Source organism: Dasypus novemcinctus, unplaced genomic scaffold (genome assembly GCF_030445035.2).
Source record: "Dasypus novemcinctus isolate mDasNov1 unplaced genomic scaffold, mDasNov1.1.hap2 scaffold_106, whole genome shotgun sequence".
Taxonomy (NCBI): Eukaryota; Metazoa; Chordata; class Mammalia; order Cingulata; family Dasypodidae; genus Dasypus; species Dasypus novemcinctus.
The window spans coordinates 671,124-743,212 of NW_026688145.1; the positions used below are offsets into that span (position 1 = coordinate 671,124).

Consider the following 72,089-nt stretch of genomic DNA (forward strand, 5'->3'; position numbering starts at 1 on the left):
TTTAATTTAAACAATGCTTTATAAAACTTCTTATAAGTATTTATAACCATATAGACTATAATTATATTATTTTAAGACAAATTTTACCTTTACAGAACACATTTCTTTACTTAAAGTTACCACAATACTTTCTATAACTTGCTACATGCATTTAAGTTCCAAGAGTTTATGAAAATTAGCCATCCTACTTTAGGACAAAACACACCTTTTTGGAAAAACTTATTAAATTTCAGTTAGCATTTTCACAAACTTTTAACCAAATATTCATTTGTTTTACATCCTTCATATTATCCTCTGAAGAAAAATAAGTTATTTATTTCAATCTAGGCAAGAACAACTTTTTATAAAAAGGCTTATAGTAATTTTGTTAATCAAGACTTATGATTTTTATCATTGTAGAGATTCTATTAACATTTAAACTTAAGTATTAATATAAGCACTTATTTAATTTTTGGCCATTTGAATAGAGCTCTTTTATAAATTTTTATTAATTTATATTACCATCCGGAGGTGTCAAAATATACACTGACATTGAACAAACAGACAAACACAGACCAATCACAACACAGTAACAGAAACATACAGTTTACAATTAACTCATAATTCTTACTTTCTTGTTATAGCTGCTTTTAAGCTCTCCATTATACCACATTTTAAATATAACTTCATAAGATTTCTTCTGGAATCCATGTTGCCTGTAACATGCAAACTTGTACTTGGAAACATTGTTATTAGTTTAGTTATGGTTAAACATTGTTCAAAGTGGGGGGGGGGGCAGCTAGCCTGAACTTTTGGAAGGGTTTATTGCTCCTCACCTTTTAAAGCACTTGGGGGAATGACTGTTATTCCGTTAGTAATGTTGTGGGTGCCTACACTTTTGGCTTCATTATAATAGAGACCTTTTTAGTTAATGTAATTTCCGGGGGTTAAAATAGCAAGGACTAGGCTTTTCCAATCAGTAAGTGTATTGTGAGCATGAGAAATGCTGTTTAATAACATCTGAGCACAGGGGCTATTAAGACTATATTCTTGAACAGATTTATGAAGGTGAGTAATGGTTTTATGATGCTAAGGAGCCTAAAAGGGAGGAGAATCTCATTGAGGTAATTTACTGGAAGAAGTGAGGAGGAGTGAATGGGTGGTGATTAAGGACAATTGCAGTAAGTGAAGCTGAAAGAGGAGGTGTAGAAGGCACAGCAGTGAAAGAGTTAATAAGCGGAGCTGAAAAGGGAGGTGTAGTAGGTGTGGCAGTGAGAGAGTTAGGCTCTGGTGGTTTTAGCCAGTGTCTAGCAGGGCACCTGTAAGGCAGCCGTGAATAGCTAAAAGAGTGGGTATGAGACTAAGAGGGAAGGCTTTGCCTTCTTGGACCTTAGCGGATTTGACTCACCTGAGCAATTTAGCCCAAGTGGCAGGATTCCATATTGTAGCAGTGGAAAGCCATGGGTTAAAATGGACAAGAAGGTCCGAATACTGATAGAGGTATTTTTTAGTGATTTTAAGGCAGTGGCTAGCTAATAGGGCATGTAACGCCCGTGCTTCTTGTGCGTTCTCAGAAGAGGTTAAGTTCCCCATTCTGAGCTTCACTCACCAATACAAAGAGGATCACTTCAGATCCCACTGGTTGCTCTCTGGACGAGGTGGGGGGTCCCTGAGTTTGAGCACCAGTTGTGGGTGTGCCCCTGGGGCCATTAGCTAGACAGCTTTCACCTCGGTGAGGTGAACTTCTCGAACGGGTTGTGGGTGATGACAGGGCCCCAATATCACACAGTCAGGTTAAACACACAGTAACCACCCCGGAGACGCAGGCTCGTGGTGCAGGTCTGGTTTATTGGGGAAGTGGTACAGCTTATATAGGCAGGGATGGGGGCTTGAGGTGATGTGTTAATTATAGATAGACTAAGGGGATTGGGATAATATGAAGCAGCTACTTGATTGGATGAGGTAGTTTTGAAGTTGGCACATGCGGGCTTCTCTGGCGGGAAGCTGGCTAGGAAGAAGAGAGGTGCCTTTTGTGATAGCCATTGTGTATGCTTAGTGGCCATTTTGGCTGCATGTTGTTTGCCAGCAAGCTCACCAACACGGTTAAATCACAAAGTTTTGCACGGGAAAGTCAGATCTTCTCGCATAGGCTGTAACTTCTGAGGTATCCCATCTATAAGAAACAGAAAAAGAGCTTGTGTGCTAGGATTAGGGATATAAACTGTGTCATTTTCCTTTGTTTGGGGTACCACCCATGTTTTCTGGTTGTGTGCCCCTCCTTTAAAGATTGAAAATAAGGTATTTTCTTCTCCACAATCAGGGGAGACTTATTTTCTTCCAGAGGAGGATTTCTTTCCAACAAAAATAAAGATAATTAGTGGCTCTGTTAACAAATTTCAGTAAGTAAAGAAAAGTCGATCAAAACTATGGAGAGATAGTTCCTGGATTATGAATAAACAAATTAAGTAATTGTGTAATGTGTTTTAAAACCTGGGAGTCAGTATGCTTTTAAAAATTACTCATTTTCATAACTTAAACAAAGAAAAGAAGGTTTTAGCTTCCTGTAAAGAAAAAAGAGAACATTTCTTGCATAAACTATAATAGCTTCAATTTCATTGAACTTGAGTGTAATCTCCCAGAGTTAACTTATAAGCCAAATTAATGTTATATGTACAAAATCTTTAAAGTAATGGAAATTGTAAGTTCACCTTGGTGAAATTAGGCTAAAGAAAAAAGATGGTAGATATGCTCTCTTAAATAAATAAAGTAAATTTCTTTGGTTGGTAATTGTAATTATTAAGTTTATTTAAACAAGAGGTGTCTAGTCAAGGTGGTTATAGTCTATCATAAAGAGGTTGTAAAATATTTTCCATACTGAAAACGTGTAATAGTTCTAGTTCTGGAAGTCATTGTTAGCTAAAAACTTAGACTGTATTGATTACAAAAAAATAAATTCGTGATAATAAAACTTGTCTGAAGACAACCGGAAGGTGCACATTTAAGTAAATGGTAATAAAAAAGTTATCTTGATTTTATTGGAAATCTTCTGTTTTCATTTTAACAATGAAAAATAATTTTTCCCTGTATTATTAAACTAAAGTACCTACTGCAATCTTCATGATAAAGTTGTGTAAGTAAACAGTCATTTGATAATATGTGTTGCATTAAATTGTTTGAAATATATATATAAATACAAGGAATAAACTTTAACATGTCAAATCCTTTTGTGCATTCCAACCAGGCCTTGAAATACATTACAAGTTGCCTCTCCATGTGAGTTATTGGCTAAGCTGTTCACTAATTCCTCAATTAGAAACATTTGCTGTAATAGCCTCTGGTTTTGCTCCTGAAGTCGATGGAAACTATGTTGCAGATTCAAGTTCCTGCCACAGCCAATGATAACTCAGTACAGCCAAGTGTACAATGGATAGCGCCTCCAGACTGGCACTGTTCCATATTGCCAGAGAGCACTATGCACCAGGCTGTTAAAATACTGGAAACTCTTTATAGAATCACCAATGCTGAGACTTCCTCACTGTGAAGAACATGCTAAGTGGAGCCATGATACCAGGATATTTTAAGTCAAACTTAAACACATTTGGTATTAAGGCCTGCTCCCATGGAGAGATAACATGTAAAGTATTAGAAACCTGAAACTTAAAACTATTAATTACAACTCTATATCCTTTGCATTAAGTAATACATTAATTAATCTTAAGTGCTACATTCTTATCCTGTACTAAATATATGCATAATAATTATAACATTATTTTCTATTTTGGATCAAGTGCAAAAGTATATTAGATATGTTAAATTCCTAGTAAATTCATTTTCTAAACAGTTAATAAACATGTCTGTAGAATAAAGTGGCAGTCTCAGCCAGGATCAGTCAACTTATTATATTCTACTGTACTCTACTGTGTAGCAAAAATGAGGTTTGCTTACTAATAATGACGCACCTATTGAATAAATCAAAATTACCATAAATTGTATAATTAAAACAAAACATTAAAAAAACCTTTATTCTGTAGTTCTGATCACTCCCACAGCTAAATAGTAAGAAAATTTCCAACTTGGTGTACTAATCCTGAATGAAACCCACTGCCCAAAGGGTGCCAATTCACCAGCAGCATCTGACAGAGCACATGAGTGCCAATCATTAAACAGCTTGAAATGTGTCTTCAAACAAAGCTAAATATCTATTGCAATATCTCTCTAAAAGTAAATAACTGAGAAAAATAAATAAATATATACTGTTCCCATCAGCTTTTTAAAACGAGTGCCATCTTTACATGCACTTAACATTGTCTACCTCTTTAATTCAGTGTCCTCTTTTAATAACAGATATTTGAAAATTTTAATTAAGCTTGTTTCTTTCAGAGTGAACATCTTATTAACCATATAAAAACTTTATCCAACTTCGTACAAAATTCCAGATCCATCTTCCTCCAGTTAAAATAAAATAAGAGTTTTACCCCTTGTTAGGCAATGACTACAGCCCATGGCCAGCAGGAAGCAGTTACAGAAAGGAGATCATCTCCCCTCAGCACCCCTTTAAGATTAAAAGTGTAAACTCTTTAATGGTAAAAAAAAAATTAATAGATGGAACAGGAGCCTGAATGGAAATCCACGTGAGCACCAGTGGCCCCAGAATAACTGCAGGGGGCTCCCGCCCCAAGATTTTGCTGTCCAGAATGAAAACTTCTAAACTTCTAAAAACAGTCCTGGATGCTACACTAAAGATTGATAAGTAAAGTAATCAATCAAAACAACAAACAGCCATCCACCTCATACCTCCAACAATAATTATGGCAAAACTTAGCAAGTTAAATTTTGGCATAAGTGGGGAATGATGTTGGCTCTGGGTGGGAGGCTCTTTATCTCTTAAGAGATAACCTAAGCTGTATGTGACTTGTGGGTGTGGGATGATAAGAGGCTGCACTCCTGCCCTTGGTGACCATGGCAATGACTCCGGTCCCAGGAAACACTTTATCAATGCAAAGTCTGTAGACTTTGAATATTCTGGGTAAATGCAAACCAAGATAAGCTTAAAGCTTATCTAGAATGTTTGAAGAGCATGCTAAAAGCTAACCTAGGATGTGGAAGATATATGCTAATTTAAGCCTATTGAGAACTGAAACAAAGGGACCATTTGGCCTTTCCTCTTTGTATAAAAGGAGCTTGAAACTCTTGTTCAGGACTCGGGATTGAAACAGAAAGTTCCCAAGTCCGACCGGCCCTCAATAAACCATTTTTCTTTCTCAAAATCATTCCTGAGTCCTGGCCTTTCTATTTGCAAATAACTGAACCTAGTATCAAATTCTACAACAGCTTTTGTTTTTGAAATAGGCCCAACTGGCTTGGTCATTACAGAATTTTGAGCCCCAGTGCCAGTCATCATATGTATGGTGTGACCCCCAATTTGGACTCTGACCATAGGCTCCATGGGGCTGACAGTACAAGCCCAGTCTGTCCAAATAATCTCTATCAGAGTCCTCCATTCCTGCCAGCCCAATGATCTGATCTACAGGGTTTTTTCTGAACATTTCCGGACCCAGCATTTTGGTTGTGTTATCCCACTGGCTTTTCTGGCTAATGTTTTGGCTGCAGAGGCCAGGTCAAGTGGCCAGCTTGGAAACTCTCGCTTCCAATGCCCATTGTCTTTGCAGTATGCACACTGATTTCACCCTTGACATGGGCCTTTCCCTCTCCTTGGGTTTGGGGCTTGCCAGGTTACTTTCCTTGGCACAGGAATGGATTTTTCCACGATTGCCACTGCCAGAAGTTCTGCCTTTCTTTTTCATTTTTCTAGTTTCTTCCCTTTTTGTTTCTACATCATGGTAAACATAGACCTTAGTAGCTACTTCCATGAGCTGAGAGATATTCATTTCAGCAAACCCATCCAATTTCTGCAGCTTTCTCCGGATGTCTGTCTGTGATTGGGCAACACATGCTGCATTTACCATTGTTTGGCTCTCAGGAGTATCTGGGTTAAAGGGCGTGTATATACGAAATGCTTTGCACAGTCTCTCATAGAATTGAGTGGGACTCTCATCCAGAGCATGTAGGATTTCACTAGTCTTTGTGATATTAACTGCCTTGTGGCTGCCCACCTTGAATCCTCCCACTAAGACCCTATGGAAAGTTTCTAGTCAGTTGAGCCTAATGGCGCTATTCAGATCTCACAGGTGGTCCTCCTCTGTGAACTGCAAATGGGCAAATTGATCTTGGTCAAAAGTTCCCTCAGGTGAGTGCTCTCTAAGCCAGGTTAGAGCTCCCTGCATGACAAACGCATTCTCCCTTCAAAGTTCAATAAAGTCATTATATGTTGTTTACAATCAGCCCAGGTGGGTTTGTGGGTGTGTATGAATGAGTGGAAAAGGTCTGTAATGGCCTGAGGCTTCTCTGAGAATGGTGGGTTGTGGCTTTTCCAGTTAAAGAGATCTGTTGTCCTAAAGGGCTGATAGATGAATGTCTGGTCTCCCCCCTGAACATGGCTATCTGCATCGTAAAAGATTGGGGTCTGGGCTTCACGGAGAGGTAGCTGGAAGGCAGCCATTCTCTCTGCTCCCTCTGCCCCTAGGACTCCCTGTGGTTTGGGTTGCCACCACTCAGCATCTCCTTCCTGACTGATGGGCAGTGCTGTAATGAAGTTGCCAGGGGCAAACAGCTGTAAAAGCAGCTAGTCTGCATTTTCCCTTGTGGAAGGTGCCAAAGACCACTGCAGAGATGGTAAAAGTTGCTGTGAGGATGGCATAGGGCTTTCAGGTGCAGACGGTGATAAAGGCAACTGTGGGGATGGTAAAGGTGCCCTCTCTGATGGCAATAAAAATAGTGTTGGGGATGGTGTGGGCATCACACTTCCCCACACGGATGATGACAAGGGGGCACTGCTTAGAGAGACTAGCTCATTTTCATTCCTTAGTACCGCTGGGGCAGGAGTCATTGCATAATGTGGTGGAAATTCATGTTCATCTGGCCCTTCTAAAATGGGTGGATTGGCAGTGGATTAGGGGCGCACTATCTCTGGACCCTTTGAATGGTGATTGTTTGATCTGGTCCCTGGGACAGCACTCCTCAGTTTCTGTATTAAGCAAATTCTAGCTTCCTTAGTCACGCACTTCCCTAACCACGGTTGGTTTGGGGTCACAGCATTTTCCCAAGCAGTGATGTAGGGGAATTGGTCTGTATGCCCTGGATTTCCAGTTACCACATCGTGGACTTTACAGATGATCCGGGGATTCAAAGTGCCTCCTGCCAGCCCACACCGAAAGTTGGCCATTGTAATTCACAAAGCATCCTAAGCTCTCCTGGCTGGAACCTTATGCTATACACATCTTCACAGAATGCAAGGGGGAAGTTTTTCAGCATACAACCTAATGGGGTTTTACTGTGTGTGTTTCCCATTTCCTCCCTGTGCCTCCGGTGCACAACAGTCACTCAAGCCTTATGCTTCTTCCGTCTTTGGCCACATTCCTCATGGAAGCTTTCAGTGCTTCTTGAACTTGGGAGATCAGTATAAGCCCCCGACAACGAAGAGGGTCCTTTTGCAGGGACCACCAAGACCACCTTTGATTGTATGAGGTCACCATGGAACTGCAGATCAGGCCTCCACACTCGCCCTGCAAAAGTGATTTTCTTCGTATCACTCAGTCACTACAAGCACATGCACACAACCACAACACTTTCATTTTCTCAGCCCTGGAGAGATGGCTTCTTCCTTTATTCTCAGAAGTACTAGCACCTCCCCTTTGAGAGCTGATCAGGCTCCCTCCTAATTTTAAGAATTAGGCTTTCCTTGCACTATGCCCCTGGGGGTCTCACCAGTCTGACGTGCGGAGCTCCTTGCTTAATTCTCAGGGTCTCTCAAAACTTCCGGTGCCTCTGGCTGATCCACCAGTGCTCCGGCAAAGACTGCAACCTCTTTCTGGAATCAAATTAGGTGTCCAGGGGTACCCAGGGCTGGGTTTCACTCAGGCCCTTCCAGCCTACTCAGAGATTTCTGGAAGCGGCAAACAGCTGTTATCACCTCTGAGCTACTCAACACTATCGCAGGAGAGCCCCCAAAATGTTGTAGAGAAGTCAGGTGTATGCGGTATTGAAGGCCAGGATACAAGAACTCTGAGAAGGAAATTGGTTTATTTCAACCAGCCATACTCTTGTCCTAATAAAAACTGAGCCCCAAATAGCATTTTTTGGTCCTTTTTATACAGAGGATAAAATTAGGGAGACAAAGGGTGATGGCATGTGGGAAACCGACTTTGGCCCAGTGGTTAGGGCGTCGGTCTACCATATGGGAGGTCCGCGGTTCAAGCCCCGGGCCTCCTTGACCCGTGTGGAGCTGGCCCATGTGCAGTGCTGATGCGCGCAAGGAGTGCCGTGCCACACAGGGGTGTCCCCCGCGTAGGGGAGCCCCACGCGCAAGGAGTGCACCCATAGGGAGAGCCACCCAGCGCGAAGGAGGGAGCAGCCTGCCGAGGAATGGCGCCGCCCACACTTCCCGTGCTGCTGATGACAACAGAAGCGGACAAAGAAACAAGACGCAGCAAAAAGACACAGAAAACAGACAACCGGGGGAGGGGAGGGGAATTAAATAAATAAAAATAAATAAATCTTTAAAAAAAAAAAAAGGGTGATGGCATGCAAACAGACCTTTGGTTAGTTTCTTCAGTGTTTGATCTGAGTATCAGATAGGTTATTTCCCCAGATGAGTTGCATATTCCCCACATTCCAAGCCAGCTTGGATTTAGCATATCTTCCACAGCTTGGATTTAGCATATCTTCCACATTCCATCTGGATGCAACCTTGAATTCACATTCAGTCTTATATCCTTTCTGAACATTCAAAGAACGTAAGGCCTATATTACTTATTTGGATATTTAGGACTAGGGACACTTGTAAACAATTTTGAATTTATGCAAAGGCTATATCATTAGTAACCCTTTCCCTCATGAATTCAAGTGTAAAGTAAATAAATTGCTGCCTGATGGAATTCTTAGCCCATACGGTTAAATGACCACTGTAGTTTTCTTATCTCCAAGGACTGGGGGAATAAAGAAGTCTCCTGCTTTAACTGTAAGTGTTCCTAAGAGTGTCAATTCATAAGAGAAACCACTTTGTCTCCCTGAGGTGTCAAGAATTAATCTTGCTGCTTACCAAAATTCTGTTAAATTCAAGGTAAAATATAAAGTTCTGAAACAAAAGAAATTTGTGTTAAAACATTGGGAATATTTTGGTTACAAGCCATTATTAAGAAACAAAATTCTTGTGCAAAACTGCATGGTCATAGTGTAAAACTGCACAGTCACAGTGCAAATTAAGAAAAGTTTCAGGAGTCTGAAATGTTTTGCAGTCACACTTTTTTGTAAAAATTAGAAGTTTAAATTTACTGAAGTTATGTTTTTGTGTCAAACTATTCATGTCTGCCTATTTGCTCAAATTATTGAGGTTAAATATGCAGTTATAAAGTAATATATATTTCTGAAACCCAAATTAAGCTAAACAGTATATAAAATAATGGAATTATAAGTAACATCAATGAGTTGTGTTTCTGTGTCTATTTGTGTCTGCCCATTTTCTCAGTGTATGTCTTCATACATCAAGATAATAGTATCAAATTAACAAAGGAAAATTCTTAACAGAGCTTTATTCCAAGTGTTAAAAATTAAATATGCAGTTAAATATGAAAATAAATATTCTTGGAGCCCAAATTAAACTAAGCAAGATGAAAAGGACATGTAGAAATCTGATTATAAGAACTATTGAGAAAGGTCCTCCTCTTTGCAAGAGCTTTGAAGGCAAGACTAGGTGTGGCAGACTAAACCTTTCAGCTAGGCCAAGGAATTAAGAATCAGTTTGCCCTGTAATTTCCCAGTTTAAACCTTTTGTCAGCCACAAATTTTAAAAAAACAAAAATTAGTTTCGCTTTCACATAAAAGAAGGAAATATTGATTAATGTAACCTGGCAGCCTTCTGCCTCAGTCTCCCACTCCTGGGGTAAACAGCAATAAATGAAACCAGCTTAAGCCAGTCCTATAGGCAATAAAAGGATGCCCAAGAAAGAGCTAAGTCAATACCAATGCAGCACTAAACTCCATTCCTTATTTGACAAAGGGGAGCAGGTAAAAACTAAAATGGTTGAAATGTGATAAAGGAAACAGTTAAATCACAAACTGTTGCACAGGGAAGTTAGCTCTCAGATAGGCTGTAACTTCTGAAGTATGCAATCTATAGAGAAATGGAAGAAGAGCTTGCATTCTAGGCTTAAGGGTATAAATTTTGACTTTTTCCATTTTTCATGGCGCCAGCCATATTTTCTGGTTTTGTGCCCTTCGTGCAAGATTGAAAATAAATTCTTTTCTTCTCCACAATTGGGTAAGCCTTATTTTCTTCCAGATGAAGATTTCTTTCCAAACAAAATAAAGGTAATTAGTGGCTCTGTTAACAAATTTCAATAAGTAAAGTCCATAAAATCTATGGAGAGATCTTTCCTGGATTATGATTAAACAAATTAAGTAATTGTGTAATGTGTTTTAAAAACTGGGAGTCAGTATGATTTAAAATTTTTTTTCATTTTCATAACTTAAACAAAGAAAAGAAGTTTTTATCCTCCTGTAAGGAAAAAAAGAAAACATTCCTTGCATAAACTATAATGGTTTCAATTTTATTTAGCTTGAGGGTAATCTCCCACAGTTAATTTATAAACTAAAGTAACATTATATGTACAAACTCTTTAGAGTAATAAAAATTTAAGTTCACGTTAATAAAATTAAGCTAAAGAAAAAAGATTGTAAATATTCTCTCTTAAAGAAATAAAGTAAATTTCTTTAGTTAGTAATTATAATTTAATAAGTTTATTTAAATGTAAAGTAACTAGTCAATGTGGTTTCAGTCAATTATAAAAAGTTTGTAAAACATCTTCCAAATTAAAAACGTTAAAATAGTTCTAGTTCTAAAAGTCATTGTTAACTAAAAGCCTGGATTGGTATTGGTTGCAAAAAATAACTTTGTGGTGATAAAACCTGTCTGAAGGCTATGGCAACGTGCATATTTAAGTAAATGGTAATAAAAAGTTATCTTGATTCTATTGGGAATCTTCTGTTTTCATTTTAACAATGAAAAATTTTTTCCCTCTATTACTAAAGGAAAATACCAACTATTATCTTCATGGTAAAATTATGTAAGTAAACATTCATTTGATATATGCTGTATTGCATTAAATTGTTTAAAATATAGAAAAACAAGGAATAAAATTTAACATTGTCAAACTCTTTTGTGCATTCAGACCAGGCCTTGAATTCATTGCATGTTGCCTCTCCATGTGAGTTATTGGCTAGCCTGGTCATTGACCCCTCAATTAGAAATATTTCCTATATCAGACTCTGGTTCTGCTCCTGAATTCAATGGAAACTATATTGCAGTTTCAAGCTCCTGCAGCAGCCAATGATGACTTGGAACACCCTAGTGTACAATGGATATTGCCTCCAGACTGGCAGTGGTCCATAGTGCCAGAGAGCACTATGCACCAGGCTAGAAGAATAGTGGAAACTCTCTCAAAAATTAACAATGCTGTGACTTGCTCACTGTGAAGAACATGCTAAGTGGAGCCATGATACCAAGATACTGTAAGTAAAACTTACACATAGTTGGCATTATGACCTGCTCCCATGGAGAGATAACATGTAAAATATTACAAACTTGAATCTTATAACTGATTGCAACTCTGAATCTTCAAATTAAGTAGGGCATTAATTGTTATTAAGTGCTGTAGTTTTATCCTGTACTAAATATATGCCTAATAATTATAATGTTATCTTTTCTATTATGGATCAAGTGGAAAAGTTTATTAGACATGTTAAATTCCTAGTAAATTCATTTTCTAAACAGTTAATAAACATGTCTATAGAATAACGTGGCAGTCTCAGCCAGGCTCAATCAACTTACTGTACTCTACTGTACCCTACTGTGCAGCAAAAATGAGGCTTGCTTACTAATAATGAGCCACCTATTGTACAAGTCAAAATTACTGGAAATTGTACAATTAAAACCAAAATGTAAAAAAAACCTTTATTCTGTAGTTCTGATCTCTCCCACAGCTAAAAACTAAGAAAATTTCCAACTTGTTGTACTAATCCTGAATGAAACCAACTGCCAAAGTGTACCAGTTCACCAGGAGCATCTGACAGAGCACATGAGTGCCAATCATTAAACAGCTGGAAATTTGTCTTTGCAATTTCTCTCTAAAAATAAATAACTGAGAAAAAGTATATATATATATATATATATATATATATATATATATACTGTTCCCACCAGCTTTTAAAAAGGTGTGCCATCTTTATAAGCACCTAACCTTGTCTACCTCTGTAATCCAATGTCCTCTTTTAAAAACAGGTATTCTAAATTTTAACTGAGTTTGTTTCTTTCAGAGTGAACATCTTATTAACCGTATGAAAACTTCATCACACTTCATACAGAAGGCCAGACACATCTTCCTCCAGTAAAAAGAGAGTTCTACACCTTGTTAGGCAATAACTACAGCCCATGGCCAGCAGGAAGCTATTACAGAAATGAGATTATCTCCCTTCAGCATCTCTTTAAGATTAAAGGTGTAAACCCTTTAAGGGTAAAACAAAATTAATAGATGGATCTACAGCTGGCTGAAAATCTACATAGGGGCCACTGGCCCTGAGATGACTGCAGGGGAACCACTGTCCCAAAATTCTACTGTCTGGAGTGAAAACTTCTAAACATCTGGAAACAGGCTCCTGAATGCTACAGTGAAAATTGATAAGTAAAATAATCAGTCCAAACAACAATCAGCCATGCACCTCATAGCTCCAACAATAATTATGTCAAAGTTTAGCAAGTTAAATTTTGGCATAATGGGGGAATGATGTGGGCTCTGGCTGGGAGGCTCTTTATCTCTTAAGAGATAACCTAAGCTGTCTGTGACTTGTGGGTGTGGGCCAGTAAGCTCCTGCAGTCCTGCGCTTGATAACCATGGCCACGACTCCAGTCCCAGGAGACAGTTTAACAATGCAAAGTCTATAAACTTTAAATATTCAGGCGAAATGCAAACCAAATGGGCTAAAAGCTTATCTAAAATGTTTGAAGTCCATGCTAAAAGCTTACCTAAGATGTGGAAGATATGCTAATTCAAGCCTATTGAGATCTAAAAGAAAAGGATCATTTGGCCTTTCCTCTCTGTATAAAAGGGATCAAAAATCTTGTTAGGGTCTGCACATCTGCATAGGGGTTGTGACCAGGGCCTGGGGGCCAGGTCTGGCGCCGAGCCCCGGATGCCCCCTCCCCTGCCTTCCCTGCAGTACTACATGTCCACTTGCCAAGTGGCGCTGGCCAAGGCCTTTCCCGACCAATTCACCAAGGAGCCCCAGGAGGGGGATCCGGTGTGTGGATGTGGGCTCAGGAGCACCGGGCACTGGGTGGGTGGGGGCGGTAGTGGGAGGGGGTCCCAGGGACTCCAAGTGTGGCTCAATGCCCAGTCTGTGTTGTGTGCTAATGCCCCATTCACAGGCACAGTGCCACCACTAATGGCACCCAGCCTCCATGCCACCATCACCCTTGCTGTCACAACACCCGAGCCCACACCAGATCAAGGATGAGGAGGAGACCCGGGACAGGCTGCCCAAAGATGGTGAGCACTACGATGAGGACAGGGAGGCCACCAAGGACCAGTGCAATATCCATGCCACAGAGTGGCTGTGCTGTGTCTCCTGCTCCTCTTCCAGCGGGGAGAGCAAGAGCAGCTTGGTAGACACGTTGCAGTCCAGCTCACTCAGCTGCCCAGCTAGACCCTCAGGCCTGCCAGCTCCCTGGGCAAGGAGTACAACTAAGGACCCTGCCCCACACTTCCCCCTTAGAGGGTGGGTGCCTGCAGCAGTGGTCCTCAAGTCCACTGCACCTCAATCCTCTGTGGGGTCCACGGCCCAACCCCACTGCCATACACTTGAGTACCCCAAGCACAGCATGCATCTCCCCACACTCCAGAATCCACAACGTCATGCCTTACCCTGGTTCCAGAATGCATAATATGTGCACTGGAGCTCCCTCAGGCATGGCCAGGGTCCCAAAGGCCAGGAATCTGCCATTTGCCCTGCAGTGCCAGAGGTTTCAGTAAACCCTGCCAGCTGCCTTCCAGGCTGGACTTCTAGAGCTCTTTGTGGCTTGCAAATTCTCTACACTGCAGAGCGTGCCATGCCCTAGCCTGGTCTGGGAGTCACAAAGCGCTGGCTTCCCTGTAATGTCTCTACTAATGGGACACTACATCCAGAGACAGGACGTTTTCAGGGACTTAGGATACCTGGGTGCAGAGGTCCTCCTTTTCAGCCCCAGAAATCAGGCTACAGCACAGGGCCCTAAGGTGTTCTTGGCTCCAGCCTCACCTGGGTGCTCAGCTTTTCTGGGGGATTCCCCATCCCAGCCTCTACCCCTTCTGGTAGGTCCAGTGCTCACCATGGTCCCATTGCCACACACCCCACTTTGGCCAAACAATGAGTGGCAGAACCACTTGGCCCCTCATTCCTGCTAGAGAATGCTCAGGACCACTTTCTGGCCTTTTCTGGACCAGACCCTACTCGTTCCCTGAGTCTGAACAACCTCCCATGACTCCAGACTCCAGTGACTCCATCCAGACTCCTGTGTCCTCCTGGGAAAACCCCCTGCAGAGGATGGAACTGGCTGTCTTCTCCCCTAACAGCTCAGTCCAACAGGAAACCACTTGCATTCTAGGTCCAGCTGCTGAGGCTAGAACCTTACACTGTGTTGCCTCCCATCCACTTCCCATCCAGAACTCAGCCCACAGGGTTCTAGACCCACACATTTACCTCGAGGTTCTTCCATCTCCAAGCTCTGGTGTCAGGGAGGGCCCCCCTCACGTGTGCTGGTGCCCTGCTGGGTTTGCAGTGGGTGGTGGGGGATGGGAGGGCAGAATGGGTGTGATTGAAGTGTGTGTCCAGAAATGAAAAAAAAATCTATATTTAAGATCCCAGGTTTCATCCAACATGGGGGCTTGGTGGACCTCTATACTGGCCTTTCCCTCCTCTTGGTTTCAGATTTTCCAACCCACCCCACTTGCTCACCCATGGGTCCACAGTGCCTCATTTCATCCTGCTGTCCTGTAGATATTTGGATTGCTGTTTGGAATTCCAGTGTTATTTCAAGGAAGAAAGGCCTCTTTTGCCTCCTTGGGACTTGAAAGTGACAAACACATGGATTAAGCTCTCTTTGGCAGGAAGGAGCTGTGTGATGAAGGAAGTTCCACAGAGTAGCCATTTAGTCACCTGGGGCTACAGCACAGATGGAGGGCATTTCTATCATGGCAGAAATATCTGGTGCACTGGCTTAACAAATCTTTTCAGGGCTCCGCTGAGATGACTCTCTTTTCAGGAAAAAAGACAAAAACTTTTCCTTATAGTTCTAGGCTCACTAGGCGACATGTGCATTTCTGAGCACATCATCACAAATGAAGAGAACAGGAAGCTCTGAGTGAGGAGTCTTAGGTCCTGGTCATCATCTTTGTGACAGACACAGAAGCCCCCACAATCAGATCATATGTGCAGAGAGCAAGAGGGCATGGTGCTGAGCAAACGATACCTAGCAGTCACTTCCCGATTCCTCTTCTACCAAAAACCAAAGGCTGGGGGTCAGAGCTGACACAGCATTTTGCTTGATTGCCCCAAGATGCTGCAATCTGTTTCAGTTCTCTTTTCGAGAATATGAACCCTAGTTTTACCTCTCCTTTCTCAAATAAGACCCAAAACCCCAGCTCAGCTCTTCTCGTACATCATAAGCTCCCAGCTTCTCAGCTCAAAGTTCTTGTTACTGAGTATGTGCTTTACATTGGGAAGAACCTAATATTCAAGACAGGCCTGATCTCTTACAAGCCCGGGTGGGGAGGGGGCAAGCTGTCCTCATAGCTACTCTTGTGTGCTTGCTTACCATAGTTAATTTACATAGTAACTTCAATGTGCCCATATAATCTGGAAAGAACTACCTATCTCCCAGGGTTGAACTAGAAACAATATCTCAGAGCTTGGCAGAGGCCTGGCTCCATTATTACTCACTCAACAGGACCCCTTTCTGGTTACCATTACACTGTAAAACACTCAGCCTGCTTCCTGCTACCCACTTAGTTCAACCCTCCCTGGAGTAATAAATAGCTAGACAAGTACTGGCTATAGCACACCACCCACAGGAGAGGGTTCAAACCTTATAATTTCCCCAAACGAGACACACACACCATCACCACCTGCTGCAAAAAGCTTTATTGTTTACACTTGGTTCAGGGCTTGTTAGAGGGCTAAAAGATGGCAGTTAGAAAGATGTCTCCTGGCTGGAGGGGCTCAGGCAGAAGCCTGGATGGTGGGGGAATAGAGCCCTCCCCTGTGGCCTCTGGGTTCCAGAGGCTTCTAGTCGTGCTTGAAGGTGAGCCTTTCAAAGAGATACTCACCCAGCCTGGCCTGCGGGCCAGCAAGCCTGCAGAGGTTGCTCAGGTGGTCACCGATCTTTTTTATCAGTTTCACCTCCTCATCTATGAAATGGTTCTCTAGGAAGTCACAGAACTGAGGAATAGAAGAGAAATGAAAAATTCTACTAAGACATAATATGAGACAATAGCTAACTATGTGGCAGATGTGGGATGTGAGGCATGGCAAGGAAATTCCCTGGAAAATCAAAGGGATTCAAGGCTTACAGTGGAGATTTCATCCCAAGGAAGGTCTGAGTTTGGCTAGCCATGGAGCATGGGGATACTTAATGGGGGTCTGTGTTGGCAGATCTCAGTGCATGCAGATCCAATAGGGCCTGGTTCAGGGACTTCTTCAGGACAATGGCAGTTTCCATGGTGTCCAGTGTATTACATCACTTATCTTTGGAAGGCTTCTGTACATCAGAAAGAAACAGGTTCAGTGCCTTCCACACACATTTCCCAGCAGTCCCAGGCGGGCAAGAATGCAGAAGGGATGTAGCCCCCGATCGGATCTGTGAGCGTCCTTGCATGACCCCCAGTCTCCTGCAGCTACACCACCACTGAGAGCACAGAGCTCTCCAGACACTATGTCTTTCGAGAGTGCCTCCAATTCAGCCACCATAAACAACACACATAAAACTGAACTCAATGTCCCAGGAGCACACATGGCACTAAAAAGTCAGAATCAAGGGACGTGGCATGCATGGCCTGCTGGGAGGTGTAGCCCACTGTCTGCTGGCCATTTACCTGCACATCCTGGAAGAGGGCATAGCCACCATGCTGGTTTTGCATCTTCAAGAGATCCTCCATGCCCTTGCACTTCTCCTTTGCCAACTCACAGAAGAAGTGGTCCATGCCCTTTAGGTCCACAACATCATGGTTGAAATAGTGGCCCAGTGGGAAAAGATGGAGTAGACAATGGTCAGCATGAGGCCTGGTGAGTCCAAGCTGCCAGACTTCTCTATTTGACTAACCGGTGGTACAAAAAAGGCACGTGCATGGGCAGAGGGCTAATGGCGCATACAGTTGGGGGAAACGTGGGCCAGGGGACTTCCAGGAAAGCTCACCAGATAGAGGTACGTGTAGGAAGCCTGCAGCTGCAGGTTGACCAGGTGGTTCACAGAGGCCTCCCCTTCAGCTGATTAATTCTGATGGATCAGGGATTTCATGTGTGGTTGACAATGAGGAGTTAACCACAAAAACGTGGTGTTAGCTGCTCCCGGCAGTGGGGGGTGCTCGAGAAATTAGTACTGGAGGTTGCAACTGGAGAAGCAGTTGCAAGGTGGTCAATGTTGAGAAGGTGTGGGGAAGAGTCCCTGGGTCTGTTCCATTCACACACTGTTGAAGCAAGAGACAGATCTGAGGAACCACCAGGCATGCTGTAGATGGGCCCAGCCTGAGCAGTGCCTTTTGCAGCATGGGACCTACGTGGGTGGGGTGGGTGGAGCGAGCAGCCAGCCAATCCATGACAGCAGAAGTTGTGGCATGGACATCGGTCATGACCAATCGAGAGCAGATTGAGGGCTCAAGGGCAGCCCCAGTGAGCAGGGAAAGGGGGGAGTGGTTAAGTCACATACCTGGAGAAGGAGGTTGCTGTGAAATGGGGAATTGGGATGTAAGTGGAGGAGGTTCAGTCTTGGTTTGCTTGGTGGGATGCATGGGTCCCCAGGCTGACTCAGGGAAGTCAAAAGATTCTGGGAGTGGGAGATTTATGGGGACATTGGGAATCCTGGGAGGTGATGATTCTGGGTTGTGGGGCATGGCACAGAAAGTCGGTGGGCTTCTGGGGTAGTCTCTGAGAGCATGGACTTGTCTGGAACCCAGGGACCTTCTTCAGAAGTGTGGAGGGAGCCTCCAGATACCTGGGGTTTGCTCTGCAAGATAAAGTGAGGATCATTGGGAAGTTTAAAAGGCTGATACAGGACATTTCTGGAACCCTGGGAACTCCCTGTGGTGGAGTGGGGGACCTTCAGTCAAAGGTGAAGGTTTTATAGCCTTAGAGTTCACTATGGTGATGTGGGCTATGGATCAGCTTTTCAAGTGAAACTTGGTCTGGGTGTAGGGTTAAACAATGAAAAAGGTCAGCTGGAATCTTTTGTTATGGTGTTGAATTGTGAATGAATTCGCTTATACCAAATGTTAAGTGTTCTAAGTTTTGTGACGGTTGTGGGGGAAGCCATGCTGAAAATATATACATATAGAACTTGTAGATCAGATTAGTGACCTTTGTGCTTCTGTCTGTGTCAGCTCAATGCTAGTGTTAGAGTTGTGTGGTTATGTAAAGTAGAATTTAGTTGAGCTGGAACCCTCCCATGCCATTGGCAAGGGGGCAAAATGATTATGGGGCAAAACTAATTAATCTGAATGTTTGCAGGGTCTAGATGTTTGTGCATGCTCTGCTGTCTTGTCTCTGGTCTGCTCCTTTGCTGGGGTTTGGAGGCTGTTTGTGTCCGCACCATGCACCCAAGTTTATTGGGGCTGCCATAGTGAGGTTGGCTGGGTCCTCAAGAGGATTGTTGAATTTGAGTAGGTTCTGTCTGCCCATTTTGGCAGAAAGCTGGAAAGGGGGGAATGGCATGCCCCTTTCCAGTGAGTCCACACCAAATCATAAGCCACATTCCAATTTGATTGTTGTGCACCTGATTGTCTGGAAGGGGCAGAAGTGAAGAGGGTGAAAAGTGGAATCCAGATAAATGCAGTAAAATTCTCTCCCTAGGGTGTCAAGGCCAAATCTCTCTCTCTGTAAGACTGTAGAAATACTTTGGAATATTTTAGAACTGTAAAATCATCTGAAGAAAAGAGGCTATGGCTTGAAAAAGTAGACCGCTAATCACTTGATAGCCTTTTCAATGGTCTGGTTGGAAAATTCAGGTTTGTGAAAGTATAGAGGGAAAAGAAAAAAAAGGAATGAAATGCCACTTTATAATCTCTGTTTGGCTTTTGTCAGTTGCTGGCACCTAAGAAGTCACACTAAAAAAGTAAAAAGGTAGTTTAAAATGAATCTTTAAATGTCAATACTCTCTTGCTGGTGAATTAAATGCATAACTTGCTGATGAGAATTTGTTCCATTACTAAAAAAATGCAGGACTTCAAAGAATTGTTATTAATACAATACTTGTAGCTTAATTAATAAAGTTATAAAATTCAACTTAAGGTTAAAAAGATTAATAAAAACTGTAACTGAGTTAAGATCATTTATAAATGTGTTTACATTATAAAACAGCTAAAGATAATAACTGAAATTATAGCTTGTGAATTTACCCTGAAACTATTATTGAAGTGTAAATTCTAAATGAACATTCCTTTGTTTATGGTTATTTCAAGCCTAACCTCACCCCTTGCCTTTGCGTATGGTTATTTCATAATAGCTTCTGCCCTACAGTCCAGAGAAGAGCTGGGACATCCCTGTCTCCTGTCCTGGTATTAGTGTGGTAGAGAAGTTGGGTGTGCACGGTATTGAAGGCCAGGACACGAGAACACTCAGAAGGAAGCTGGTTTATTTTGACTGGCCATACTCGGTGGACACTTGTCCTAATAAAACCCAAGACCCAAATAGCATTTTTCAGTCCCTTTTATACAGAGGATAAAATGAGGGAGACAAAGGGTGATGGTATGCAAACAGATCTTTGGTTAGTTTCCTCCGTGTTTGATCTGAGTATCAGATAGGTTATTTCCCCCAGGTGAGTTGCATATTCCCCACATTCCAAGCCAGCTTTGGTTTAGCATATCTTCTACAGCTTGGATTTAGGGTTTGTACAAGTTCCAGCTGGGTGGATGGATTTTCACATAATAGGGTTTGATATTTAAGCAGGTGGCTGTTAGTAAGCCAAATTTTCCTTTGGCTTCTAAGATTGTGATTACCTTATGTGGAACCTGGACAATTATAGGCTGCCCAAGAGTTAATTGTATAGCTTCTACTGTAAGCATGGCTGCAGCTGCTACACCTTGAAAACATGAGGGCCATCCCTGGGCTACAGTGTCCAGTTGTTTGGAGAGATATGCTACAGGTCTTTGCCAGGAACTGAGGTATTGCATGAGAAGTCCTACTGCGATTCTTTCTCAGTTGTGAATGTAGAGGTAGAACGGCTGAGTGAGGTCTGGAAGTCTGAGGCTGGTGCTACCATTAGAGCTTGTTTGAGAGCAGTGAAAGAATTTTTCTGTGGGCTATCACAGAGCATGGGATCATGATCACCTTTGTGGCTTTGTATAAAGCGTGCATGAGTACCCCAAAATTGGGGATCCAATTGCAGCAGAATCCATCTGCCCCAAGGAACTCTCACAGCTTCTGGTGGGTATTTAGCTCAGGGAGACTACAGAGCGCTTTCTTTCTTTCAAGTCCCTATTCATAGCCCCCCTGCATTATTTTAGAACCTAGATATTTGACCTAAGGTAGGCAGATTTGGGCTTTTTTCTTAGACGCCTGATAGCCTTTATGCTGTAGATGCTTTAAAAGAACATGGGTTCCACCAGCAGTCTTGATAGGTGGGACTTCTGAGAATGAGGTCATCTATATATTGGAGGAGAAAACAGTTATGGCTTCCTGCTTTAAAGGATTTGAGAACACTGGCCAGAGCTTGTCCAATAATAGTGGATGCATTTTTAAATCCTTAAGGCAATCGCGGCCATGTTAGCTGCTCCCTTTCACCTGAGTTTGGATTTTCCCATGTAAAGGCAAAAATTTTCTGGCTCCAGGGTGCCACGAGAATGCAAAAGAAGGCATCCTTAAGATCTAGGCTTGAAAACTAGATTGCCAATGAGGGTATTAAGCTGAGAAGTGTATATGGATTAGAAACCACAGAATGAAGGGTTATTACTGTCAAATTAACTGCTTGTAAGTCCTGGCTTGGGCAGTAATCTCCAGCAACTTTTTAAACTGGGAAGTGTGGGGTGTTCCATGGAGACTGGCACAGCCTCAATATGCCCTCATTCAGTAAGCTCTGAATCTATAGCTTGACCTTTTCTTGTGCTTCACATGGAACTGGAAATTGCCTTATGCTTACTGGACTGGCCGTAGGCTTTATTTCAATAATAATTGGAGGAATGTCATATGCCATCCCCATTGGGTTACCCTCTGCCCATATTTCAGGCACATCTTCAAAGGGGAGCTGCATGGCCATGGATTGGCCATTCTCACTGAGGCAATACACTCTCCATTCCTCCTACAGAGGTAGGGTTAGTGCTATTTTTGGAAGGTCTTGTGGCCCCAGTGTCAGTGTGGATTGCCCTGTGGCATCAAAGGTAATTTGAACCTGCAGTTTAGACAGCAGGTCTTGACCCAGGTATGGGACTGGTCACTCTGGAAGATAAAGGAATTCATGAGGGACCTCCTTTCCCCCAATGTTGCAGGTCCTGGCTTGAAGGAAGGGCCATTTAGCACTTTTGCCAGTTGCCCCTACAATAGCAGCTTTGATGTAAGCTATGGGTAGGAGGCTCTTTGTCTCTTAAGAGATAACCTAATCTGTCTATGACTTGTGGGTGTGGGATGATAAGAGGCTGCATTCCTGCTCTTGGTGACCATGGCAATGACTCCAGTCCCAGGAAATGGCTTATCTATGCAAACTCTATAGACTTTGAATATTCAGGGGAAATGCAAACCAAGACAAGCTAAAAGCTTATTTGGATTGTTTGAAGTGCATGGTAAAAGCTAACCTAGGATGTGGAAGATATATGCTAATTCAAGCCTATTGAGAACTGAAACAAAGGGACCATTTGGACTCTCCTCTCTGTATAAAAGGGACTCAAAATTCTTGGCCGGGGCTCGGGATTGAAACAGAAAGCTCCCAAGTCCAGCCAGCCATCATTAAACCATTTTTTCTTCTCAAAATCATTTCTGAGTCCTGGCCTTTCTAAACGCAAATAATTGAACCTAGTATCAAATTATACAACATTTTTGGGGACTCTCCCAGGACTGAAAACAAAGGCAAGAGATGGTAGCATTTTGCTGCCCTTCCCAATTCCCCAAGGAAGCCAGGGGAACTCAGGTGAACCCCAAATCTGGGCTCCCTGGATTAAATTTAATCCAGAAAAGATGTGGGCTCCAGCAGAATCTTCCCACCAAAAATCAGGGGCAATGGAAGGTCTGAAGAGGAAGATTTTGGGAACTTTTCAGAACTCCGAACATGGAAGAAGGTAAGACTCACCAGGTGAGCAAAGTCTTGAAAGCCCTAGTTCTAATTGCTAGGAAGGGGAAGCTGATCACCTCCCAAGAGACCTTAGTAGCTCCAGAAAATTGGGGAGAAGCCGTTCTCTCTAGGTCTGGAAAAGGGAGAAAAAACAAGAAAAAGCCCTGGTGTTTTGGGTTTGTCAAACTGCATGTTAGAATCTGGTACTGGTCTTACATCCATTGAAGAAATGAAGGTTTGATTATAATGTGAAGGGTTGTTTATAGGTTCGAGTCCTAACATCCTGGAAATTGGTCTAGATTTTTTAAAAAACTTGGTCACAGGAACATGGATCAGCTTTTCTAGTGAAGCTTGGTCGGGATGTGAAGTCAAACAGTGAAAAAGTCAGCTGGAATCTTTTGTCATGGTGCTGAATTGTGAAAGAATTCGCTTCATACCAGATGTTAATGTTAAGTGTTCTCTCTAAGGCTTGTGATGGCTCTGGGGGACAGCCATGATGGATATATATATATATATATATATATATATAAAATTGGGATTCAGATTAATAACTTTAAGGCTTCTGTCTGTGTCAGCTCAAAGCTAGTGTTGGAGTTGTGTGGTTATGTAAAGTAGAATTTAATTTAGCTGGAACCCTCATTGGAAAGGAGGTGAATTGTTTATAGAGCAAAATTGTGGATTCTGGATGTTTGCAGAGTCTGGATGTTTGCACATGCTCTGCTGCCTTGTCTCTGTTCCACCAATTTGCCAAGTCTTGGAGGCCATCTGTGCCCATGCCATGCACCCGAGTTTGTTGAGGCTGTTCCAGTCAGGGTGGCTGGGTTCTCGGGAGCAGTGCTGAATTTGAGTAAGTTCTGTCTGCCCATTTTTGCAGAAAGCTGGAAAGGGGGGAGCAGCTTGCCCCTTTCCAGTGAGTCCACACCTTCTACTCATAAGCTGCATTCCTATTTGATTGTTGTGCCCCCGAGTGCCTGGAAGGGGGTGAAAAACAGAATCAAAATAAATGCAGTAAAATTCCCTCCCTAGGGTATCAAGGACAACATCTTTCTCTCTGTAAGACTGCTGAAATTATTTGGAATGTTTAAGTACTGTAAACTCATCTAAAGAAAGGAGGCTGTCGCTTGAAACAATATAAATTAAAAAAGAAAGATTTTTTAAAAAACAGCTCTATTCTAATGGCAAAAAATTAAATAAGTGCTTATATTAATACATAAGTTTAAATGTTAATAGAATATCTACAATGACAAAAATTGTAAGTCTTGATGAACATATTTACTATAAGTATTTTCATAAAAAGTTGTTCTTGCTAGATTGAAATGAATAGTTTATTTTTCTTCACAGGATAAAATGAAGGATGTAAAACTTAAATGAATATTAAAGAAGGTTAAAAGTTTGTGAGAATGCTGGCTGAAATTTAATAAGTTTTTTCTAAAGGGTGTGTTTTGTCCTAAAGTAGGATGGCTAAATTTCATAAACTCTTGAAACTTAAATGCATGTGGCAAGTCGTAGAGGGTATTGTGGTAACTTTAAGTAAAGAAATGTGTTCTGTGAAAGTAAAATTTTTCTTAAAATAATATATTCTATATGGTTATAAATAATTTTAAAAAGTTTAATAAAGCATTGTTTCAATTAAGGTATTTAACGGCCAATTCCAAAAAGTCTTTATTAAATAAAAACTGAATTGATAATAATAATAAAAGGTAATTTTATAACAAGAAAAGTTGTTGGCAGTCAGCCTCCTCTGCCAACTTGCTTCAAAAAACTCTTTCTGGTAAACCATGCTACTAAGTATTTAAAATGAAGAAATGTTAATTATTTAACAAGCTTGTTTAGTGTTAATGGCAATTACATATTGTAAGAAGTTTGCTTGGTAACTTAGTATGTAAGATATATGCAATGTGTTTTTACTGTTAAGGAAACAGGAGATGACTTTGTCCTAAGATAAAATGATTATTTATTGAAAAAGAGTAGAGTGTAGGACAAACTTTGAATACTGAAAGTGTAGAATTTTCATTGAAAAGAAATTTTATGATTCAAATGGAGTAAGATTTGATAGGTCTATCTATAAAATTTTAAAAGCCTTAGTATCAAGTTGTATGTATCGAAGTTAAAATATTGTTCTTTTGCAAAGTCTCTCAAGTCATTAGGTTTTTTTGGTAAAAGCTTCCTGAATAATAAGTATAAAAAAGGTCTGTTTTATCAAATTACCTTCTTGTGCTAACCTCATAATTTCCTCAGTGTTTGAACAAAAGGGTCTTATCTCTTTTAAAGGAAAATAATGTACAAACTTGCTTTCAAAAAATCAAATCCTGAAAAGTAGCTTTGTATTTCAAACTAGTTACAAGAGATTTTTTTCCTTTAACTTAAAAGAAAAATTAAAGAAATTGATAAGTTCATTTAATATAAGTCACAGGAAAATGTTTAAAATTGTTACAAAATCAAGTTTTTAAAAAAATTAATAAAAACTGTAACTGAGTTAAGATCATTTATAAATGCATTTATGTTATAAAACAGCAGAAAGATAATAACCGATATTATAGCTGGGTGAATTTAGACTGAAACTATTATTTAAGTGTAATTTTTAAACTCACCTTACCTTCATTTATGGTTGCTTCAAACCTAGCCTCACCCCTGCCTGTGCTAGTGGTTGTTTCATAACAGCTTCTGTCCTACTGGTATTAGTAACCCTGCTTTCTCTCATGAATCTAAGAGTGGACTGGATTCCTGCCTGGTGGAATTCGTAGCCCGTGGGTTTAAAGGACCACTGAAATTTTATTATCTCCAGGGACCTGGGTGTAAAAGGGAGTCTCCTGCCTTGACTGCCAGTGTTCCTAGGAGTGGCAATTCATGAGAGAAACCAGTTTGTCTCCCTGAGGCTTCCAATAGCCTCAGTGAATATACATAGAATTAGTCTTGTTGCTTATAAAAATTCTGCTAAATGCAAGGTAAAATACAAAGTTCTGAAACAAAAGAGAATTGTATCGGAGCATTGGGAACATTTTGGTTACAAGCCATTAGCTAAAAAACAAAAATCTTGTGTAAAATTGCATGCTCATAGTGTAAAACTGCACACTCACAGTGCAAATTAAGAAAAGTTTCAGGAGTCTTTGAAATGTTTTGCAGTCACACTTATTTTTTGAAAAATGGAAGTTTTTTAAAATTGTATTTATTCATTTTTTAAAAAATATTACATTAAAAAAATGAGTTCCCCATTCACCCCCACTGCCCCACCGCACCACTACCCCCACAGTAACACTCTCCCCCATCATCATGGCACATCCATTGCATCTGGTGACTATATCTCCGGGCATCGCTGCACCCCATGGCCAATGGTCCATACCATAGCCCACACTCTCCACGTTCCATCCAGTAGGCCATGGGACGACATACAATGTCTGGCAATTGTCCCTGCAGCACCACCCAGGACAACTCCAAGTCCCAAAAATGGCTCCACATCTGAACTCTTCCTCCCATTCCCTGCACCCAGCAGCCACCATGGTCACTTTTTCACACGAATGCCACATTTTCTTGATTATTAACCACAATAGTTCATGAATAGAATATCATTAAGTCCACTCTAATCCTTACTGTATTCCTCCTTAAAGTGGACCTTGGCTTGGTTGTGTCCATTCCACATCTATGTCAAGAGGGCCTTAGATTCCACATGGATACTGGATGCAATCCTCCTGCTTTCAGTTGTAGGCACTCTAGGCTCCATGGTGTGGTGGTTGACATTCTTCAACTCCATGTTAGCTGAGTGGGGTAAGTCCAATAAATCAGAGTGTAGGAGTTGAAGTCTGTTGAGGCTCATGGCCTGGCTATCAAACTGTCAGTGCAGAGATTCAAATCTCCTAGGTATATCTTAAACCCCAGCACCAACTACAATTCCAGTAAAGTAGCATGAAAGGCTTGTGAAAAGAGATCCTATCTGAGTCCAGCTCCCTCACGCAGAAACACCAACTCCAAACAAGGGACAGCTGACATGGCAGTGAACTCCATCTGCCATGACTATAGAACCTGTGGGTCTCTTTAGCCCTCAAAAGAACCAATACCTGGGGTTGTATCTACTTTATCTGTCTCCGAGATTCTGCTCAGGTGTGCTTAAGGGCATTCCTTCTGACAAACTCCAGACACTTTTTTAGAGACTCATAGCCATATAAACTCATTTCTCCTTTCCATTTCCCCCTTAATTTAGGTCAAACAGCATTTTTAACTCCTGTTATTATATGTAGACAGGGATATTCTGCTGGTCTGTGTTGAACCTTTAATTCAAGGTCATTTTCTAGTTACGTCATCAGTTGGTATTTGGTAGTGATCCCTCGGTGCCAGGGAGGCTCATCCCTGGATATCATGTCCCACACTGGGGGGAAGGCACTGCATTTACATGCTGAGTTTGGCTTTGAGACTGGCTACATTTGAGTAACACAGAGGCTGTCAGGAGGGAACACTTAGGCACAGTGCTGCTCTAGGCCTTGTTCTTATTTTAGGTGTATAGGCTCACAAGCATAGTCATTAGTATCAGGGGCTCACTGTTGGACCCTCATTCCTTCCTGGTCCTTGCTGTTGCACCTGGAGGACTGCTGCTGCTCCCCTAGGGACCACGACAGAGGTCCCCCAGCAAGGAACCCAGTACCTCCACAGCTGTTGTTTTTAATTGTTTCCACTATGAGTATATCCAAACATTCCCATGCACCCTGGACACACACCCTGTATAACTCCCTGTCAACCATATGTCCCCTGTCAATAACATCCCATACCAGTATTCCTCCACTGCCATTGTTGAACCACTCTGTGATCCTAAACTTCCTGAAAAGTGAAGCTCACTATAATGCCAGGTTCCCTTAATAGTAAAATGGAATATAGCAATGAGTTTAAAGGTTAGATATAGAATTCATATTGATTGGAAAAATTCTACATCCTACCTTTTTCTTTTCTTTTTTGCTAATTATTGAGCTTCTCTTCACAGGAGCCATAGATCACAGTAATTCATATATACAATGTACAGTACTACCACATATCCATGATACTTTTTCCCTTCCACAACGATAATCTTTTAACTTATTCATATCATATTTACTGGAACTGATGTACAGATATTCAGACAATAGCTTTCAAACAAGGTAACATTTGTGTTTACATTGTGGTTTATACCTTAGGCTATACAGTTTTCTAAATTTTTTAGTTATCCTATGTTTTACATTATGGTTTACATTATTAGTCTGTCATCCCCTATATGTTTTTGGTGTAATATTACATGTTTTATATTCATCCTTGTGTACTCTTGTGAAACACTTCTTTTGCCCTCACATTTACTTTGGTTCCATCTATTCAATTTCTATTTCCCCCTCCCCTTGGGGCCCACAGTGACAGTCAATCTTCATTTCTTGAGGAGCCATGTTCAGAGATACCTGCAACAGTGTTGAGGGCTTGACTTGCTCAAGTACCCTAATGCCCTGGGAGCTGCCCTTTCTCTTGAGAGATACAGTTTCCTCTATGTGATGGCATTAGTCCTCCCCAGTATGTGGTTCTACCTTCACTCTCATTTTATGGCTCTCTACCCAATGGTATAACACACTCTGTCAAAATGAGCATTCATATATTCCCTAGGAGTCTGTCCTGCATCAGATTATCCCCTTTGAGTATCCTAAACAGGTAACTTTCCTAATTATATTTTGGAAAGGCTTTCTCAGCATTATACTCTCAACCAACACCTGACAATATCCTATGTTTGTATGTTGCCCCATCCTCCTCCCAATTTCTTGGTCAATATTACCCATCCACCCATCCCTAGTCCCCCTCAAACCTGCAAAGCCCCAACAAAAGTTAACCCTATGCCCCCATTTTATCTCTTCCTTGTGCAAATACTTACCTTCAGCTTATCATAGATTTCACCAATGTAGATGTCAGCTTACTTCATTTCTCTACCCCCCGATTTCCTGTAAGCCTATCTTCCAGTCTCTAGCTCTCTGAGGCAGCTTGCTTATTTCATATCATTGAGGTCATGTAGTATTTGTCCTTCAATGCCTGGGTTGCTTCACTCAACATAAGGTTCTCAAGATTCATCCATGTTATCACGTGTGTTTGTAGTGTATTTGTTCTTAAAGCCGAGTAGTACTCCATTGTATGTATATACCACATTTTATTGATCCACTCATCTGTTGATGGGCATGTGGGTCGAGTCCAACTTTTGGCGATAGTGAACAATGCTGCTATGAACAGTGGTGTGCATATATCGGTTTGTGTCCTTGTTTTCAGTTCTGCTGGGTATATATCCAGCAGTGGGTCATATGGCAAATCTATGGGTCATATGGCAAATCTATGGTTAGTTTTTTGAGAAACTGCCAAACTGTCCTCCAGAATGGTTGGATCCTTCTGTATTCCCACCAGCAGTGGATGACTGTTCCCATTTCTTCATATCCTCTCCAGTATTTGTATTCTTCTGTTTTTTTCATAGCTGCCAATCTTATGGGAGTAAGATGGTATCTCACTGTAGTTTTGAGTTGCATTTCCCTGATAGCTAGTGATTTGGAGCATTCTTTCATGTGCTTTTTAGCCATTTGTATTTCTTCTTTGGAGAAGTGTGTGTTTACATCTTTTTCCCATTTTTTAAATGAGTTGTTTATCTTTTTATTTTCAAGATATAGTTCTTTATATATGCAGGTTATAAGTCTCCTATCAGATATATGGTTGCCAAATATTTTCTCCCATTGTGTAGGCTCCATTTTTACTTTTTTTTAATTATTTATTTATTTTTTAAAAATTACATTAAAAAATATGAGGTCCCATTCAATCCCACCGCCCCCACACCCCCACTCCCCCCACAGCAACACTCTCTCCCATCATCATGACACATCAATTGCACCTAGTAAGTACATCTCTGAGCATCACTGCACCCCATAGTCAATGGTCCACATCATAGCCCACACTCTCCCACGTTCCATACAGTGGGCCCTGGGGGGATCTACAATGTCCCGTAATTGTCTGTGAAGCACCACCCAGGACAACTCCACGTCCCAAAAATGCCTCCACATCTCATCTCTTCCTCCCATTCCCCAAACCCAGCAGCCACCATGGCTACCCTTCCCACACCCATTCCACATTTTCTCTGTGGACATTGGATTGGTTGTGTCCATTGCACATCTATGTCAAGTGGGGGCTTAGATTCCACATGGATACTGGATGCACTCCTCCTGCTTTCAGTTGTAGACACTCTAGGCTCCATGGTGTGGTGGTTGACCTTCTTCAACTCCATGTTAGCTGAGAGGGGTAAGTCCAATAAATCAAAGTGTAGGAGCTGAAGTCTGTTGAGGCTCTGGGCCTGGGTGTCATATTATCTATCCAGAGATTCAAATCCCCTAAATATATCTTAAACCCCACCACCAACTACAATTCCAATAAAGTAGCATGCAAGTCTTGTGAAAAGAGATCCCCTCTGAGTCCAATTCCATCATGCAGAAACAGCAGCTCCAAAGAAGGGCCATCTGCCATGGCAGTGAACCCCATCTGCCATGACCATAGAACCCGTGGGTTTCTTTATCCCTCAAAAGAACCAATACCTGGGGTTGTATCTACTTTATCTGTCTCTTAGACTCTGCTCAGTTGTGCAAAAGGGCATTCCTTCTGACAACCTCCAGACTCTTTTCAGAGACTCATAGCCTTATAATCTCATTTCTCCTTTCCATTTCCCCCTTCCATTAGGTCAAACAGCATTTTGAAGTCATGTTATTATATGTAGACAGGGATATTCTGCTGATCCGTATTGAACCTTTAATTCAAGGTCATTTTCTAGTTGCATCTTCAGCTGGTATGTGGTAGTGATCCCTCGGTGCCAGGGAGGCTCATCCCCGGGTGTCATGTCCCACGCTGGGGGGAATGCACTGCATCTACATGCTGAGTTTGGCTTCGAGAGTGGCCACATTTGAGTCACATGAAGGCTGTCAGGAGGAAACTCCCAGGCACAGTGCTACTCTAGGCCTTGTTCTTATTGCAGGTGTATAGGCTCAAAAGCATAGCCATTAGTATCAGGAGCCCACTGTTGGGCCCTCCTTCTTTCCTGGTTCTTGCCGTTGCACCTGGGGGACTGCTGCTGCTCCCCCAGGGTCCACGACAGTGACCCCCCGGCCAGGAGCCCAGTAAACCCCCAGCTGTTGTTTTTAATTGTTTCCACTATGAGTATATCTAGACATTACTATATACCCTGGGCATATGCCTTGTATAACTCGCTGTCAACCATATATATCCTGTCAATAACATCTTATATCAGTATTCCTCCGCTGCCATTGTTGAACCACTCTGTGATCCAAAACTTCCCGTAAAGTGAATCCCAACATAATGTCAGCTTCACAAGAGTCTTAGATCACCGAAATTCATATATACAATATACAGTACTTCCCCAGATCCACCATAAAACCTTTTCCCTTCCAAAGCGATAATCTTTTAACTTATTCATATCATATTTCCTGAAATTGATGTACAGATTCTGAAACAATGCTTTCAAACAAGGTGACATCTGTCCTTACTATGTGGTCCATACTTTAGGTTGTACAGTTTTCTAAATTTTTTAGTTATCCTATGTTTTGCCTTATGGTTTACATTATTAGTCTGTCATCCCCTATATGTTTTTGGTGTAATATTACGTGTTTTATATTCATCCTCCTGTACCCTCAGTGGAATGTTATAGTCAAGGTACTAAAAGAAAAAATTTCCAACCAAGAATACTCTATCCAGCTAAACTACTATTCAAAAATGAGGGAGAGTTGAAAATATTCACAGATAAACAGAAACTGAAAGAGTATGCCAACAAGAAACCTCCCCTTCAAGAAATTCTAAAGGGAGTTCTGCAGGAAGAAAGGAAAAAACAGGACAGGCAGAGGTGGAGGAGAGTGTAAGAGCAACAAAAAAGAAAAAATGGAAGAAAAAACAAACAAACAAAATATGACAAACACAAGTCCAATAAAAATATGGCTAACATAAATAATTCCTTGAAAGTAATAACACTGAATGTCAATGGATTAAACTCACCTATCAAAAGATTCAGACTGGGACATTGGATAAGGAAATATGACCCATGTATATGCTGTCTACAAGTGACACATCTTAGAACCAGGGATTCATGGAGGCTGAAAGTGAATGGTTGGAAAACAATCTTACAAGCAAACAATAACCAAAAAAAGGCAGGAGGAGCTATATTAATATCAGACAAAATAGACTTTAAATGTGAAACAATTGTGAGAGACAAAGAAGGATACTACATATTAGTGAAAGGGACAATCTGTCAAGAAAGACGAACAATCATAAATATTTAAGCTCCTAACAAGGGCGCCTCTAAATACATGAGGGAAATGCTGGAAAAACTACGTGAAAGAATAGATGCCTCTACAATTATAGTGGGGGATTTTAATACACCACTATCAACTCTGGACAGAACATCTCAAAAGAGAATCACTAAAGAAACAAAATATTTGAACAGTATATTAGAGGAGCTGGATCTAATAGACATATACAGAACATTACACCCAAACATAGCAGTATATACATTTTTCTCAAGTGTGCATGGGTCATTCTCCAAGATAGACCATATGCTAGGCCACAAAGAAAGACTTAATGAATTCAGAAAGATCGAAATCATACAAAATAATATCTCTGACCACAGTGGAGTGAAGCTGGAAATCTGCAAGGGCCAGAGGCCCAGATTTCACACCAAGATATGGAAATTAAACAGCACACTCTTAGAAAAACAGTGGGTCAAAGAGGAAATCTCAAAAGAAATCAATGACTACCTTGAAACAAATGATAATGATAACACAACATACCAAAATTTATGGGACGCAGCAAAAGCAGCAGTGAGAGGGAAATTTAGAGCCTTAAATTCATAAATCAAAACAGAAGAAAGAGCAAAATTTGAAGAACTAACTGCACATTTGGAGGAATTAGGAAAAAAAACAACAAAGTAATCCAACAGGAAGAAGAAGGAAGGAAATAACAAAGATAAGAGAAGAACTAAATGAAATAGAAAGTAAGAAAGCACTTGAAAAGATAAACAAGACCATATTTGCCATATGACTTTGTGATAATAAATCCTGTCTAAAGGTCACTGCAAGGTGCATATTTAAGTAAAGGGTAATAAAAAGTTATCTTGATTCTATTGGGAATCTTCTGTTTTCATTTTAACAATGAAAAATATTTTTCCCTCTATTACTAAAGTACCTACTGTAATCTCCATGGTAAAGTTATGTAAGTAAAGAGTCATTTGGTAATATGTGTTGCATTAAATTGTTTGAAATATATTTATAAAAACAAGGAATAAACTTTAACATTGTCAAACACTTGTGTGCATTCCAACCAGGTGTTGAATACAGTACAAGTTGCCTCTCCATGTGAGTTATTGGCTGGGCTGGTCACTAACACCTCAATTATAAATATTTGCTATCTCAGCCTATGCTTCTGCTCCTGAAGTCTATGGAAACGAAGTTGCTGTTTCAAGATCTTGCAGCAGCCAATGTTGACTCAGTACAGCCAAGTGTACAATGGATATCGCCTCCAGACTGGCACTGTTCCATAGTGCCAGAGAGCACTATCCACCAGGCTTGTAAAATACTGGATACTCACTCTACAATCAACGATGCTGTGACTTGCTCACTGTGAAGAACATGCTAAGTAGAGCCATGGTACCAGGATATTGTAAATAAAATTTAAACACAGTTGGCATTATGGCCTGCTCCCATGGAGAGTTAACATGTAAACTATTACAAAACTGAAACTTAAAACTATGAATTGCAACTCTAAATCATTTGCATTAAGTAGTACATTAATTAATCTTAAGTGCTATATTCTTATTCTGTACTAACTATTTAACTAATAATTATAACAATATCTTTTCTATTTTGGATCAAGGGCAAAAGTATATTAGACATGTTAAACTCCTAGTAAATTCATTTTCTAAACAGTGAATAAGTATGTCTGTAGAATAAAGTGACAGTCTCAGCCAGGCTCAGTCAACTTACTGTATTTTTCTCTACTCTACTGTGTAGTAAAAGTGAGGCTTGCTTGCTAATAATGAGCCACCTATTGAACAAGTCAAAATTACCAGTAATTGTACAATTAAAACCAAAAAGTGAAAAAAAAAAACCTTTATTCTGTAGTTCTGATCACTCCCACAGCTAAAAGCTAAGAAAATTACCAACTTGGTGTACTAATCCTGAATGAAACCAATTGCCCAAAGGGTGCCAGTTCACCAGGAGCATCTGGAAGAGCACATGATTGTCAATCGTTAAACAGTCTGAAATGTGTCTTCAAACAATGCTAAGTATCTATTGCAATTTCTCTCTAAAAATAAATAACTTTGAAAAAGTATACATATATACTGTTCCAACCAGCTTTAAAAAGGAGTTCCATCTTTATAAGCACCTAACCTTGTGTACTTCTCATTTTAAAATGGGTATTCCAAATTTTTAATTAAGTGTTTCTTTCAGAGTGAACATCTTATTAAGTACATAGAAACGTCATCATACTTCGTACAAAATGCCAGATCCATCTTCCTCCACTTAAACTGAAATAAGAGTTTTACACCTTCTTAGGTAATGACTACAGGCCATGGTCAGCAGGAAGCAGTTACAGAAAAGAGGTTATCTCCCCTCAGCACCCCTTTAAGATTAAAGGTGTAAACTCGTTAAGGGTAAAACAAAATTAATAGATGTGTCTGGAGCCTGACTGAAAAACCACATGAGTGTCCATGGCCCCAAATAACTGCAGGGCACCCCGGCCCCAAGATTCTGCTGTCCACAGTGAAAACTTCCAAACTTCTAAAAACAGTCCTGGATGCTACACTAAAGATTGATAAGGAAAGTAATCAATCAAAACAACAAATAGCCATCCACCTCATATCTCCAACAATAATTATGCCAAAGTTTAGCAAGTTAAACTTTGGCATAAGGGAGGAATGATGTGACCTAGGAGTGTGAGACTCTTTGTCTCTTAAGAGATAACCTAAGCTGTCTGTGACTTGTGGGTGTGGGATAAGAGGCTGCAGTCTTGCCCTTGGTGACCATGGCAACATCTCCAGTCTCAGGAAACAGTTTATCAATGCACACACTATAGACTTTGAATATTCAGGGGAAATGCAAACCAAGATAAGATAAAAGCTTATCTTGAATGTTTTAAGTGCAAGCTAAAAGCTAACCTAGGATGTGGAAGATATATGCTAATTCAAGCCTATTGAGAACTGAAACAAAGGGACCATTTGGCCTTTCCTCTCTGTATAAAAGGAGCTTGAAACTCTTGTTCAGGCCTCAGGATTGAAACAGAAAGCTCCCAAGTCTGGCCAGCCCTCAATAAACCATTTTTCTTTCTCAAAATCATTCCTGAGTCCTGGCCTTTCTATACACAAATAATTGAACCTAGCATCAAATTCTACAACAGCTTGTCTTTTTGATAGAGGCCCAACTGGCTTGGTCATTACAGAATGTTGAGCCCCACTTCCAACCATCATATGTATAGTGCAGCCCCCAATTTGGACTCTGAACATAGGCTCCATGGGGCCAAGAGAATAGGAGCCCCGTCTGTCCAAATAATCTCTATCAGAGTCCTCCATTCCTGCCAGCCCAATGATCTGATCTACAGGTTTGTTTTCTGAACATTTTTGGACTCAGTGTTTGGGTTGTGATGCCCCACTGGCTTTTCTGGCTAATGTTTTGGCTGCAGAGGCAGGGTCAAGTGGCCAGCTGGGATGCTTTCGCTTCCAATGCCCATCTTCTTTGCAGTATGCACACTGATTTCACCCTAGACGTGGGCCTTTCTCTCTCCTTGGGGCTGGGCTTACCAGGTTACTTTCCTTGGCACAGGAATGGATTTTTCCACAATTGCCGCTGCCAGAAGATGTGCCTTTCTTTTTTATTTTTCTGTTTTCTTCCCTTTTTGTTTCTACATCACAGTTGACATAGACCTTAGTAGCTACTTCCATGAGCTGAGAGATATATTCATTCCAGCAAACCCATCCAATTTCTGCAGCTTTCTTTGGATGTCAGTCTGTGATTGGGCAACAAATGCTGCATTGACCATTGTTTGGCTCTCAGGAGCGTCTGGGTTAAAGGGCGTGTATATACGAAATGCTTCAGACAGTCTCATTGAATTGAGCAGGACTCTCATCCAGAGCCTGTAGAATTTGACTGCTCTTTGCCATATTCACTGCCTTGTGGCTGCCCACCTTGAACCTTCAACTAAGGCCCTATGGAATGTTTCTAGTCACTTGAGCCTGATGGCACTATTTGGATCCCACAGGGAGTCCTCCTCTGGGAACTGCAAGTGGGCATATTGATCGCTGTCTGAAGTTCCCTCCAGTGCGTGCTCTCTAAGCCAGGTTAAAACTCCCTGCATGACATGCATTCTCTCTTCAAAGTTCAATAAAGTCATTATAAGTTATTTACAATCAGCCCGGTGGTTTTGTGGGTCTGTATGATGGACTGGATAAGGTCTGTCATGGCCTGAGGCTTCTCTGAGAATGGTGGGGTGTGGCTTTTCCAGTTAAAGAGATCCATTGCCATAAAGGGTGGATAGATGAATGTCCAGTCTCCCCCCTGAACCTGGCCATCTGCCTCGTAAAAGATTGGGGTCTGGACTTCACAGAGAGGTAGCTGGAAGGCAGCCCTTCTCTCTGCTCCCTCTGTGCCCAGGACTTCCTGTGCCCAGTGTCTCCTTCCTGACTGAAGGGCAGTGCTGTAGAGGCATTGCCAGGGGCAACCAGCTGTAAAAGCAGCCGGTCTGCATTTTTCCTTGCAGAAGTTGCCAAAGACCGGTGCAGAGATGGTAAAAGCTGCTGTTAGGACGTCATAGTGCTCTCAGAAGCACACTGTTATAAAGGCAACTGTGGGGATGTTATAGGTGCTCTCTCTGATGGTGACAAAACCAGCAGCGGGGGTGGTGTGGGCAAACACTTCCTGCAAGGATGAAGACATCAGGGCACTGCTTAGGGAAACTAGCTCATTTTCATTCCTTAGTACTGCTGGGGCAGGGGTCATTGCATAAGTCGGTGGAAATTCATTTTCATATGGCCCTTCTAAAATGGGCAGATCAGCACTGGATTTGGGGCGTACTTTCTCTGGACCCTTTGCATGGTGATACTTTGTTCTGGTCCCTGGGACGGCACTTCTCAGTTTCTGTATTTAGCAAATTCTAGATTCCTTAGTCACGTACTTCCCTAACCACAGTGGGTTTTGGCTCACAGCATTAACCAAGCATCAATATATGGGAATTGGGCTTGATGCCCTGGATACCAAGTTATCGCTTTATGGGCTTTATGGATGACCCGGGGATCCAAAGTGCCTCCTGGGGCCAGCCCACACTGAAAGTTGGCCATTCTAATTCACAAAGCATCCTAAGCTTTCCTGGCTAAAACCTTATGCCATACACATCTTCATGGAATGCACAAGGGAAGTTTTTCAGCCATACCACCTTACAGGGTTTTACTGTTTGTATTTCCTATTTCCACCCTGTGATAATGGTGCACAACAGTCACTCAAGCCTTATGGTTCGTCTGTCTCTGGCCGCATCCCTCATGGGAGCTTTCAATGCCTCTTAACCCTAGCAGATTTGTATAAGCCCTGGATACGGAAGAGGGTCCCTTTGCAGGGACCCCACAGACTGCCCATGATCATATGAGGTCGCCATGGAACCGCGGATCAGGAGTCCACACTTGCCCTGCAGAAGTGATTTTCTGCATCTCACTCAGTTGGCACAAGCACATGTAAACAACCACCCCTCCTTCCTTTCCTTGGACCCGGAGAGGAAATGGCTTCCTCCTCTATTCTCAGGAGTACTAGGGCCTCCCCTTTGAGAATTGATCAGGCTCCCTCCTAATTTTAGAATTAGGCTTTTCCTGCACTATGCCTCTGGGTGTCTCACCAGTCCGACGTGCGGAGCTCCTTGCTTCATTTTCAGGGTCTCTCAAACTTCCTGGCGCCTCCAGTTTGTCCAGGAGGGCTCCAGTGAAGACTGCAACCTCTTTCTGGACTCAAATGGGGTGTCCAGGGGCATTCAGGGCTGGGTTTTTCCCAGGCCTTCCCAGCCTTCTTGGAGATGTCTGGGAGGGGCAAGCAACAGTTGCTGCCTCTGACCTTCTCAGCACTATCCCTGGAGAGTCCCCAAAATGTTGTAGAGATGTCGGGTGTGTGAGGTATTGAAGGCCAGGACACGAGAACTCTGAGAAGGAAGTTGGTTTATATCAACCGGCCAGACTTGGCAGACTCTTGTCCTAATAAAAACCAAGCCCTGAATAGCATTTTTTGGTCCCTTTTATACAGAGGATAAAATTAGGGAGTCAGAGGGTGATGGTATGCAAACAGACCTTTGGTTAGTTTCTGCAGTGTTTGATCTGAGTATCAGATAGTTTATTTCCCCAGGTGAGTTGCATATTCCCCACATTCCAAGCCAGCTTGGATTTAGCATATCTTCCACAGCTTGGATTTAGCATATCTTCCACATTCCATCTGGATGCAACCTTGATTTCACAGTCTTATATCCTTTCTGAACATTCAAAGACTGTAGGGCCTATATTACTTATTTGGAATTTTTGGGACTAGGGACACTTGGAAACAATTTTGTATTTATGCACAGGCTGTATCATTAGTAACCCTTTCTCTTATGAATTCAAGTGTAAACTAAATAAATTGTTGCCTGATCGAAATCTTAGCCCATAAGGTTAAATGTCCACTCGAGTTTTATTATGTCCAAGGACTGGGGGAGAATAAAGGAAGTCTCCTGCTTTAACAGTCAGTGTTCCTAAGAGTGGCAATTCTTAAAAGAAACCAGTCTGCCTCCCTGAGGCTTCAAGAATTAATCTTGTTGCTTATCCAAAATTCTGCTAAATTCAAGGTAAAATATAAAGTTCTGAAACAAAACAGAATTGTGTTAAAACATTGGGAACATTTTCATTACAAGCCATTAGTTAAGAAATAAAATTCTTATGTAAAACTGCATGGCCATAGTGTAAAACACCACAGTCACAGTGCAAATTAAGAAAAGTTTCAGGAGTCTTTGAAATGTTTTGCAGTCACACTTGTTTCATAAAAATTAGAAGTTTAAAGTAACTAAAGTTATGTTTTTGTGTCAAACTATTTATGTCTGCCTATTTCCTCAAATTGTTGAGGTTAAATATGCAGTTATAAAGTAATATATATTTCTGAAACCCAAATTAAGCTAAACAGTTTATAAAATAATGCAAATTATAAGTAACATCAATGAGTTGTGTTTCTGTGTCTGTTTGTGTCTGCCCATTTGCTCAGTGTATGTCTTCATATATCAAGATAATAGTATCAAATTAACAAAGAAAATTCTTAAAAGAGCTCTAATCAAATTTTTGAAAATTAAATGTGCAATTATATATGTAAATAAATATTTTTTGAGCTCAAATTAAACTAAGCAAGATGAAAAGGTCATATAGAAATCTGATTATAAGAATTATTGAGAAAGGGCCTCCTCTTTGCAAGAGCTTTGAAGGGAAGACCAGGTGTGGCAGATTAAACCTATCTACTAGGCTAAGGAATTAAGAACCAGTTTGCCCTGCATTTTCCCAATTTAAACCATTTGTCAGCTACAAATTGTTAAAAAAAAAAAGGATTAATTTAGTTTTCACATAAAAGAAGGAAATATTGATTAATGTAACCTGGCAGCCTGCTGCCTCAGTCTCCAATCCTGGGTTAAACAGCAACAGAGGAAGCCAGCTTAAGCCAGTCCTATAGGCAATAAAAGGATGCCCAAGAAAGAGCTAAGTCAAAACCAATGCAGCAGTAAATTCCATTCCTTATTTGACAAAGGGAACCAGGTAAAATCTAAAATGGTTGAAATGTGATAAAAGAAATGATTAAATTACAATCTTTTGCACAGGAAAGTTATACCTTCTTGGATAGGCTGTAAGCTTTGAAGTATCCAATCTATAGAGAAACAGAAGAAGAGCTTGTGTGCTAGGTTTAGGGGTATAAATTGTATCATTTTCCTTTGTTTGGGGCGCCAGTCATATTTTCTGTTTGCCCATTCTTGCAAGATTGAAAATAAATTCTTTCTTCTCCACAATCGGGTGAGCCTTAGTTTCTTCCAGAAGAAGATTTCTTTCCCACAAAAATAAAGGTAATTAATGACTCTGTTAACAAATTTCTGTAAGTAAAGAAAAGTCCATCAAAACTATGGAGAGATCTTTCCTGGATTATGATTAAGCAAGTTAAGTAATTGTGTAATGTGTTTTAAAACCTGGGAGTCAGTATGCTTTTAAAAATTATTCATTTTCATAACTTAAAGAATGAAAAGAAATTTTTACCTTCCTGTAAGGAAGAGAAGAAAACATTCCTTGCATAAACTATAATGGTTTCAATTTTATTTAGCTTGAGTGTAATCTCCCATAGTTAACTTATAAACTAAATTAACATTATATGTACAAAATCTTTAGAATAATAAAAATTTAAGTTCACATTAATAAAATTAAGCTAAAGAAAAAAGGTTGTAAATATGCTCTTTTAAAGAAATAAAGTAAATTTCTTTAGTTTGTAATTATAATTTAATAAGTTTAACTAAATGTTAAGGAACTAGTCAATGTGGTTATAGTCAATTATAAAAAGTTTGTATAACAACTTCCAAACTAAAAACGTTAAAATATTTCTAGTTCTAAAAGTAAATGTTAACTAAGAACTTGGATTGATATTGGTTGCAAAAAATAACTTTGTGGTAAGAAAACCTGCCTGAAGGACATCACAAGGTGCATATTTAAGTAAGTGATAATAAAAATTATCTTGATTTTATTGGGAATCTTCTGTTTTCATTTTAACAATGAAAAATAGTTTTTCCCTCTCTTACTAAAGTAAAATACCTACTATTGTCTTCATGTTAAAGTTATGTAAGTAAACAGTTATTTGATAAATGATGTGTTGCATTAAATTGTTTAAAATATAGAAAAAACAAGGAATAAACTTTAACATTGTCAAACTCTTTTGTGCATTCAAAGCAGGCCTTGAATACACTGCAGGTTGCCTCTCCATGTGAGTTATTGGCTAGGATGTTCACTGACCCCTCAATTAGAAATATTTTCTATATCAGCCTCTTGTTCTGCTCCTGAAGTTGATGGAAACTACATTGCAGTTTCAAGCTCCTGAAGCAGCCAATGATGACTTGGAACAGCCAAGTGTCGAATGGATATCACCTCAAGACTGTTCCATAGTGACAGAGAGCACTATGGGCCAGGCTAGCAGAATGCTGGAAACTCTCTCTAAAATCAACATGCTGTGACTTGCTCACTGTGAAGAACATGCTAAGTGGAGCCATGATACCAAATACTGTAAGTAAAACTTAAACACAATTGGCATTATGGCCTGCTCCAATGGAGGGATAACATGTAAAGTATGACAAACCTGAAAAGTAAAGCTATTAATTGCAAATCTGAATCCGTTGCATTAAGTAATACATTAACAAATACTAAGTGCTATACTTTTATCCTGTACTAAATATATGCCTAATAATTATAACATTACCTTTACTATTGTGGATCAAGTACAAAAGTATATTAGACATGTTAAATTTCTAGTAAATTCATTTTCTAAACAGTCAATAAACATGTCTATAGAATAAAGTGGCAGTTTCTACCAGGCTCAGTCAAATTAGTATATTCTTGTGTACTCTACTGTGTAGCAAAAATGAGGCATGCTTACTTATAATGAGCCACTTTTGAGCAAGTCAAAATTACCAGAAATTGTACAATTAAAAGAAAAATGTAAAAAACTTTATTCTGTAGTTCTGACACTCCCACAGCTAAATACTAAGAAAATTTCCAACTTTGTATACTTATCCTGAATGAAACCAAGTGCCCAAAGGGTGCCAGTTAATCAGGAGCATCTGACAAAGCATGAGTGCCAATCATTAAACAGCTTGAAATGTGTCTTCAAACAAAGCTAAGTATCTATTGCAATTTCTCTCTAAAAATAAATAACTGAGAAATTATATATATATATACACTGTTCCCACCAGATTTTACAAAGGAGTGCCATCTTTATAAGCACCAAACTTTGTCTACCTCTGTAATCCAATGTCCTCTTTTAAAAACGGGTATTCCAAATTTTAAATAGAGCTTTTTTCTTTCAGAGTGAACATCTTATTAACCATATGAAAACTTCATCCAACTTCATACAGAAGGCCAGATCCATCTTCCTCCAGTTAAAATAGAGTTTTACACCTTGTTAGGCAATAACTACAGCCCATGGCCAGCAGGAAGCACTTACAGAAAAGAGATCATCTCCCTTCAGCTCCGCTTTAAGATGAAAGGTGTAAACTCTTTTGAAGGTAAAACAAAATTAATAGAAGTATCTAGAGACTGCCTGACAATCTATGTAGGCACCAGTAGCCCCGAGATTACAGCAGGGGGGCCCCTGCCCCAAAATTCTACTGTCCGGAGTGAAAACTTCTAAACTTCTGGAAATAGGCTCCTGAATGCTACACCGAAAATTGATAGGTAAAATAATCAATCAAAACAACAAACAGCCATCCACCTCATAGCTCAAACAATAATTATGCCAAAGCTTAGCAAAATAAACTTTGGCATAAGGGGTGAATGATGTGGGCTATGGGTGGGAGGCTCTATATCTCTTAAGAAATAACTTAAGCTGTCTGTGACTTGTGGGCATGGGATGGTAAGAGGCTGCAGTCCTGCCATTGTTAACCATGGCAACGGCTCCTGTCCCAGGAATTAGTTTAACAATGCAAAGTCTATAAACTTTAAGTATTCAGGAGAAATGGAAAGCAAATGGGCTAAAAGCTGATCTAGAATGTTTGAAGTCCATGCTAAAAGCTTACCTAAGATGTGGAAGTTATATGCTAATTCAAGCCTATTGAGAACTGAAAGAAAAGAACCATTTGGCTTTTCCTTTCTGTATAAAAGGGACTCAAAAATCTTGTTCAGGTTTGCTCATCTGCATAGGGTGTGTGGCCAGTGGCTGGGGGTGGCACCCAGCACAGCGCCCCCAATGCCTCCTCCCCTGCCTTCCCCTCAGTACTACATATCCCTGTGCTCCATGGCGCTGGCCAAGTCCCTTCTCGACCACTTTACCTACGAGGCTCACGAGGTGGATGCTGTGAATGGAGGCGGGCTCTGGAGCACTGGGTGCTGGGGGTTGTGGGTGGGAGGGGGTCCCGTGGACCCCAAAAGAGGTGGGACACTGTGGCTGGGCCATCAGGTGCCCACGGCCCACACTGCCCTGTGTGCCCATGCCTCATTCGCAGGCCCAGGGCTACCGCTAACAGTGCCTGGCCTCGGTGCCGCCTTTGCCCTCGCTGTCGTGACACTCGAGCCCACACCAGAGTGAGGACGAGGAGGAGCCCCAGGACAGGCTGCCAAATGATGGCGAGTGCTATGACGAGGGTGAAGAGACTGCCAAGTACTGGCACAAATCCATACCCTGGAGTGGCCGTGCCATGCCTTCATCCCTCTTCCAGCGGCAGGAGCAAGCACAGCTCGGTGAACATGGCACCCTCCAGCTCACTCAGCAGCCCCAGTGTGCCCCTCATCCCCGCCAGCTCCCTGGGTGAGGAGTGCAACTAAGGCCCTTGCCCCACAATCCCCCCTTGAAGGGCGGGTGCCCACGGCGGTGGTCCTGAAGTCCACTGCACCTCAACCCTCTGTTGGGTTCATGACCCAACTGCACTGCCATACACTCCAGCACCTCCAGCAAGGTGCGCAACTCCCCACCCTCCAGAATCCACAACATCGTGGCTTCATCTGGTTCCAGAATGTATAATGTGTGCCCTGGAGCTCCCCCAGGTCTGGCTGGGGTCCCGGAAGCCAGGAATCTGCCATTTGCCCTGCAGTGCCAGAGGTTTCAGGAAACCCTGCCAGGTGCCTTCCAGGCTGGACTTCTAGAGCTTTTTGTGGCTTGCAAATTCACTACACTGCAGAGCATGCCATGCCCTTGCCTGGCCTGGGAGCCACCAAGCACTGGCTTCCCTGTAATGTCTCTACTACTGGAACACTACATCCAGAGATGGGATATTTTCAGGGACTTAGGATACCTGGGTGCAGTGGTTCTCTTTTTCACCCCAGCACACAGGCTCCAGCAAATGGCCCTCAGGTGTTCTTGGCTCCAGCCTCACCTGTGTGCTCAGCTTTGGTGGGGGATTCCTCCTCCCAGCCTCTACCCCTCTATTAGGTCCAGTACCCACCGAGGTCCCATTGCCACACACCCCCACTTTGACAAAGCAAGGAGTGGCAGAACCACTTGACCCCTCATTCCTTCTAGAGAATGCTCAGGACCACTTTCTTGCCTTTTCTGGACAAGACCCTAATCATTCCCTGAGTCTGAACAATCTCCCGTTACTCCAGACTCTGGTGACTCCATCCAGACCCCTTGTCTTCCAGGGAAACCCCCCTGGTGAGGATGGAACTGGCTCTTCCCCCACTGACAGCTCAGTCCACCAGGAAACCATTTGCATTCTAGTCCTGGCTGCTGAGGCTAGAACCTTAACTGTGTTGCCTCCCATCCACTTCCCATTCAGAGTTCAGCCCACTGGATTCTAGACCCCCTCATTTACTTCAAGGTTCTTCCATCTCCAAGCTCTGGTGTCAGGGAGGTCCCCCCTCACGTGTGTTGGTGCACTGCTTGGTTTGCAGTGAGGGGTGGTGGGTGGGAGGGCAAAATGGGTGTGATTGAAGTGTGTGTCCAGAAATGAAAAAAAATCCATCTCTATTTCAGGATCCCATGTGTCGTCCAACATGGGGGATTGGCAGACCTATATACTGGCCCCTACCTCCTCTTGGTTTCAGATCCTCCAACCCTTCCCCTCTTGCTCACCCATGGGTTCCCAGTGTCTCATTTCATCCTGCTGTCCTGGAGAGATTTGAATTGCTATTTGGAATTCCAGTGTTATTTCAAGGAAGGAAGGCCTCTTATGCCTGCTTGGAACTTGCAAGTGACAAACACATGGCTTAAGCTCTCTTTAGCAGGAAGGAGCTGTGTGATGAAGGAGGCTCCACAGAGTAGTCATTTAGCCACCTGGTGCTACAGCACAGATATAGGCCGTTTCTTTTATGGCAGAAAGATATGGTGCACTGGCTTAACAAATCTTTTCAGAGCTCCATTGAGATGGCTCTATTTCCAGGAAAAAACACAAAAACTTTTTTCCCTTATAGTTCTAGGCTTACTAGGCCACATGTGCATTTCTGAGCACATCCTCACCAATGAAGAGAACAGAAGGCTCTGAGTGAGAAGACTTAGGTCCTGTGTCATCATGCTAGTGACAGACACAGGAGCCCCCACATCTAGATCATATGCACAGAGAGCAAGAAGGCATGCTGCTGAGTATACAATACCTAACAGCCACTTCCCAACTCCTCTTCTACCAAAAACCAAAGGCATGGAGGTCAGAGCTGACACAGCAGTTTCTTGTTTGCCCCAAGATTCTGCAAGCTTCTTCAGTTCTCTTTTAGAGAACATGAACCCTACTTTCACCCCTCCTTTCTCAACTAAGACCCCAAACCCCAGCTCAGCACTTCTTGTACATCATAAGCTCCCAGCTGCTCAGATCAATAGTTCTTGCTACTGAGGATGTACTTTACATTGGGATGACCCTAATGTTCAAGACTAGCCTGATCTCTTACAAGCCCGGGTGAGGTGGGGGAAAGCTGCCCTCATAGCTATTCTTGTGTGCTTGCTTACAATAGTTAATTTACATAGTAACTTCAGTGTGCCTATATAATCTGGAAAGAACTACCTACCTCCCAAGGTTGAACCAGAAACAATATCTCAGAGCTTGGCAGAGGCCTGGCCCCATTACTACTCATTAAACAGGACCCCTTTCTAGTTACTGTTACACTGTAAAACACTCAGCCTCCTTCCTGCTACTCACTTAGTTCAACACTCCCTGGATTAATAAATAGCTAGGGAAGAACTGGCTGTAGCACACCACCCACAGGAAAGGGTTCAAACCTTATAAATTCCCCACACAAGACACACACACCATCCCCACCTGCTGCAAAAAGCTTTATTGTTTACACTTGGTTCAGGTCTTGTTAGAGGGCTACAAAATGGCATTTAGAAAGATGCCTCCTGGCTGGAGGGGTTCAGGCAGTAGGCTGGATGCTGGGGGAATAAAGCCCTCCCCCATGACCTCTGGGCTCCAGAGGCTCAGGCTCCTAGTCATGCTTGAGGGTGAGCCTTTCAAAGAGATACTCGCCCAGACCAGCCTGCAGAGGTTGGTCAGGTGGTCGCCTATCATTTTTTACCAGTTTCACCTCCTCATCTAGGTAATGAATCTCCAGGAAATCACAGAGCTAAGGAATAGAAGAGAAATGAAACATTCCATTAAGACATGAGACAATATGTCCCAATGTGGCAGATGTGGGAAGCGAGGCACGGCAAGGAATTTCCCTGGACAATCAAAGGGAGTTAAGGCTTAGGGTGGAGCGTTCATCCCAAGGAAGGTCTGAGTTTCAGTAGCCATGGATTAGGGGGATTCTTACATGGGGGTCTGTGTTGGCAGATCCCAGGGCATGCAGATCCAAAAGGGCCTGGTTCACGGACTTCTCCAGGACAAGGGCAGCTTCCATGATGTCCAGGGTATTACCCAACTCTTCTTTGGAAGGCTTCTGTACATTAGAAAGAAACAGGTTTAATGCTTTCTTCACCCATTTCCCAGCAGTCCCAGGTGGGAAAGAGTGCAGAAGGGATGTAGCCCCCAAGCGCCTCTGTGATCCCTTCCAAGTGCCTCCTTGCATGATCCCCAGTCTCCCACAACTACCCCGCCCCAGAGAGCATGGAGCTGTCTGGATGCCATGTCTTGGAAGAGCACCTCCACTTCAGCCACCATGAACAACCCACATAAAACTGAACTCAATGCCCCAGGAGCACGTGCAGTGCCGAAAATGCCAGAATCAAGCGATATGGTGCTTCTCCTTCACCAACTCACAGAAGAAATATTCCACGCACTTAAGGGCCACATCGTTGCAGTCAAAATAGTAGCCCTGTAGGAAAAGATGGAGGAGACAATGGTCAGCACGAGTCATGGCAAGGTCAGATGGGCGCACTCCTCCATCTGATGAACTGGCAGTACAAAGAAGGCAAGTGCATGAGCAGATGGCTGAAGGGGCGCCCAGATGGGGGAAACATGAGCTGGGGAACTCCCAGGAAAGCTCACCAGAGAGAGGTAGGTGTAGGAGGCCTGCAGCTGTAGGTTGACCAGGCGGTTTACAGAGACCTCCACATTGGCAGAATAATTCTGAGGGGTCTCGGAGTTCATGGTTGATTGACAATGAGGAGATCACTACAAAAAAGTGGTGTTAGCTGATCCCAGCAGCAGGGGATGGCCAAGAAGTTGATCCTGGAGTTTGTAACTGGAGAAGTTGCAAGGTGGTTGATGCAGAGAAGGTGTGGGGAGAGTCCCCAGGTCTGTTCCATTCACACACTGTTGAACAGAGTGCTTACTTTCTTTCAAGCCCCAAATCACGGTACCCCTGCATTATTTTATAACCTAGATATTTGACCTGAGGTAGGCATATTTTGGGCTTTTCTCTTAGACACCCGAAAGCCTTTTTGCTGTAGATGCTGTAAAAGAGCATGGGTTCCACCAGCGCAGTCTTGATAGGTGCCCTTCCAATTCCCCAAGGAAGCTAGGAGGACTTGGGTGAACCCCAAATCTGGGCGCCCTGGATTAAATTTAATCCAGAAATATGTGGGCTCCAACAGAATCTTCATGACAAAAATCGAGGGCAATGGAAGGTTTGAAGAGAAAGATTTTGGGAACCAAAAAGAACTCTGAACATGGAAGGTAAGACTCCTCGTGTGAGCACAGTCTGGAAAGCCCTAGCCATAACTGCTAGGAAGGGGAGGCTGATCACCTCCCAAGAGAACCCTAGTACCCCCCAAAATTGGGGGGAAGCCATTCTCTCTAGGTCTGGAAAAAGGAGAAAAACTGTGAAAAAGCCCTGTTGTTTTGGGTTTGTCTAATTGCATTTTAGAACCTGGTACTGGTCTTACATCCACTGAAGGAGTGGAGGCTTGATTATAATAGGACGGGCTGTTTATATGTTTGAGTCCTAACATCCTGGATATTGGTCTGGATTTTTTTAAAAAACGTGGTTGCAGGAAAATGGATTGGCTTTTCTGAAGAAGCTTGGTCTGGGTGTAAAGTTAAACAGTGAAAGAGGTCAGCTGGAATCGTTTGTTATGGTGCTGAATTGTGAATGAATTCACTTCATACCGAATGTTAATGTTAAGTGTTCTCTCTAATGTTTGTGATGGCTCTGGGGGGCAGCCATGCTGGAAAAAATATATATATATATAAAATTGTGAGTCAGATTAATAACCATTAAGCTTCTGTCTGTGTCAGCTCAATGCTAGTGTTGGAGTTGAGTGGTTATGTAAAGTAGAATTTAATTAAGCTGCAGCCCTCATTGGCAAGGGGGTTAATAAATAAATATTTTTATTTATTTTTAGAGCAAAACTGCAGAGTCTGGATGTTTGCAGAGTCTGGATGTTTGCGCATGCTCTGCTGCCTTGTCTCTCATCCACCCTTTTGCCAGGGTTTGGAGGCCATCTTTGTCCATGCCATGCACCCGAGTTTGTTGGGGCTGCTGCAGTCAAGGTGGCTGGGTCCCTGGGAGGGGTGCTGAATTTGAGTAAATTCTGTCTGCCCATTTTGGCAGAAAGCTCGAAAGTGGGGAGCACCTTGCCCCTTTCCAGTGAATCCACACCTTCTACTCATAAGCTGCATTCCAATTTGATTGTTGTGCACCCGACTGACTGGATGGGGGGAAGTGAAGGGGGTGAAAAGCAGAATCAAAGTAAATGCAGTAAAATACCCTCCCAAGAATGTCAAGGCCAAAATCTCTCTCTCTGTAAGACAGTAGAAATAATTTGGAATGTTTTAGAACTGTAAACTCATCTAAAGAAAGGAGGCTAACTTGAAACAATTTAATAAATAAATAAATATATTTTTAAAAAGAGCTCTATTTTAATGGCAAAAAATTAAATAAGCGCTTATATGAATACGTAAGTTTAAATGTTAATAAGATATCTACAATGATAAAACTTGTAAGTTTTGATTAACAGAATTACTATAAGTCTTCTCATAAAATGTTCTTGCCTAGATAGAAATGAATAGTTTATTTTTCTTCACAGGATAAAATGAAGGGCATAAAACTTAAATGAATATTAAAGAAGGTTAAAAGTTTGTGAGAATGCTGGCTGATATTTAGTAAGTTTTTTCTAAATGGTGTGTTTTTTCCTAAAGTAGGATGGATAATTTTCATAAACTTTTGAAACTGAAATGCATGTGAAAAGTTGTAGAAGGTATTGTGGTAACTTTATGTAAAGAAATGTGTTCTGTGAAAGTAAAATCTGTCTTAAATTCATATAGCCTATATGGTTATAAATAATTATAAAAAGTTTAATAAAACATTGTTTAAATTAAGGTATTTAAATGGCCGATTCCAAAAAAGTCATTATTAATAAAAACAGAAATGATAATAATAATAAAAAGTAATTTTATAACAGGAAAACTTGTGGGCAGCCAGCATTCCCTGCCAACTTGCTTCTAAAAAAGAGTTTCTAGTATGGCATGATACTAAGTATTTAAATTGAAGACAAGTTAATTATTTTAACAAGCTTTTTTAGTGTTAATGGCAATTACATATTGTAAGAAGTTTGCCTGGTAACTTAGTATGTAAGATATATGGAATGTGTTTTTATTGTTAAGGAAAGAGGAGATGATTTTGTCCTAAGTTAAAATGATTGATTACTGAGAAAGAGTAGAGTGTAGGACAAAACCTGAATGAATACTGAAAGTGTAGAAGGTGCATGGAAAAGAAATTTTTATGATTAAAGTTGAGGAATATTTGATAGGTCTATCTGTAAAGTTTTAAAACCTTTAGTATCAAGTAGTATGTATCAAAGTTAAAATTTTGTTCTTTCTCAAAGTCTCTCAAGTCATTTGTTTGTATAGGTAAAAGTTTCCTGAGTAATCAGCATACAAAAAAGACTGTTTTATCAAATTAGCATCTTATGCTTTAACTTCATCATTTCCTCAGTGTTTGAAAAAAATGAGACTTAACTCTGTTAAAGCAAAATAATGTTCAAACCTGCTTTCTAAAAATCAAATCCTGAAAAGTAGCTTTTTATTTCAAAACAATTACAAGGGATTTGTTCTTTTACCTTAAAAGAAAAATTAAAGTAATAGCTAAGTTCATTTAATATGTTATAAGTCAAATGAAAAATGTTTAGAAGTGTTATAAAATCAACAGGATAAAAAAAGTAATAAAAACTAACTGAGTTCAGATTATTTATAAATGTCTTTATATTATAAAACAGCAGAAAGATAGTAACTGAAATTATAGCTGGGTAAATTTACCCTGAAACTATTATTTAAGTGTAAATTCTAAACTAACCTTACCTTTGTTTATGGTTGCTTCAAGCCTAGCCTCACCCCTTGCCTTTGCCTGTGGTTGTTTCATAACAGCTCCTGTCCTACTTGGATTAGTAACCCTGATTTCTCTAATGAATCTAAGTGTGGACTGGATTGCTGCCTGGTGGAATTGTTAGCTCTTGGGTTTAAAGGACCACAGTAATTTTATTATTTCCAAGGGCTGGGGGAAAAAAGGGAGTCTCCTGCCTTGACTGTCAGTGTTCCTAGGAGTGGTAATTCATGAGAGAAACCAGTTTGTCTCCCTGAGGCTTCCAATAGCCTCAGTGAATATACATAGAATTAGTCTTGTTGCTTATCAATATTCTGCTAAAGTCAAGGTAAAATAAAAAGTTCTGAAACAAAAGAAAATTGTGTCAGAGCATTGGGAACATTTGGGTTACAAGACATTAGTTAAAAAACAAAGCTCTTGTCTAAAACAGCATGTTCATAGTGTAAAACTGTACAGTCACAGTGCAAATTAAGAAAAGTTTCAGGAGTCTGAAATGTTTTGCAATCACACTTATTTTGTGAAAAATGGAAGTTTTAAATAAATAAAGATTTGTTTTTTTTGTCAAACTATTCATGTCTTCCTATTTTCTCAAATTGTTGAGGTTAAATATGCAGTTATATATGTGAATAAATATGATGATGCCCATATTAGACTAAGCAGATATAAAAAGTCATATAGAAATCTGATTATAGAAACTATTAGGAAAGGGCCTCCTCTTTGCAAGAGCTTTGAAGGCAAGACTAGGTGTGGCAGATTAAACCTATCTACTAGGCTAGGGAATTAAGAATCAGTTTGCCCTGTAATTTCCCAGTTTAAACCTTTTGTCAGCCATAAAATATACAAAACAAAATTTAGTTTAGTTTTCACATAAAGGAAGAAAATATTGATTAATGTATCACAGCAGCCTACTGCCTCAGTCTCCCACTCCCGGGTTAAACAGCAACAAAGGAAACCAGCTTAAGGCATTCCTATAGTCAATAAAAACATACCCACGAAAGAGCTAAGTCAATACCAATTCAGCACAAAATTCCATTCCTTATTTGAAAAAGGGGAGTAGATAAAAACAAAAATGGTTGGAAAATGATAGAGAAAGCAGATAAATCACAAAATTTTGCATGGTAAAGTTAGATCTTCTCGGATAGGCTGTATCTTCTGAAGTATCCAATCTGTAGAGAAACAGAAATTGCTTGCCTGCTAGGCTTAGAGGTATAAACTGTGTCATTTTCCTTTGTTCGGGGCACCAACCATGTTTTCTGGTTGTGTGCCACTTCTTGCAAGATTGAAAATAAATCTTTTTCTTCTCCACAATCGGGTGACCCTTAGTTTCTTCCAGAAGAATATTTCCTTCCAACAAAAAAAAGGTAATTAGTGGCTCTGTTACCAATTTCAACAATTAAAGAAAGGTCCATCAAACTATGGAGAGATCTTTCTGGGAATATGATTAAACAAATTAAGTAATTGTATAATGTGTTTTAAAACCTGGTAGTCAGTATGCTTTTAAAAAATATTCATTTTCATAACCTAAACAAAGAAAAGAAGATTTTAGATTCCTGTAAGTGAAAAAGAGAACATTCCTTGCATAAACTATAATAGTTTCAATTTTATGTATCTTGATTGTAATCTCCCATAGTTAACTTATAAACTAAATTAACGTTATATGTACAAAATCTTTAAAGTAATGGAAATTGCATGTTCACATTGGTGAAATTAGGCTAATGAAAAAAGATTGTAGATATGCTCTCTTAAATAAATAAATTTCTTTGGTTGGTAATTGTAATTTAATAAGTTTATTTAAACATGAGGTGGCTAGTCAATGTGGTTATAGTCAATTATAAAGAGTTTGTAAAACATCTTCCAAACTGAAAACGTTTAAATAGTTCTAGTTCTAGAAGTCAATGTTAACTAAAAACTGAGATTGGCATTTGTTACAAAAAAATGACTTTGTGATAATAAAACCTGTTTGAAGGCCACCACAAGGTGCATATTTAAGTAAATGGTAATAAAAAGTTATCTTGATTCTATTGGGAATCTTCTGTTTTCATTTTAACAATGAAAAATAACTTTTCCTTCTATTACTAAAGTACCTACTTTAATCTTCATGGTAAAGTATAAGTAAACAGTCATTTGATAATATGTGTTGCATCAAATTGTTTAAAATATATGTATAAAAAGAAGGAATAAACTTTCACATTGTCAAACACTTTTGCGCATTCCAACCAGGCCTTGAATTCATTACAAGTTGCCTCTCCATATGAGTTATTGGTTAGGCTGGTCACTAACCACTCAATTAGAAATATTTGCTATATCAGCCTGTGGTTATGCTCCTGAAGTCGGTGGAAACTACATTGTAGTTTCAAGTTCCTGCAGTAGCCAATGATGATTTGGTACAGCCAAGTGTACAATGCATATCGCCTCCAGACTGGCACTGTTCGATAGTGCCAGAGAGCACTATGCACCAGGCTGGTAAAATACCGGAAACTCTCTCTAGAATCAACTATGCTGTGACTTGCTCACTATGAAGAACATGCTAAGTGGAGCCATGATACCAGGATATTGTAAGTAAAACTTGAAGACAGTTGGCATTATGGCCTGCTCCCATGGAGAGATAACATGTAAAGTATTATAAACCTGAAACTTAAAACTATTAATTGCAAATCTAAATCCTTTGCATTGTGTAATACATTAATTAATATTAAGTGCTGTACTCTTGTCCTGTACTAAATATATGCATAATAATTATAAGATTATATTTTCTATTTTGGATCGAGTGCAAACGTATATTAGACATGTTAAATTCCTAGTAGATTCATTTTCTAAACAGTTAGTAAACATGTCTATAGAATAAATTGGCAGTCTGAGCCAGGCTCAGTCAGCTTACTATATTCTACTACTGTACTTTACTGTGTAGCAAAAATGAAGCTTGCTTGCTGACAATGAGACACCTATTGAACAAGTCGAAATTACCAGAAATTGTACAATTAAAACCAAAATGTAAAAAAAAAACAAAAACCCTTTATTCTGTAGTTCTTATCACTCTCACACATAAACATTAAGAAAATTTCCAACTTGGTGTACTAATCCTGAATGAAACCAACTGCCAAAGTGTGCCAATTCACCAGGAGCATCTGACAGAGCACATGAGTGCCAATCATTAAACATATTGAATTGTGTCTTCAAACAAAGCTAAATATCTATTGCAATTTCTCTCTAAAAATAAATAACTGAGAAAATATATTTATATATACTGTTCCCACCATCTTTTAAAAAGAACTGGCATCTTTATAAGCACCTAACCTTGTCTACCTCTGTAATCCATGTCCTCTTTTAAAAAGAGGTATTCCAAATTTTTAATTAAGGTTATTTCTTTCAGAGTGAACATCTTATTAACATTGTAAAAACTTCATCCAACTTCATACAAAAGGGTAGATCCATGTTTCTCCATTTAAAATAAAATAAGAGTTTTACACCTTGTTAGGCAATGACTATAGCCCATGGCCAGCAGGAAGGAGATATAGAAAAGAGATCATCTCCCCTTAACACCCCTTTAAGATTAAGGGTGTAAAATCTTTAAGGGTAAAACAAAATTAATAGATGGACCTGGAGCCTGATTGGAAATCCACGTGAGCATAGGTGACCCCAGAACAACTGCAGGGGGCCGCCACCCCAAGATTCTGCTGTCCAGAATGAAAACTTGTAAACTTCTAAAAACAGTCCTGGATGCTACACTAAAGATTGATAAGTAAAGTAATCAGTCAAAACAACAAATGGCCATCCACCTCATAGCTCCAAAAATAATTATGCCAAATCTTAGCAAGTTGAACTTTGGCATAAGGAGGGAATGATGTGGGTTATGCGTGGGAGGTTCTTTGTCTCTTAAGAGATATCCTAAGCTGTCTGTGACTTATGGGTGTGGAATGATAGGAGGCTTCAGTCCTGTCCTTGGTGACCATAGCAATGACTCCAGTCCCAGGAAGCAGTTTTTCAATGCAAACTCTAAAGACTTTGAATATTCAGGATAAATGCAATCCAAGATAAGCTAAAAGCTTATCTAGAATGTTTGAAGAGCATGCTAAAAGCTAACCTAGGATGTGGAAGATATATTCTCATTCAAGCCTATTGAGAATTGAAACAAAGTGATCATTTGGCATTTCCTCTCTGTATAAAAGGAGCTTGAAAGTCTTGTTCGGGACTCGAGATTTAAACAGAAAGCTCCTGAGTCAGGCCAGCTGTGAATAAACCATTTTTACTTCTCAAAATCATTCCTGAGTCCTGACCTTTCTATATGCAAATAACTGAACCTAGTATCAAATTCTACAAGAGCTTGTCTTTTTGATAGATGCCCAACTACCTTGTTCATTACAGAATGTTGAGCCTCAGTGCCAACAATCATATGTATGGTCGGCCCCCAATTTGGACTTAGACCATAGGCTCCATGGGACCAAGAGTGTAGGAGCCCAGTCTGGATTAATAATCTTTATCAGAGTCCTCCATTCCTGCCAGCCCAATGATGTGATCCACAGGTTTTTTTCTGAACATTTTCAGACCCAGCATTTGGGTTGTGATGCCCCACAGGCTTTTCTGGCTAATGTTTTGGCTGCAGAAGCTGGATCAAGTGGCCAACTGGGACACTCTCACTTCCAATGCCCATTCTCTTTGCAGTAGGCACACTGATTTTGCCATAGACATGGGCCTTTCCCTCTCCATGAAGTTAGGGCTTGCCAGGTTATTTTCCTTGGCACAGGAAGGGATTTTTCCATGATTGCTGCTGCCAGAAGATCTTCCTCTTTTTTCATTTTTCTATTTTCTTCTCTTTTGTTTCTACATCATGGTTGACATAGTCCCTAGTAGCTACTTCCATGAGCTGAGAGATATTCATTCCAGGAAACCCATCCAATTTCTGCAGCTTCCTTCAGATGTCAGTCTGTGATTGGGAACAAATGCTGCATTATCCATTGTTTGGCTCTCAGGAGCGTCTGGGTTAAAGGGCATATATACATGAAATGCTTTGCATAGTCTCTCATAGAATTGACTAGGACTCTCATCCAGAGCCTATAGAATTTGATTGTTCTTTGCCATATTCACTGCCTTGTGGCTCCACACCTTCAATCCTTCAAATAAGGCCCTATGTAACTTTTCTATTCCATTGAGCTCAATGGTGCTATTTGGATCCCACAGGGGGTCCTCCTCTGGGAACTGCAAGTGGGCATATTGATTACTGTCCAAAGTTCCTCAGGTGGGTGCTCTCTAAGTCAGGTTAGACTTCCCTGCGTGACACGCATTCTCTCTTCAAAGTTCAATAAAGTCATTATAAGTTGTTTACAATCAGCCCAGGTGGGTTTCTGGGTCTGTATGATGGACTGGAAAAGGTCTGTCAAGGCCTGAAGCTTCCCCTAGATTGGTAGGGTGTGGCTTTTCCAGTTAAAGTGATCAGTTGTAAAGGGCTGATAGATGAATGTCTGGTCTGCCCCCTGAACCTGGCCATTTGCCTCATAAAAGAATGGGGTCCATCCTTCACAGAGAGGTAGCTGGAAGGCAGCCCATCTCTCTGCTCCCTGTGTCCCCGGGACTCCCTGTGGTTTGAGTTGTCACCTCTCAGCATCTCCTTCCTGACTGACGGGCAGTGCTGCAGTGGTGTTGCCAGGGGCAACTGATTGTAAAAGCAACTGGTCTGCATTTTCCCTTGTAGAAGGTGCCAAAGACCACTGTGGAGATGGTAAAAGCTGCTGTGGGGATGGCGTAGGGCTTTCAGGTACAGATGGTGATAAAGGCAACTGCGGGGATGGTATAGGTGCCCTATCTGATGGTGATAAAAGCAGCAGTGGGGATGGTATGGGCATCGCACTTCCCCCCACCGATGACGAAAATGAGGCAAGGTTTAGGGAGACTAGCTCATTTTCATTCCTTAGTACTGCCAGGGTGGAAGTCATCACATAAGGCGGTGGAAATTCATGTTCATATGGCCCTTTTAAAATGGGCAGATCATCACTGGATTTGGGGCTCACTTTTCTGGGCCCTTTGCATGGTGATTGTTTGGTCTGGTCCCTGGGAGGGCACTCCTCGGTTTCTGTATTAAGCAAATTCTAGCTTCCTCAGTCATGCTCTTCCCTATCCAACATGGGTTTTGGCTTACAGCGTTTCCCCAAGCATCAATGTAGGGTAATTGGCCTGGATGCCCTGGATTTCCAGTTACTGCATCGTGGACTTTACAGATGACCCAGGCATCCAAAGTGCCCTCCTGGGGCCAGCCCATGCCGAAAGTTGGCCATTCTAATTCACAGAGCATCATAAGATTTCCTGGCTGGAACCTTATGCCAAACACATCTTCACTGAATGCAGGGGGAACTTTTTCAGCATACAACCTAACGAAGTTTTACTGTGTGTGTTTTCCATTTCCACCCTGTGCCGATGGTGCACAACAGTCAAGATTTGTGCTTCATCCCTCTATGGCTGCATCCCTTGCGGGAGCTTACGGCACCTCTTGAACCTAGCAGATCGGTATAAACCCCCAATAGGGAAGAGGGCCACTTTGCAGGGACCCCCCAGACTGCCCTTGATCATATGAGGTCACCATGGAACTGCGGATCAGGACTCCACACTCGCCCCACAGAAGTGATTTTCTGCATCTCAGTCGCCATAAGCCCACACACACAACCACACCCCTTTCCTTTCCTCAGACCTGGAGAGGAGATGGCTTCCTCCTGTATTCTCAGGAGTACTAGGGCCTCCCCTTTGAGAGTTGATCAGACTCCCTCCTAATTTTAGAATTAGGCTTTTCTTGCACTATGCCCCTGGGGTCTCAGCAGTCCAATGTATGGAGCTCCTTGCTTCATTCTCAGGGTCTCTCAAACCTTCCAGTGCCTCCGGTTCATCCTGGAGGGCTGGAGTGAAGACCACAACCTCTTTCTGGACTCAAAGGGGGTTTCCGGGGGATCCCAGGGCTGGGTTTCACTTGGGCACTTCCAGGCTCCTCAGAGATGTCTGGGAGGAGCAAACAATGGATGCCACCTCTGACCTTCGCAGAGCTCCCAGGGAGAACCCCCAAAATGTTGTAGAGAGGTTGGGTGTGTGTGGTATTGAGGGCCAGGACACACAAACTCAGAGAATGAAATTGGTTTATTTTGACTGGCCGGACTCAGCTGACACTTGTCCTAATAAAAACCAAGCCCTGAATTGCATTTTTCAGTCCCTTCTATACAGAGGATAAAATTAGGGAGACAAAGGGTGATGGTATGCAAACAGACCTTTGGTTACTTGCTTCAGTGTTTGATCTGAGTATCAGATAGGTTTTTTCCCCCAGGTGAATTGCATATTCCTCACATTCCAAGCTGGCTTGGATTTAGCATATCTTCCACAGCTGGATTTAGCATATCTTCTACACTCCATCTGGATTCAACCTTGAATTCACATTCAGTCTTACATCCATTCTGAACATTCAAAGACTGTAGGGCCTATCATATTTATTTGAACTTTTTGGGACTAGGGACACTTGGAAACAATTTTGAATTCATGCACAGGCTATATTATTAGTAACCCTTTCTCTCATGAATTCAAGTGTAAACAAAATAAATTGGTGCCTGATGGAATTCTTAGCCCATAAGGTTAAAAGACCACTGGAGTTTTATTATTTCCAAGGACTAGGGGAAATAAAGGAAGTCTCCTGCTTTAACTGTCAGTGTTCCTAAGAGTGGCAATTCATAAGAGAAACCAGTATTTCCCCTTAAGGCTTCAAGAATTAATCTCATTGCTTATCCAAAATTCTGCTAAATCAAGGTAATATATAAAGTTCCGAAAAAAAGAGAATTGTGTTAAAAACATTGGGAGCATTTTGGTTACAAGCCATCAGATAAGAAAAAAAAATTCTTGTGTAAAATTGCATGGTCATAGTGTAAAACTGCACAGTCACAGTGCAAATTAAGAAAAGTTTCAGGAGTCTTTGAGATGTTTTGCAGTCACAATTATTTTGTAAAATTTGGAAGTTTAAAGTAACTAAACTTATGTTTTTGTGTCAAACTATTCCTGTCTACCTATTTGCTCAAATTGTTAAGGTTAAATATGCAGTTATAAAGATATATGTTTCTGAAACCCAAATTAAGCTAAACAGTATATAAATAATGCAAATTATAAGTAACATCAATGAGTTGTGTTTCTGTGTCTGTTTGTGTCTGCCCATTTGCTCAGTGTATGTCTTCATACATCAAGATAATAGTATCAAATTAACAAATGAAAATTCTTAAAAGAACTCTATTCCAAATGTTAAAAATTAAATATGCAGTTATATATGTAAATAAATATTCTTGGAGCCCAAATTAAACTAAGCAAGATGAAAAGATCATATAGAAATCTGATTATAAGAACTACCGTGAAAGGGCCTCCTCTTTGCAAGAGCATTGAAGGCAAGACTAGATGTGGCGTATTAAACCTATCTACTAGGCTAAGGAATTAAGAATCAGTTTGCCCTGCAATTTCCCAATTTAAAATTTTGTCAGCCACAAATCGTAAAAAAAACAAAGATTAGTTTAGTTTTCACGTAGAAGAAGGAAATATTGATGAATGTAACCTGGCAGCCTACTGCCTCAGTCTTCCACTCCCAGGTTAAACAGCAACAAAGGAAACCAGCTTAAGCCAGTCCTATAGGCCATAAAATGGTGCCCAAGAAAGAGCTAAGTTAATACCAATGCAGCACTAAACTCCATTCCTTATTTGACAAAGGGGAGCAGGTAAAAACTAAAATGGTTGAAATGTGATAAAGGAACGGTTAAATCACAAACTTTTGCATGGAGCATTTAGATCTTCTCAGATAGGCTGCAACTTCTGAAGTATCCAACCTATAGAGAAACAGAAGAGCTTGTGTGCTAGGCTTAGGGGTATAAATTGTGTCTTTTTTCCTTTGTTCGGGTCGCCAGCCATGTTTTCTGTTTGTGTGCCCCTTCTTGCAAGATTGAAAATAAATTCTTTTCTTCTCCACAATCAGGTGAGCCTTATTTTCTTCCAGAAGAAGATGTCTTTCCAACAAAAATAAAGGTAATTAGTGGCTCTGTTAACAAATTTCAGCAAGTAAAGAAAAGTCCATAAAAACTATGTAGAGATCTTTCCTGGATTATGATTAAACAAATTAAGTAATTGTGTAATGTGTTTTAAAACCTGGTAGTCATTATGCTTTCAAAATTATTCATTTTCATAACTTAAACAAAGAAAAGAAGGTTTTAGCTTCCTGTAAGGAAAAAAGAAAACATTCCTTGCATAAACTATAATGGTTTCAATTTTATTTAGCTTGAGTGTAATCTCAAATAGTTAACTCATAAAGTAAATTAACATTATATGTACAACATCCTTAGAGTAATAAAAATTTAAGTTCACGTTAATAAAATTAAGCAAAAGAAAAAAATTGTCAATATGCTCTCTTAAATAAATTTCTTTAGTTAGTAATTATAGTTTAATAAGTTTATTTAAATGTAAAGTATCTAGTCAATGTGGTTATAGTCAATTATAAAAAGTTTGTAAAACATCTTCCAAACTAAAAACGTTAATATAGTTCTAGTCCTAAAAGTCATTGTTAACTAATAACTTGGAATGGTATTCACTGCAAAAAATAACTGTGGTCACAAAACCTGTCTGAAGGCTATTGCAAGGTGCATATTTATGTGAATGGTAATAAAAAGTTATCTTGATTCTATTGGGAATCTTCTGTTATCATTTTAACAATGAAAAATAGTTTTTTCCCTCTATTACTACAGTAAAATACCTACTATTATCTTCATGGTAAAATTATGTAAGTAAACAGTCTTTTGATATAGGATGTGCTGCATTAAATTGTTTAAAATATAGAAAAACAAGGAATAAACTTTAATATTGTCAAACTGTTTTGTGTATTCCAACCAGGCATTGAAAACATTAAAAGTTGCCTCTCCATGTGGGTTATTGGCTAGGCTGGTCACTAACCACTCAATTAGAAATATTTGCTCTATCAGCCTCTGGTTCTGCTCCCGAAGTCGATGGAAACTATGTTGCAGTTTAAAGTCCCTGCAGCAGCCAATGATGACTCAGTAGAGCCAGGTGTACAATGCATATCTCCTCCAGAGTGGCACTGTTCCATATTGCCAGAGAGCACTATGCACCAGGCTAGCAGAATACTGGAAACTCCCTCTAAAATCAACAATGCTGCCACTTGCTCATTGTGAAGAACATGCTAAGTGGAGCCATGATACCAATGTACTGTAAGTAAAACTTAAACACAATTGGCATTCTGGTCTGCTCCCATGGAGGGATAACATGTAATGTATTACAAAAATTAAAATTAAAACTGTGAATTGCAAATCTGTATCCTTTGCATTAAGCCATACATTAATTAATAATAAGTGCTGTACTTTTATCCTGTTATAAATATATGCCTAATAATAATAATGTTATCTTTTCTATTTTGGATCAAGTACAAAAGTATATCAGACATGTTAAATTCCTAGTAAATTCATTTTCTAAACAGTCAATAAGCATGTCTATAGAATAAAGTGGTAGTCTCAGCCAGGCTCAGTCAACTTACTATATTCTACTGTACTCTACTGTGTAGCAAAATTGAGGCTTGCTTATTAATAATGAGCCACCTATTGAACAAGTCAAAATTATTAGAAATTGTACAATTAAAACAAAAACATAAAAAAACTTTATTCTGTAGTTCTGATCACTCCCGCAGCTAAAAACTAAGAAAATTTCCAACTTGGTGTATTAATCCTGAATGAAACCAACTGCCCGAAGGATGCCAGTTCACCAGGAGCATCTGACAGAGCACATGAATGCCAATCATTAAACAGCTTGAAATGTGTCTTCAAACAAAGCTAAGTATATATTGCAATTTCTCTCTAAAAATAAATGACTGAGAATATATATATATGTGTTCCTACCAACTCTTAAAAAGGAGTGCCATCTTTATAAGCACCTAACCTTGTCTAACTCTTTAATCCAATGTCTTTTTTTAAAAATGGATATTCCAAATATTAATTGAGCTTGTTTCTATCAGACTGAACATCTTATTAACCATATGAAAACTTCATCCAACTTCGTACAGAAGGCCATATCCATCTTCCTCCAGTTAAAATAGAGTTTTACACCTTGTTAGGCAATAACTACAGCCCATGGCCAGCAGGAAGCAGTTACAGAAAAGAGATCATCTCCATTCAGCACCCCCTTGAGAGTAAAGGTGTAAACTCTCTAACGGTAAAACAAAATTAATAGATGTATCTAGAGCCTGACTGAAAATCTACATAGATGCCAGTGGCCCCGAGATGACTGCAGAGGGGCTCCTGCCCCAAAATTCTACTGTCTGGAGTGAAAATTTCTAAAGTACTGGAAACAGGTTCCTGAATGCTAAACTGAAAATTGATAGGTAAAATAATCAATCAAAACAACAAACAGCCATCCACCTCACAGCTCAAACCATAATTATGCCAGAGCTTAGCAAGATAAACTTTGGCATAAGGGGGGAATGATGTGGGCTATGGGTGGGAGGTTCTATATCTCTTAAGAGATAACCTAAGCTGCCTGAGACTTGTGGGTGGGGGGTGGTAGGAGGCTGCAGTACTGCCCTTGGTAACCATGGCAACAACTCCAGTCCCAGGAAACAGTTTAACAATGCAAAGTCTATAAACTTTAAATATTCAGGGGAAATGCAAACCACATGGTCTAAAAGCTTATCTAGAATGTTTGAAGTCCATGCTAAAAGCTTACCTAAGATGTGGAAGATATATACTAATTCATTCCTATTGAGAACTGAAACAAAAGGACCATTTGTCCTTTCCACTCTGTATAAAAGGGACTCAAAAATTTGTTTGAGTCTGCTCATCTGCATATGGGGTGTGGCCAGGGCCTGCTGGAGGGGTCCAGCACCACACCCCCCGAATCCCCATCCTCTGCCTTCCCTGCAGTACTACATGTCCACATGCCATATGGTGCTGACCAAGGCCTTTCTTGACCACTTCACTTTGAGCCCCACGAGGTGGACTAGGTGAGTGGAAGTGGACTCTGGAGCACCGAGCGCTGGGGGGGCGGGAGCAGGAGGGAGTCCTGGGGACCCTGAGGGCACTGGGATGCCTGGGCTGGGCCGTTGGGTGCCCGCGGCCCACTCTGCGCTGTGTGCCCGTGCCCCATTCACAGGCCCAGGCTACCGCTAACCACGCACTGCCTCAGTGCCACCTTTGCCCTCACTGTCAAGACACTCGAGCCCAGATGAGAGCGAGGATGAGGAGGAGCCCGAGGATGGGCTGCCTGATGATAGCGAGAGCTATGATGAAGACCAGGAGGCCGCCAAGGACTGGAGCAACATCCTTTCCATGGAGCTGCCTTGCTGCACCTCTTGCCCCTCTTCCAGCATCTGGAGCAAGTGCAGCTCGGTGGACACGGTACCCTCGAGGTCACTCAGCAGCCCCAGTGTGCCCATCAGCCCCGCTAACTCCTTAGGTGAGGGGTGCAACTAAGGCCTCTGCCCCACAATCTCCCTTGGAGGGCGGATGACTGCAGCGGTGGTCCACATGTCCACTGCACCTCAAACCTCTGTGGGGTCCACGGCCCAACCCTACTGCCATACAATCCAGCAGCCCCAGCGCAGTGCTCACCTCCCGACACTACAGAATCCACAATGTCATGCCTTCCTCTGGTTCCAGAATGCATAATATGTGCGCTGGAGCTCCCCCATGCCTGGCCAGGATCCCAGAGGCCAGGAATCTGCCATTGGCCCTGCAGCACTAGAGGTTTCAGTAAACCCTGCCAGCTGCCTTCCAGGCTGGACTTCTAGAGCTCTTTTTGGCTTGCAAATTCTAGACCTTATAGAGTGTGCCATGCCCTAGCCTGGCCTGGGAGCCACCAAGCACTGGCTTCCCTATAATGTCTCTACTAATAGGGCACTACATCCAGAGATAGGACATTTTCAGGCACTTAGGATACCTGGGTGCAGAGGTCCTCCTTTTCAGTCCCAGATCTCAGGCTCCAACACAGGACATTCAGGTGTTCTCGGCTCCAGCCCCACCTGAGTGCTCAGCTTTGCTGGGGGATTCCTCATCACAGCCTCTACCCCCTCAGTTAAGTCCAGTGCCCACCCAGGTCCCATTGCCACACACCCCCACTTTGGCCAAGCAACAAGGGGCAGAACCACTTGGCCCCTCATTCCTGCTAGAGAATGCTCAGAAACAATTTCTGGCCTTTTCTGGACCAGACCACACTTGTTCCCTGAGTCTGAACAACCTCGCGTGACTCCAGACTCCAGTGACTCCATTCAGACTCCTGTGTCCTCCAGGGAAAACCCCCTACTGAGGATGGAACTGGCTGTGTTCACCCCCTAACAGCACAGTCCACCAGGAAACTGCTTACATTCTAGGGATGGCTGCTGAGCCTAGAACCTTAAACTGTGTTGCCCCCTTCCCATCCAGAGCTCAGCCCACTGGGTTCTAGACACCCACATTTACCTCGAGGTTCTTCCATCTCCAAGCTCTGGTGATAGGGAGGGCCCCCCTCACATGTGCTGGTGCCCTGCTTGGTTTGCAGTGGGGGGAGGTTAGTGGGAGGGTGGAATGGGTGTGATTGAAGTGTGTGTTCAGAAGTGAAAAAACTACATCTACATTTAAGGATCCCAGGTGTTGTCCAACATGTGGACTTAGTGGACCTCTATAGAGACCCCTCCCTCCTCTTGGTTTCAGATCCTCCAGACCTAGCCCTCTTGCTCACCTATGCATCCACAGTGGCTCATTTCATCCTGCTGTCCTGGAGAGATTTGGATTGCTGTTTGGAATTCCAGTGTTATTTCAAGGAAGGAAATCCTCTTTTGCTTGCTTGGGACTTGCAAGTGACAAACACATGGCTTAAGCTCTCTTTGGCAGGAAGGAGCTGTGTGAGGAAGGAGGCTCCACAGAGTAGCCCTTTAGCCACATGTTGCTACAGCACAGATGTAGGCTATTTTTATCATGGCAGAAAGGTCTGGTGCACTGGCCTTAAAAATCTTTTCAGGGCTCCGCTGAGATGGCTCTATTTTCAGGAAAAAAGACAATACATTTTTTCCTTATAGTTCTAGGCTCACTAGGCCACATGTGCATTTCTGAGCACATCATCACCAATGAAGAGAACAGGAGGCTCTGAGTGAGGAGTCTTAGGTCCTGGGTCATCATCCTTGTGACAGACACAGGAGCCCCCACAACCAGATCATATGTAGAGAGCAAGAGGTCATGGTGCTGAGCAAACGATACATAGCAGTCACTTCCCGATTCCTCTTCTACCAAAAACCAAAGGAATAGGGGTCAGAGCTGCCACAGTAGTTTGCTTTTTTATCCCAAGATGCTACAAGCTTCTTCCGTTCTCTTTTAGACAATATGAACCCTACCTTCAGCTCTCCTTTCTCAACTAAGACCCAAAACCCCAGCTCAGCACTTCTTGTACATCATAAGCCCCCAGCTGCTCAGATCAATAGTTCCTGCTACCGATTATGTGCTTTACATTGGGAAGACCCTAATGTTCAAGACAGGCCTGATCTCTTACACGCCCAGGTACGGATGGGGCAAGCTACCCTCATACCTAGTCTTGTGTGCTTGCTTACCATAGTTAATTGACATAGTAACTTCTATGTGCCCATATAATCTGGAAAGAGCTACCTACCTGCCAGGGTTGGTCCAAAGCAGTATCTCAGAGCTTGGCAGAGGCCTTGCTCCATTATTACTCACTAAACAGGATCCCTTTCTGGTTACTGTTACACTGTAAAACACTAAGCCTGCTTCCTGCTACCCACTTAGTTCAACTCTCCCTGGAGTAATAAATAGTGAGGCAAGAACTGGCTATAGCACACCACCCACAGGAGAGGGTTCAAACCTGATAAATTCCCCACACAAGACACGCTCACCATCACCACCTCCTGCAGAAATCCTTATTGTTTACACTTGGTTCAGGGCTTGTTAGAGGGCTACAAGATGGCAGAAAGATGCCTCCTGGCTGGAGGGGCTCAGGCAAAAGCCTGGATGCTGGGGGGAATAGAGCCCTCACCCATGGCTTCTTGGCTCCAGAGGCTCCTAGTCGTGCTTGAGGGTGAGACATTCAAAAAGATACTCTCCCAGCCTGGCCTGCGGGCCATCAAACCTGCAGAGATTGGTCAGATGGCTGCCTGTCTTTTTTTATCAGTTTCACCTCCTCATCTAGGAAATGGTTCTCCAGGAAGTCACAGAGCTGAGGAATAGAAGAGAAATGAAAAATCTACTAAGACATAATATGAGATAATAGGTAACAATGTGGCAGATGTGGGAAGTGAGGCACCACAAGGAATTTCCCTGGACAATCAAAGGGAGTCAAGGCTTAGAGTGGAGGGTTCATCCCAAGGAAAGTCTGAGTTTGGGTAGCCATGGAGGAGGGAAATACTTACATGGGGTTCTGTGTTGGCAGATCCCAGGGCATGCAGATCCAAAAGGGCCTGGTTCAGGGACTTCTCCAGGGCCAGGGCAGATTCCATGGCGTCCAGGGTATTACACCACTCGTCTTTGGAATGTTTCTGTACATTAGAAAGAAACAGGTTCAGTGCTTTCCACACACATTTCCCAGCCATCCCAGGCAGGAAAGAGTGCAGAATGGATGTAGCCCCAAGTGGATCTGAGAGCGTCCTTGCACGTCCTCCAGTCTCCTGCAACTTCACCATCCCGGAAAGCAAGGGAGCTGTCTGGATGCCATGTCTTGTGAGAGTGCCTCCACTTCAGCCACCATAAACAATCCACATAAAACTGAACTCAATGTCCCACAAGCCCGCAAGGCACCTAAATTGCCAGTCAAGGGATGTGGTGCACACGGCCTGCTGGGAGTTGTAGCCTGCTGTCTGCACACCATTTACCTGCATGTCCTGGAAGAGGGCATGGCCACCGCACCGGTTTTGAATCTTCAAGAGATGCTCGGCACCCTCGTGCTTCTCTTTTGCCAACTCGCAGACAAAGTGGTCCACGCCCTTCAGGGCTACATCATCATGGTCGAAATAGTAGCCCTGTGGGAAAAGATGGAGGAGACAATGGTCAGCATGAGACCCGGCGAGGCCCGGCCGGTGGACTCCTTCATCTGACTAACTGGCAGTACAAAGAAGGCACGTGCATGCACTGAGGGCCAAAGGCACGCGCAGGTGGGGGAAACATGTGCCAGGGGATGCCCAGGAAAGCTAGTGAGAGAGAAGTAGGTGTAGGAGGCCTGCAGCTGCAGGTTGACTAGGCGGTTCACAGAGGCCCCCAGGTTGGCGGAATAATTCTGACGGACCTGGTAGTACATGGTTAGTTGACAAAAAGAAGGTAACCACAAAAAAAGTGGTGTTAGCTGGTCCCAGCAGCGGGGGATGGCCAAGAAGATGGACCTAGAGGTTGCAACTGGAGAAGCAGTTGCAAGGTGGTCGATGCAGAGAAGGTGTGGGGAAGATTCCCCAGGACTGTTCCATTCACACACCGTTGAAGCAAGAGACAGATCCATGGGATCGCTGGGTACACTGTGGAGGGGCCTGGCCTTGGCAGTGCCTTTTGTAGCATGGGCCCTATGGGGGTGGGGAGGGTAGATAGAGCAGCCCATCAATCCATGGCAACAGAAGGCAGGGCATAGACACCGTACGTGAACCAATCAGAGCAGATCCAGGGCTCAATGGCAACTCTGGCAAGCAGGGGAAGGGGGGAGTGATTAAGTCACACACCTGGAGAACCAGGTTGTTGTGAAATGGGGAATTGGGGTGTAATTGGGGAGGGTCAGTCTTGGTTTGCTTCATGGGATGCATGGGTCCCCAGGCTGACTCCGGGAAGTCAAAAGGTGGTGGGAGGTGGGAGATCTATGGAGGCATTGGGAATCCTTGGAGGTGATGATTCTAGGGTACGTGGGATGGCACAGAATGTCGGTGGGATTCAGGGGTTGTCTATGAGAGCATGGACTTGTCTGGAACCCGGGGGCCTTCCTCAGAAGTGCAGAGGAAACCTCCAGGTACATGGGGTTTGCTCTGCAAGATAAAGTGAGGATCATTGGGAAGTTTACAAGGCTGTTTCAGGACATTTCTGGAACCCTGGAAACTCTCTGAGGTCAGGTGGGGGACCTTCACTCAGAGGTGAAGGTTTTATAGCCTTAGAGTTCACTATGGTGATGTGGGTTATGGATCAGCTTTCTAGTGAAGCTTGGTCTGGGTGTAAAGTTAAACAGTGAAAAAGTCAGCTGGAATCTTTTGTTATGGTGCTGAACTTTGAACAAATTCACTTTATACCAAATGTTAAGTGTTCTAAGGTTTGTGGTGGCTGTGGGGACAGCTATGCTTAAAAAGTATATATATATATATAGAACTTGTGGGTCCGATTAGTGACCTTTATTCTTCTGCCTGTGTCAGCTTAATGCTAATGTTAGAGTTGTGTGGTTATGTAAAGTAGAATTTAGTTGAGCTGGAACCCTCCCTTGCCATTTGCAAGGGGGTGAAATGATTATGGGGGAAACCTGAGGAGTCTGAAAGTTTGTGGAGTTAAGATATTTGTGCATGCTCTGCTGTCTTGTCTCTGGTCTGCCCCTTTGCCGGGGTTTGGAGGTCATTTGTGTCCATGCCATGCACAAGTTTATTGGGGCTGCCTCAGTCAGGGTAGCTGGGTTCCTAGAAGGGTTGCCGAATTTGTGTAGGTTCTGTCTGTCCATTTTGGCAGAAAGCTGGAAAGGGGGAGCGGCTTGCCCCTTTCCAGTGAGTCCACACCTTCTACTTATAAGCTGCATTCCTTTGATTGTTGTGAACCCGACTGTCTGGAAGGGGTGAAGTGAAGGGCCTGAAAAGCAGAATCAGAATAATTGTAATAAAATTCCTTCCCTAGGGCTTCAAGGACAGAATCTCTCTCTCTGTAAGACTGTAGAAATACTTTGGAATTTTTAGAACTGTAAAATCATCTGAAGAAAAGAGGCTATGGTCACTGTGGGCCCCAAGGGGAGGGGGATGTAGATATTGAATAGATGGAACCAGAGTAAATGTGACGGCAAGGGAAGTGTTTCACAAGGGTACACAAGGATGGATATAAAACATGTAATATTACACCAAAAACATATAGGGGACGACAGACTAATAATGTAAACTATAATGTAAAACATAGGATATCTAAAAAATTTAGAAAACTGTATAGCCTAGAGTATAAACCACAATGTAAACAAAAATGTTACCTTGTTTGAAAGCTATTGTCTCAATATCTGTCCATCAGTTTCAGTAAATATGATATGAATAAGTTAAAAGATTATCTCTGTGGAAGTGAAAAGGTTTTATAATGGGTATGTGGGACTACTGTATATTGTATATATGAATTACTGAGATCTAAGGCTCTTGTGAAGAGAAGTTCAATAATTAGGGAAAAAAGAAAAGAAAAGGATAGGATGCAGAATTTTTCCAAATCAATATATATTCTATATCTAATCTTTAAACTCATCACTATATTCCATTTTACTATTAAGGGAACCTGATATTATATTGGGCTTCACTGTTCAGGAAGTTTTGGATCATAGAGTGGTTCAACAATGGGAGCGGAGGAATACTGGTATGGGATGTTATTGACAGGGGACATATGGTTGACAGGGAGTTATACAGGGCATGTGTCCAGGGTGCAAGGAAATGTTTGGATATACTCATAGTGGAAACAATTAAAAACAACAGCTGGGGGGGTACTGGGTTCCTGGCCAGGGGAGGGGCTCTGTCATGGTCACTAGGGGAGCAGCAGCAGTCGCCCAAGTGCAGCGGCAAGTACCAGGAAGGAATGAGGGTCCAACAGTGACCCCCTGATACTAATGACTATGCTTGTGAATGTATACACCTGAAATAAGAACATGGCCTAGAGCAGCACTGTGCCTGAGGATTCCCTCCTGACAGCCTCCATGTTACTGAAATGTGGCCAGTCTCAAAGCCAAACTCAGCATGTAAATGCAATGCCTTTCCCCCAGCATGGGACATGACACCCAGGGATGAGCCTCCCTGGCACCGAGGGATCACTACCAAGTACCAGCTGATGACATAACTAGAAAATGAACTTGAATTAAAGGTTCAACACGGATCAGCAGAATATCCCTGTCTGCATATAATAACAGGAGTTAAAAATGCTGTTTGACCTAAAGTAAGGGGGAAATGGAAAGGACAAATGAGTTTATATGGCTTTGAGTCTCTAAGAGTCTGGAGGTTGTCAGAAGGATTGCCCTTATGCACACCTGAGCAGAGTTTCAGAGACAGATAAAGTAGATACAACCCCAGGTATTGATTCTTTTGAGGGCTAAAGAGACCCACAGGTTCTATGGTCATGGCAGATGGGGTTCACTGCCATGTCAGTTGGCCCTTCTTTGGAGCTGGTGTTTCTGCGTGATGGAGCTGGACTCAGATGGGATCTCTTTTCACAAGCCTTTCATGCTACTTTACTGGAATTGTAGTTGGTGCTGGTGTTTAATATATATCTAGGGGATTTGAATCTCTGGACTGACAATATGATAGCCAGACCCTGAGGCTCAACAGATTTCAGCCCCTACACTCTGATTTATTGGACTTACCCCACTCAGCTAACATGGAGTTGAAGAATGTCAACCACCACGCCATGGAGCCTAGAGTGCCTACAACTGAAAGCAGGAGGATTGCATCCAGTATCCATGTGGAATCTAAGCCCCCTCTTGACAAAGATGTGGAATGGACACAACCAAGCCAAGGTCCACAGGAAGGAGGAACACAGTAAGGATTAGAGTGGACTTAATGATATTCTATTCATGAACTATTGTGGTTAATAATCAAGAAAATGTGGCATTGGTGTGGAAAAAGTGGCCATGGTGGCTGCTGAGGGCAGGGAATGGGAGGAAGAGATGAGATGTGGAGGCATTTTCGGGACTTGGAGTTGTCCTGGGTGGTGGTGCAGGGACAATTGCCGGACATTGTATGTCCTCCCATGGCCCACTGGATGGAACGTGGGAGAGTGTGGGCTATGGTGTGGACCATAGGCCATGGGGTGCAGCGATGCCCAGAGATGTACTCACCAGATGCAATGGATGTGTCATGATGATGGGGGAGAGTGTTACTGTGGGGGGAGTGGTGGTGTGGGGGTGGGGTGGGTGAAGGGGACCTCATATTTTTTTAATGTAATTTTTTAAAAAAAAATGAATAAATTGAGTAGAATTTGAAAAAAAAAAAAAGAAAAGAAAAGAAGCTATAGCTTGAAACAATAGACCGCTGATCACTTGATAGCCTTTTGAAAGGTCTGTCTGGAAACTTCAGGGTTGTGACACTACAAATGGAAAAGAAAAAAAAGGAATGAAATGCCACTTTAAAATATATGTTTGGCTTTTGTCAGTTACTGGCGCCTAAGAATTCAAGGTAAAAATATAAAACCGTAGTTTAAAATGAATCTTTAAATGCCAATACTCTCTTGCTGGTGAATTAATTGCATAACTTGCAGATGAGAATTTGTTCCATTACTAAGAAAAGGCAGGAATTCAAAGAATTGTTGTTAACAAAATTCCTGTAGCTCAATTAATAAAGGTATCCAATTCACCTTAAGGTTAAAAATTTAATAAAAACTGTTACTGAGTTAAGATCATTTATAAATGCATTTATATTATTAAACAGCAGAAAGATAATAACTGAAATTATAGGTGTTTGAATTTAGCCTGAAACTGTTATTTAAGTGTAAATTTTAAATGAATCTTTCCTTTGTTTGTGGTTATTTCAAGCCTAACCTCACCCTTTACCTTTGCCTATGCTTATTTCATAATAGCTTCTGCCCCTGCAGTCCAGAGAAGAGCTGGGACATGCCTGTCTCCTGTCCTGGTATTAGTGTTGTAGAGAAGTCAGGTGTGTGTGGTATTGAAGGCCGGGACATGAGAACTCTGAGAATGAAGTTGGTATATTTTGATCAGCTGGACTCGGTGGACAATTGTCCTAATAAAAACCGAGCCCCAAATAGCATTTTTTGGTCCCTTTTAAACAGAGGATAAAATTAGGGAGACAAAGGGTGATGGTATGCAAACAGACCTTTGGTTAGTTTCTTCAGTGTTTGAGTATCAGATAGGTTATTTCCCCAGGTGAGTTGCATATTCCCCATATTCCAAGCTGGCTTGTTTTTAGCATGTCTTCCACAGCTTGGATTTAGGGTTTTTACAAGTTCCAGCTGATGGATGGATTTTCACATAATAGGGTTTGATATTTAAGCAGGTGGCTGTTAGTAAGCCAATGTGTTCCTTTTGCTTCTAAGATTGTGATTACTGCATGCTGAACCCGTACAATTATAGGCTGCCCAAGAGTTAATGGTATAGCTTCTACTGTAAGCATGGCTGCAGCTGCTATGTCTTTGCAAACATGAGGGCCATCTCTGGGCTGCAGTGTCCAGGTGGTTGGATCAATAAACTACAGGTCTTTGCCATGAACCGCTGTACTGAGTATTCCTACTGCGATGCTTTGGTGGTTGTGAACCTAGAGGTAGAAAGGTTTAGTGAGGTTTGAAAGTCTGAGGCTCGGTGCTTCTATTAGAGCTTGTTTGAGAGCAGTGAAAACATTTTTCTGTGGGCTTTCCCAGAGCAGGGTATCATGATTCCCCCCGCCCTCTTTTGGCTTTGTATAAAGGGTGCATGAGGACCCCAAAATTGGGGATTCAATTGCAGCAGAATCCAGCTGCCCCAAGGAACTCTCACAGCTTCTGGCAGGTATTAGGCTCAGGGAGACTACAGAGCACTTATTGTGTTTTAAGCCCCAATTCACGGCTCCTCTGCATTATTTTGTAAACTAGGTAGGCAGATTTGGGCTTTTCTCTTAGACACCCGATAGCCTTTTTTCTGTAGATGCTTTAAAATACCATGGGTTCCACCAGAGCAGTCTTGATAGGTGGGACTCCGAGAATGAGAACATCTACGCATTGGAGGAGAAAACAGTCACGGCTTCCTGCTTTGAAGGATGTGAGATCACTGGTCAGGTCTTGTCCAAAAAGAGTGGGTGCATTTTTAAATCCTTGAGGCAGTCGCATCCTTGTTACCTGCTGCCTTTCACCTGTGTTTGGATTTTCCCATGTAAGGGCAAAAATTGCCTGGCTCTGGGGTGCTGCTCAAATGCAGAAGAAGGCATCCATA

At 41.7% G+C, this 72,089-nt stretch overlaps 2 pseudogenes; both read right to left on the reverse strand.

Annotated features, from left to right (window-relative positions):
• Positions 1 to 16,256: 16,256 nt before the first annotated feature.
• LOC101421816 (ferritin light chain-like) lies at positions 16,257 to 46,846 on the reverse strand (annotated as a pseudogene).
• Positions 46,847 to 65,053: 18,207 nt separating this feature from the next.
• On the reverse strand, positions 65,054 to 66,281 carry LOC101421378 (ferritin light chain-like; annotated as a pseudogene).
• Positions 66,282 to 72,089: the final 5,808 nt, after the last annotated feature.